We start from the raw sequence: 71,549 nt of genomic DNA on the forward strand, positions 1-71,549 counted from the left end.
AAAGTTGTGTGTGACCCTAGTTTGTCCCTGTGCTCATGTTGGTTGTGTCTTTTCTTTCTCACCTTCTCTCAAGCTTGCTTCTGCACCCTGATGCTCCTCAATCAGCTCTAATGGATCTTCTGGGTGAATGAGGCAAGTTGTGTAAAGCACTTTAAGTGTTTTTAGTAGAAGAGCACATGAAAGTTTACACAGCTGTGAGGTTCTTCCTAGAGAACATGACGGATACCATTAAAAAAGAATTTTCAGTGCCATGATTCGACTGTTACTGAGCCCCAAAAACAGAGCCAGATGGTGGGATTCGTGTTTTCAGTATTTGTTTTCAAAGTGCTGCTGGGAAGAGGGGGAGCTGGGTGGGTCTTCTTTGAGATGGGAGAGGTAAGATTTCCAGATGAGTTATATAGTAGCAGGTGTGTAGTTCTACAGAGAAGATAATATACAAAAGTTACTAAAGAGTAAACGCAGAGAAATGAAGACAAGAGACAGAGCCCATTTACTACCATGGCAGGAATACAAACTGGTGGAGATCTATCACCACAGCTCCTAAATGCACAGCCTCTTGATTTCAAACTACCTGCAGATGTGAGTGGATGAGCTAAAGGAAGCAACTCCACACAGAGGTGGAGACCAGAACAAAGCTGCCTCAGACCGTCCGATCTGGCCCAGTCCCTGACTTTCACTCATTTAGAATTTATACATATGACTCAAAAGTCATGCCAACTTACAGGAGGTGACACCATTAGTCAAGAAAAAGGAAAAGAAGCTTTGTTTTGAAATTAACAGAACTAAATAAAATGAGTGTAGAAGCTTGTTTCTGTTATCAATAAGTCCAAATTTGGGGTTATTAAATAAAAATTTCCAGTGAAATCTGCAAAATTCATCCATCCATCCATTTGCTACCGCTTATCCCTTTCAGGGTCGTGGGGGGTACTGGAGCCAATCCCAGCTGTCATGGGGCGAGGGGCGGGGTACACCCTGGACAGGTCGCCAGTCTGTCGCAGGGCTAACACACAAGGACAGACAACCATTCATACTCACATTCACTCGCACATTCACACCTAGTGGCAATTTGGATTATCCAATTAACCTATCCCCACAAACTGCATGTCTTTGGACGGTGGGAGGAAGCCGGAGTACCCGGAGGGAACCCACGCAGACACGGGGAGAACATGCAAACTCCACACAGAAAGACCCCGGCCTTATCACGCTTGTTTAATATACACTGACAATTAAGAATACCAAAAGACATGAAAAATTTCTTCTTCTTAAAATTTTATTCGTGTTGTTTTAAAAATATCTCTAAATTTCCAGTGGAGACAATTTAGAGAATTTTTATGTTTTACAAGAAATTTAATTCAGTCCAGCACTGTATATGTAGAGTAAAAACCCTACAATATAAGAGAAGAAAAACCCCAACAATCAGATGATCCCCTTTGAGCAAGCACTTGGCAACAGTGGAGAGGAAAAACTCCCTTTTAACAGGAAGAAACCTCTGGCAGAGCCAGACTCAGGGAGGGGCAAGCCCTCTGCCACGGCTGGTTGGGGGTGAGGTGAATCAGACTGCAAACATCTTAATCAGACATGTCTTACCTGGTAGGATGGACATTCGCTTGAGGAAAAAAATGGGTTAAATGGACATTTTTTCCCTCATACAATATTTAAATATGTGTTGCAGCCTGATTCACTTTCACATTTTTCCTCTCTTTTCTTTTAAAGATGGTTTCATGGGAATTTGGTTGTGCCAGCTTTCTTTGAACTCGAAAGCTGCGTAGACACGAATCCTCGCAATTGCCCCACTTGTTCAGTAGATGCAGCGTGATGTAGCGGATGAAATCTACACTGTGGTCCTGAGAGACAAAAAAAAGATGGTGATTATTATGAGGGAGGATATACAGATAGCAAAGTAAGAAAAGTCTATGTGCATGTGTCTAATGGTAGAGTGTACTCACGGGTATCCTGAATGTCTTGTACCTGCCTGTCCACCGAGTACTACAATTGAGAAGAGACCATTTACGTTTACGTAACAGCTTTATGACAATATTAAACTGGCATTATCTAAATAAATTTTCAGCAAAAAAGTACATTTCATATTATGAGCCTCATATGTTTTTCATACCTCACTCATGAACGGGGTGGAAAAGTCCATTTTCAGCCCTCTAATACTGAAAATCAATCCTGGTGTATGAAGAGAAACACAGAATAAGAAGAGAAGCTTAATCCAGAAGAAAAGCACATAGTACTAGAAAGACTGTAATTGTTTGTGGAAGGAGATCATTCACCAAAACACAAGGCCAGCATGAGGACCAAAAGTCCCAATGCCTTGATGGCTCTAAAGAGACCTCTGCTGCTGCCACTACTGTAGTCAATAAAATCATCAGTGGTGTAGTCCACAGTGTCACAGTCATCATAGTTGTAGTCCACAGTGTCACAGTCATCGTAGTTGTAGTCCACAGTGTCACAGTCATCGTAGTTGTAGTCCACAGTGTCACAGTCATCAGTGTTGTATTCAACTGTGTCTTGGTCGTTATTGTCAGGGACTGGACGGGGCTGTTGCCTTTTAAAAATTCAGAATAGAAAAAACAAAATCATGTAAGAAAAAATGTACATGGAGGAACAAATGGATTATGATTACAAAACATGCATCTATGTCGATCGTGGCTCAAGAGTTGGGAGTTCGCCTTGTAATCGGAAGGTTGCCGGTTCGAGCCCCGGCTTGGACAGTCTCGGTCGTTGTGTCCTTGGGCAAAACACTTCACCCGTTGCCTACTGGTGGTGGTCAGAGGGCCCGGTGGCGCCAGTGTCCGGCAGCCTCGCCTCTGTCAGTGCGCCTCAGGGTGGCTGTGGCTACAATGTAGCTGCCATCACCAGTGTGTGAATGGGTGGATGAGTGGATATGTAAAGCACTTTGGGGTCCTTAGGGACTAGTAAAGCGCTATATAAATACAGGCCATTTACCATTTACCATTTATGGGTGGATGAGTGGATATGTAAAGCACTTTGGGGTCCTTAGGGACTAGTAAAGCGCTATATAAATACAGGCCATTTACCATTTACCATTTATGTCAGTGGATGACAACAAAGAACATGTAGACCAGCACTAACCTGTGTAAAGTCTCCTTGTAGGAGATTAACGGCTCTCCTTGGCTGCCGTAATAGCCATTAGACTGAAGTCTTTGGCTTCTTCTCAACATGGCTGTAAAATGAAAGGGAAACATGGGGTTAAGTGAGTCTCTAACACAAAGCTTATCAGACTTCATAACTATGATTTGAGCATGTTTCCATCAGAAGCAAATCAGTGCAGATTCTCTTAGATATAAACTTCACGGTGCCAGCTTGTTCTTTTTAATGAACAGAATAATATTTGAATCACACCCATTTATGAAATCCGCTCTTAATACAGAATTTTATTTTCCCAGTGTCTTCAAAAACAAAGCGTGATATTGTTATGATTCATATCATAGCAACAGATCACAACATTTTCTTGCAAAAAAATCTCTTTCACATGTCAGTTTGTTTGTTCACAATGTAGCTGTTAAAATTCAGAAAAAGAGGAAATCACCACAGCAGTAAAGAAAGACTCAAAGCAACTAAATGAATTTGGCCCAAAATCCTGTCAAAGTCTTTAGAGACATTCACACTAGAACTAAAAACTCATTGTTTATAGATAGATAGATAGATAGATAGATAGATAGATAGATAGATAGATAGATAGATAGATAGATAGATAGATAGATAGATAGATAGATAGATAGATAGATATTTATTATAGTTAATATAGAATTTTGCCTAAAATCGTATAAAAGGGTCTTTAAGAATTAAAAACTCTTTGTTTTTATAGTTAATATACAAAAGGAAATCAATTTTTATCAGACAAGCTGCGTCTAACAGGTAAGCAGTAAAATCACCTTTACAGTAGAATGTAGCTACTAAAAAGTGCTTTTCTGACATAATCAACTGGATATCATTTTTAAAATGTTTAGATTTGAAACACATATATTAAAAGTAAGATGTGAAGCCAAAACATACTCTGTTTTTGTACTTGCTGATTTTTAGTCTAAAGATTGCACTTACCTTCACTTAAAACGAAAGTTGAAGAAACTGAATCGCTAAGTGTGCTTTTCCGTAAATTTGGACGTTTAGCGCTTCTCACTGAACTCATCTGAACCAGAAAATTTAGGTGCAGAAGAAAAATTTCAAACCGCAGCTTTTTCAGCGACGTTACGTTACAAACAGACACATGCACAAATCGAATATGACGCACGCGCGTTCCATAAGAGCAGCACTTCGTGTGCGCACGCGCAAAGGTGTGAGCGTAGATCTGTTTTGTTTTTTTTTAATGAAATTTGCTCGAAATTTACCTTTCCTTCTCAGTCCCTTTATAAACACCGCATCATATTGTCAAAATTCATACAGCACAACACATGCGCTCACGAGCCCATGTGCAAAGGTGTGTTGCAGTGAATGAAGGAAACTTTTCCATATTCACTGTCACTAATTTGTTTGATTTTGCTGTGAGAAAATTGTGACGTATATGAGAATGAGGGAAGACCACGGTCATTTAAATACGGTATTAAAGTGTAATGAAACTGTTTCTCAGAGGGAAAGCGTGGTTTTAGGAGACTCGAGCCAAACATTAGCGGGCATCATTCTAGCTTATAATCAACAACGGATCCAAAGGATCCGGGCTAGATGAGCTGGGAAGCGACCGATCCAAATCGGGTCCAGTCATGATCTGTTCCAAACTCGCTGTGCAAGTGGACTCCGATCCGGACCCGGGTCGCGGATCCGTTACAGAGCCTGTAATGTCTTATTTATTTTGGTAAAATACGTTACTTCTTTTAGGCCATCTAAAACATCTTTATTGTTGCAATTTCTGCTATCCTCTTTGCCAGATTACTCTTAAAAAACACTTTTTCTCATGGTTCTCCCTGTTTAGTTATAAGATTTTATGTTTCAAATTACCATAAAATCACAGCAGACAAAGGGTGAAAAAACAACAACATCTAAGCAAAGAGAAAGACTGCTTAGTCAGTCCAAATCAAAAGTTCAAGAGAAATGCTAGAGTCTAAAGCAAATAATCTTCTGTGTGAAGTTAGACAGGGAGTTCACTGAGCCCAGAAGATATGGGGAACAAGTCCAGGAAGGAATCAGTATCCGGCAGAGGTGTAGTTTCACATAAACACAAAGTGCAGTCAAATGGGTTACAGATTATGTTGAATCACTGTTAATATGATTGAGGAAAGGGTCAGAGATTTCAACAAATTCAAAAGTGTCAGCCAGATGATAGCGAACCTCTTCAATACACAAACGTGCAATCCTGTCACATAGCCAAACCCTAAACAAGGGGAGAGATGGTGATTGCAGGCTCTTTTAGCTACAATCATGCTGGCTTTCTGAAGGGGACGATGTTGTTATGTTTTAAAGAAATTTAATTCAGCCCAATTGAATTCATTTTAAGTAGGGGCAATTCACAATAACACTGTGCTTAACAAAATTAGCTTCATATGTTTTTCATACCTCACTCATGAACGGGGTGGGAAAGTCCATTTTCAGCCCTCCAGTACTGAAAATCAATCCTGGTGGATGAAGAGAAACACAGAATAAGAGATGAATAAGAGAATATGAGATGCTTAATCCAGAAGAAAGTGTTGTAGTCAACTGTGTCGGGGCCAGAAAGGGGCCAGAGATGTCACCTTTTGAAAATATACATGTGTATTGCAGTTGTTGAAGAAAACTTTTCTACAATCATTCCTGTGTCCCAAGTTAAGTGTGTTTCAAATATTAATAAATATTGTTCTTTTCATAAAATGTGGTTATATTTGTTCAAATATTTAGGGTACTTATATTAAAGATGATTACCCTACCACCCAGTCACCACTAAAGCATGGTGTTTAGCATTATTACCTCACAGCAAGAACGTCCTGGGTCAAATCCACCATCTAGCCAGAGCATTTCCGTGTGGTAAGCATATTCTTTGTACTCCAGGGTCCACAGTCCAAAGACATGCGGTTACTGGAATTAATGTTAATTTGTGAATGGTTCTGTGTTGGCCCTGAATTGCAATAGCAGAAGAAAATGGAAGAATTAATCGCGTCATCTAATTAGGCACATTCCTCAATCCTTCTTTATGGTGTTAGAATAAAAATCTGATTTTGGACATGTGGGTCTAACAGGACAAAGATGGTAGAAAGACGTAATAACTGCTGATGTAACTGCATCTAAACACCTTGAACCCATTTTGCTTAACCCCACAGCTACAATGAGCAAGAAAATCAAGATGAACCGCTTCTTCTCTAACTGTCCACTAGATGTCACTCTAGTCCAGAGTTTGAAACTGGCTTTAGAGAAAGTAGGGTGACAAAATGAAGCTTTTCCTGTAAAATCAAGAACTTTAAGAGCCAGGAAAGCTCATGTGCTCTCAGCAGCAAGAGCCGGACACTTAGAGAGCTGTATTCAAAAGTAGTAGTTTGTTTAGAAAGCTGATGGTAGAATTTCATGTTTTCATGTATGAAAACCTGAAATCTATGTTTCATGCTACATAACATTTATGTAAAACAAAATTTAGTGCAACATTATCTCAACTGGTCTTGATACTGTACATTATGTGCATCATATTTCTGAATCTTTGTGCTCTCTCTCAGATGTTGCTTATTCCCAAGAAACTTTATGACAACGGTTCTTTTCAGCAGCACAGGTTGATCTGAATCAGCAGTCTCTCCTATGAACAGTTTGTGTGTCAAACAAAATTCATTATCTGAGATAACAGACCAATTACATCTTCTTCTAAGACTATGTGCAATAGTGTCAGTGGTCGTCCTCTGAAGTAATAATGGAGGGTGGACTGAAATATGGATACAGCCTTCGGCATGCTTCGAGACTACATCAAAGAGGTCTTTGGTCCTAAGCTGAAATCAGTGCAGCGTTTGGGCTTATGTTGGTACATCATTTATATTGAATTCCTGCTTAATTCTACTTTTAGTCTGGTAGTGAACACACCAAGACCCCAGGCACAAATAAACTGTCTCATTTTGGAACCAATTCAAGGATCGTTCATCAATGTAGACCTTTCCTGTTTTGCTTCAATTTCTTAACTGGGGAGGTCTGTAGATAACTTTAAATTCTGCAGAGTCCAGAGGAGAAAGTTCTTCTATGACAAGAAATCTACAAACTACAGCCACAAGCACCACTCATTTGAACAATGCTTTTAATGAAATCATATTTTTTAAACATCAAATTTACATATAATAATTACAAGACATATTTAAATATATTAAAGTTACATTACATAGGCTTCCTGCAGATGAATCCAGCTCTTATGAAACTACAAAAGCTGTTGAACTTATTTTGTGAGTGCAGCTTTTGAGCCAACATCAACAAGAGGCCATTAATAAGCAAAAAAACAGGAAAAACAAGTGCTTGGGCAGAAGCCTCGGGTCAAACTGTTTACAGTTATCGTAGCTTTTTGTAATCATGCCACTTACTTTATGTGACAGATTAAATAAAGTGTTATTAATACTGTTGAGCTCCATGTAAACATAATGGAGTCAGAGGGCTGTTGTAGATGTCATAATAACTTGTTCATAAAAACAACTTGTCTGCTGCTGGTTCTCAATGATGGGGTATGAAAACCACTGGAGCATGCGGTCCCAGCTAAGCATACTGCTTGCACATATAAAAATAAGTTTTATCCTGGCCTTTCTGAATGTTGTCAGAGATATCAAAACATTTTTAACTTACAATACTTAAAGCAGTGTGTGAGCTGCAAAGGCATTAGAGCAGGTGATCACAACATTCACCATTCATTCACCTGCACGATGCCTAAGGCAAATCTTGTAAGACATAATATTTTGTTTGCGTAGCGTTAATAAAATAAAAGGGTTTTTAAAAAAAATATTGCTTCCCTTTTATGTTTGAAAGATGATTAGCGTACACCGTTTTACAGGTCTACTGGAAGTTAAACAAGCATCTAAATATGCTGCTTTCTCTGCTTGGGATCAGTTGTAAAATCAGCGATACAAGCTGAAGGCAGGGGTGCTTCCAGACTTTTTTAAATTGGGCGGCATGGAAGAAGCAACAGAAATGGGGGTGAGGGAGTAGCAAATCAGAATATTTCATAAGAAATAAGATGGATTATTATTCTGCAAAGTGGAAATAGTATTTAGACTTATACTTGAAACATAAAATGTACAATTCTACTTAAGTAGCTTAATAATGCACAAGTTGTACATTCAAAATAGATTTAAAGTACTTAACGTAAACACACTCATTATACAGAATGACACTTTTTATCTTAAATGGTGCTATATGCGATTGATTGATCTGTAATCATGCAATTAATGTGCAAAAAGAATAAGCGACTAAAGCTTTAAAATAAATAAGGGGGGCATAAGGGTGTAAAAGCAGAAAGTAGCAAAACAGAAATAATTAAACTATGCACAAAGTACTGCTGAGTTGATGTACTCATTTCCATTCATACTGGCCCTACCCATGCTCTCATCCAACGGTGTTGGGCATCGTAAGATTAACAGTGTTATAGTCCAATCACACTGACGGGGTGGGGGTGGAAGGGTGTAGAGTTTTTCCTGATTATCACTACCCCTTCAAGGGTTAAAAAAATAACCGTGTGAAAGCGCCAAAAACTCAGTTTTTTTTTTTTATAAAGCACTTTGTGATCTTTGTCTTGAAAGTTGCTATATAAATAAAACTTACTTACTTACTTTAAAAAAACTCAAAAAAGGCAGTCCCTGCAGACTTTTATGTTAAAACAGCAAACTTTAGAGCCAAATACACATGTTTACAGCCTGGTACAAATTGCACTTTTAAGTCTCTGTGCCAAATTCTCTACCCCAGATAACAGTATCAAGGTCTGAGTTGCATTAAGGCTTAAAATTTGCATTATTGGAGCCCTTGCCACTGACAAGTGCTGGACTCAACTGGACTGCTTCACTGTGTTTTTCATTTTGCTGCCTTTGGGCTTGTTATTATTATTTATTTTTTATGTATTGTAACTAAATATGTCAAATATACTAATTTGTGCTAACAGACAGTCTAAGAAGTCTGTACTGCAGCTTTGGTGTTACTTTGCAACAGCTGGCAAGTCTGAGCCTGTACCATGCACACTTGCAGCAAATCAAGCCTTCCAATGTTAACTGTTAGTATGCTTTACGCTTTCTTTCAAATACAGCCAGGCTTGGCTTCAACAAATCGAATCTGCCTCGGTGCTAAAATCGAGGCTTCAGAATGCAAGCCTACAGGCCAGTAGGGGGTTTAAAAGATGACTATACTGATCTTTATACACTCTAGGAGATTTCTGTATTTTACTCTGCTTCTTGACTTCTTGTTGCTTATCTTGGGTGGAAAACACTTGCAAAAAGGGTTTATCTCAAGTCATTCGCTCCCAGTTAAACAAAGAACAAGTAGAAAATAGAAGAAAAAAAAACTTGTTGCTTCAGAGATTAAGATCGGTGTTAAACAAATAAACTGTGTCACTTTGCACCCCTGCTAGAATATCACAGATAGATATGAATCTAGGAAGTCGAGGCTTACATGCAGACCTTAAAAGCAGCATTCTGTTTTTTCAGAGCTTTCCGCCGAACAGTTAATGTCTCTGTTGGCCATCCTTTTCCTTCTCCTCCCACACAGCCAAACCAATATAAACATTTCTGTACAGTGAGGATACTCCCCAACTATCCTTCCTTGTTAGGTCGCCTAAAAGCGACACAGACAGACTGAGAGAGACAGAAGGGGGAGAGAGTGAGAGAGATGGCACTAACCGACAGCCAAAGTTCAACTTTTCCTGAGATAGTGGAGCTAAACGTGGGCGGCCAGGTGTATGTGACCCGTCTTGAAACTCTCACTGCGGTGCCCAACTCTCTCTTGTGGACCAAGTTCACTCAGAGCTCCCCGGCCGCCCTGCCGAAAGACAGCAAGGGCCGCTTCTTCTTCGACCGGGACGGCTTTCTCTTCCGGTACATTTTGGATTATCTACGGGACTCCGAGCTTTCCCTGCCGGAGTTTTTCAAAGAGAGGCGGAGGCTGCAGAAAGAAGCGGACTTTTTCCAGCTGCCCGAGCTGTCGAGGCGCCTGGCGACGGTGAGCAAAGACAGCTCGTACACGGAGGACAGCGGGGAGCCGGAGGAGGCTGAGCTCTGCAGCCCGGTCACCTCTTCTTCCTCGGACCGAACCCTGCGGTCCCCCGGAGCCACTTCCGGCTACATAACCATCGGCTACAGAGGCAGCTACACCATCGGGAGAGACATCCAGGCGGACGCCAAGTTCCGCAGGGTGGCCAGAATAACCGTGTGCAGCAAAATTTCGCTGGCTAAGGAGGTGTTTGGGGAAACCCTGAACGAAAGCCGCGACCCGGACAGACCACCTGACAAGTACACCTCCAGGTATTACCTCAAGTACAACTTTCTGGAGCAGGCGTTTGACCGGCTGGCCGAGGCTGGTTTCCACATGGTGGCCTGTAACTCCACCGGGACCTGCTCATACGGCAGTAATGACCCCGGAGAGGACAAGCTGTGGACCAGCTACACCGAGTATATCTTCTCCCGGTGAACTGGCAGGAGTGCGTACGGTTGACCCGGGGAGAAATGAATAGGTTACAAGGTTACAGTAGTTTCATTTCCATCCAAAACTGTCGATTTGTCAACTTCGGTTTCTGTGTTCTCTGTTTCTGTGGCTCTCTGCTCTGTGCAGTTGGGTCAGGGTGCAGCTAGAATGAACTTTCTGCTATTTTCTTTGCTGGCTGCTTAACAAACAAAGACAGCGACCTTTCTGATGGCCCTGGGTCTTGGTTAGGGTATTTTTATGCTCCAGTTTGGCCTTCCTGATTTTCACAAAGCCTGCGTTGTTCTTAAGTAAATGTCATAAATTGCTCCATGGGACTGCAGACATGTTAGGAGCTCCTGTTTTTTCTCATCTTTAGTGATCTGGGCTGATATATTCTCGCTACTAGGCTATACTGCTGAACACCTTAACCATGCACATGCGCTGTAAATACTCTAATGCACCTCTTCTTGTGTTCTTCCTGTAACTCTCATGTCTATTTCGTCCATTGACAGTGAATTCCTTTCATGGGGTTTTTGTTTTTACTGGTTATGCTGAATTCCTTCAGACTGACTGTGCATACATTGCTGTAGATGTTTTCTCTGGTGCATCCAATAAAGTCTGACAGTGTAACAAGATTGAACTCCTCATCCTGTTAACTTAAGTGTATTACGTCTTCCAACCAAGGTTTCTTTCTCATCGGATCCACAGTATCAAAATAAATTGATAATTTTATCCAGCATCCTAATCATCTATAACATTACTTGCGAATACTTTTACAAGTGTGGGCACATCAAAGACCAAACACACCTCCCCTGCTGAGCGGGTGCTGACCTCGGTAGCCTGATACAAGAGGTTTGATGAAAACCGGACCCGAATAAGGTTGCAGCAGTATTGTTATTAACATTAAATGTGACGTGAACAAAGCACACTTTCAAAGGTCACTAAATGGAGAAGAGAGCGATGAGCTGTTGCACACTGCAGAATATCAGACGCAATCTCCCTCAGAGTCGTGTTTCCTGGAAAAGGCTGACATCACCGAACACACGAGATGTGCTAAAATACAAAGATGGTGTCTTGATTTCAAACCCCATTATGAGTTATCTGATTTATGCAAACAAAACGCAATTTCAGCCCAATCGAATGATGCCACATTCTCATTTTTAAAGAGGTCCGTCAAGCACACCTCTATAAATAATTTACTCTATGTTTAAGATTTCAGCTCCCTGGCTTCTCCTTTAGTGTTTAGTTTTGCTAAATGTGAATGAACCAGAACGAGAGCTTGTTCGCTGATCAGGCAGACCACAGCGTCCTTTCCAACACAGATGAGGTCTGTTATCTCCCCTAGGCAGGATGGGGGAGGTGGGGGGGGGGTGGTTCTGTTTGGCTGACAAGTACAGTAATCAAATGTCTGTTCCCTTGTGGGATCCTGAGGCACAAATCCAAGCTATCCCAGGATCCAGTCTAATACAAAAAAATCATTGTGTGGGCTGTATGAGAGTGTACTTGAATACAAATGTACTAAAAAAGGAAAAAACAGCAAAGCGAATCATCTGTCAGATGCCCACAAACATCGGAAACGGTTTACTGTACCTTATAATGGGTTTGTTCCTTAAATCTCCCTAAGCAAATATACATTAACACAAATAGGCACAAATTCTCTCTCTCTTTCATAAACACACACTCTCGCTTCTCCAACCTCCCACGCACTATTCTGCAACCAAGAAGCTTCATAAGAGCTCTAAGGATTGACAAGAAAGCTCGTATCTGTCGTCAGCTGATGCTGCCATCTGGACAGGAAAAGGGAAGGATAGACCGCGACTCTTCCTCTGGTGCTATCCCCAGAAACAGGACGTAGGACTCACTGTCCTCAAGCAAAATGAAACAAACACACAGCTTAGGATAATCAGACCCACATGTCTGCCCTTAAATTTGTTATTATGCAGAAACAATATGCTTGAAAAATGCTCTGAGAGGCAAATTACATCCTCTGCTTTGGACTGAAATCATATGAAAGAGTGAAAGCACGTACGCACACACACACACACACGTTTAAAAGACTTGAATTTAAGCCATCTTTTTATGTTCTGAGACAATGGCGAGTTTCTTTGCCTAACAATTATTTCTGTTACTGAACTCTCGTTCTGTGTGTGTGTGTGTGTGTGTGGTCTGTGTCCTTGGTGATAAAACACCTCCAAAACACATTTCCCTCGACGCACACTAATTTGTCTCAGTAAGAAAACTTGGTCACCACACGCTAAAAATGTGCACGCACACTTATGAATACACACGGCGCAGGAGGGAGAAGCCAGCCAAATTAGCCAATTTGAGGAGCTGGAGATACAACAGGCATGCTGGCTTTTTTTCATATCAGCCTCTATGTGCTAAATCTTTCACACTTTATCACAGTGTCTACTTCTAGCTCGCTGTGACCTGCTCGTCTTTAATACTGCTTTCAGCTCCTCTGATATAGACACATCACACTGCTCGCACAGAGAGAACAACACATAAATTATTAATTCAAGCTGTGTTTGTCTTTGTTTAGATCTGGTGTGAGAACTTGTATAAAAAATGATCGCCCTCAGGTGCGTGTAAGACTATTTTCCTTTCATTCTCTGTGTTATCTGAAACGTTTATTTTAGAGCTCCTTCGCTGCTAGTTTTCACATTAACGGCTGCTCTGTTGCTTTTATATATATCAATACTGTGACATATACTATAGGCGCTTAAGCTCATGCTAAAGTAATACCTAAATGAGAAATGTAACATTAAACCTAAATGATTTTTCATTTAACAATAACAAAAGAAAACCCCATTAAACAACAGGAAGAAGTAATCATATAATTTTTCTGCATTTATTTTCTGAAGGTTGAAACAAGTAGCATGGCCACTACTAAAAACCAGCACACTGCAAAATGCTCCACAATCCTTAAGACATTTTGACAATAGAAATAAAAAGAAAAGCAACAGATCTGCATAAATATGTGACCACATCTCTGAAACAAACAAACAAAACTGTTTGCAGAATGGACATATTCTGTTCATATACTGATGTATTACAAGATCTATATTACTATACCAGGTGTTTGACATCAATTAGTTTTCTATCGTCTAACTGTATTTTTCTGTCTTAGACTTTTTAATATTACTTTGAAAGGTACACCCATTCAACTGCTTGTTAACACAAATATCTAATCAGCCAATCACATGGTAGCAACTCAGTGCATTTGGGTATGCAGACACGGTCAGGACGACCTGGTGAAGTTCAAACTGAACATCAGGGGTTTTCAGAAAATGGTCTAAAAAGATAACCTATTCCTGCTGACCATGGTCATCTGTTTATCACCATACACTGCAGTGATAAAGGGATGTAGCATGATGGCTGTACCGTGTCACAAAGCTTAAATAGTCTCAAACTGCTTTCTTGAACATAACAGTGAGTTTGCTGTACTCAGATGGCCTCCATAGTCACCAAATCTCAGTCCAATAGAGGATTTTGAGGATGTGCTGGAATGAAATATCACAGCTGCTAAATCTGTAGCAACTGTGTGATGCTATCATGTTAACATGGACCAAAATGAGGAAGGTGCTAAGGAATGGTTCCAACACCTTGTTAAATCTATGCCATGAAGAAATAAGACAGTTCTGGAGGAAACATGGAGTCCAACTTGGTGCTAGTGCCTAATAAAGTGGCCGGTTTTAAACGTGAAGCTAACGCCTGCAACAGGTTAGCTTAGCACAGAGTAGAAATGGAAAGAAAGGAGAACTGTTAGCTTTGCTCACAATAACTTAATTAAAACAAACATATCGACTGTTTTACTTAAGTTTCTGTAGCTGCAGGTTTCACAAATAAATAACTGGTTAATTAGTTAAATATCTTGTTCAGCTGTGGCTGTAGCTTAACAAAAGTCAATTTGATACTGTCATCCTCCCTCAACACATCTACAGGTAAGTGTGTTTGTCAGTACGAAGAACTCCTTTTATGGTCTCCTGCAGGTGAACTGACTGATATTGAATAGAACTTTTCTTATTAATTTACCCTAAAAAAAAAAAAGCAAATATATTAAACAGCAACATAGAGACCCTGCAAGTTCATTTATAAACAGTTCAATTATAAACTTGGGCAATTTATGACATAGTTCCTTCTCAGCTGCAAAACACATAGTCAAGGGCAATTACCCAGAAAAACACTGCTTAATTCCATAGTCCTTAGGATGGGTCAGTGCCCTTTAAAAGTGCTTATTTTGAGCAAGGCACTGTTGACCCAAAAGTCCACAGTGAGTCACAAAACAAATTCAGCATTTGTAATGGTATAAAGGTCAAAACCTCCATCCACCCATGCAGTTCAAGGTCACAGCATAGCTATATAACTACATAAAGCGGTGTAGGCCATTTTTAACTCAGATTAAAAGTAGCCAGTTCAGCATGAGACAATCCTCCTCTTTTTTCTTAAGATACATACCACCTTGGACCTATAAACAATAACAAACTAGTTTATTTCCATACTCAAAAAGTTTGTATGCAAGTTTTTTTTTTGTCATAGCCACAGGGGGACAAGTCTAGTATGACACTGTTTTTCAGTGGTGTTCTCCATTGGATTTTTCCTTTAGTCTGACAGTAGTCTTAATCCAAACCTGCTACATGAGTCTGCATGAAATCCAAGACTCCTTAACCATGTTTATTTAAAAGTTGTAATTTATTTAAAAGTTTTAATTCCATTCTTGACTTTAGAAACAGCAGTTGAGCAAACAACTTAAGCTCCACTTTTTCTGCAACTTTATCTTAGCCATTTAATCTCTTCACTAATCTTGGTAGTAGAATAAATACTTGACTGTTTGAATAAGCCTAAGGAGGCTTTCCATCACTGATGGATAATGTAACAGATCAGCAGAGTCTTGCTTCACTACAGACATTTAGTGTTTGCTAACCCCCTAACAGCATAATTAACACCATTAAGTGTTTGTGTTACTAAGGAATGAATCCATTTAAGGTCCTCACATTCCTTAAATCCCCAACATTTAGAATTTGGCTCTCTCTACGTGCAGTTGTGTTTCATTATACGTATATGTATAAGTGAACTTTTCTGTTAGTACGCTGGTGCTTTCATAGGAAAACAAACACTCCTTTTCACAAATCCCTCCCCGGAGCAGTAGTGTGGCAGAAGCAATAAAACACTGCCACAATCCATCATCTGAAAGCTGTACTACGCTCTCGAATTGCGCAACTCTAATCCACAACAATTTAATACTGATATCTTTCATTTTGTACTGCCGTGCAGTTTTACAATGCGACATTTGGATTGCAGCTTTTTTTTTTTTTTAACCGATTTTCTCTTCAGTTGTGATAGATTAGCTGGGCAGTACATGTTTGTGCTCAAGTACACTATAAATTTCAGATACACCACAAGAAAGGTAAGATGCAGGAAATGAAAGGAATAATACATTCCAGTCAGAACTCGGCTCTGACTCTACAAGCCTGACATAAGCCTGTTTCAGCTTACAAACTCCCAGCAGTAAGATGTACTTATGGAACCTGGAGACAAGCTTTTGTTCTTCTATGGCATTAGATGCAAATATGAGCACGGTAACACAATAATAATAATGTTTAAAAAAAAAAAAAAACAATTACACAAAAACTCCAACGAACTTTTTTGCTGGACTTGTTGTATTTGGCTGTAAAATTACAAAATAATTCTCATCTGTCAGGAACAATCGGAATTCTCCGATAGTCCATCAGCGTAACTTTGTGCTGAACATTGTGGGAGTCAAGATCTCTGTCTAAATAAATAAATAAATCTGCGTAAATTCCCAGATGATTAAACATGCAACTATTTTGCTGGTAATACCTGAAAGGAGTAAAGTCATAACCCCCCTAAACCCGCTGGAAATTACACCCCTGCTGTAGTCCAAAGTTATGCTATCATATGATAATCTGAATGCTTTGTTCTAATGTGATAAACATCCCCATAAAGCCCGTTTTCTCTTCTTTCCTAAACTGCTTGAATTGTTTTACAGCCAGCTATGATGTGCAAGAGGCCATTTAAAACTATTTCATTTGTCAACTTGAACGAGTGGAGCAACAGAAGTGTGCTGCTCCCCTTCCTAGTTTTGTAGTTTTGTTTAGTGTTGATTTCTCACATTTGTCACACCTACATGTTTCACATCATCAAACAAGTTTTAATATTAGACAAAAACAACAGGGTTTAATATGTGACAAAGTAATTTTTGAGACTGTGGTAGGTTTGAATAACTTTTTCCTTTACTCGTGTTATCTTTCCCCAATATTAAAATGTGTTTGATGATCTGAAACATTTTATTGTGACAAATATGCAAAAAGCTAAGAATGGCTTTAATGTCTCTTGGTTATAAGCAATTACAGACGCTTCTCTAGGTGCACTCGGGTGACAAACACAGCTCAAAACTGCAGCTAGGTAACATGGAAGCTGGCCTTCATCAAATTGAGAGTCTGGAGGAGGATAAAAGCCAGGTATAGCTACAGACAGAGAGATTAAAATCTGTGATCCTCCAGTGGCCATGTTATGTGTCTTCAAGGACATTACCCCCCTATCTCTGACTACAAAGCTTTTTCTCCTCATCTGCTCTGAGTTCTTTTTTTGGGAGTGTGGCGGGGGAAGTAAATGTCGCCAGTCTCCGCTGAGCTGCTCTCAGCACCCAGCAGCAGACCGGAGATTGGTGCAGCTCCCAGTGACAAAGCTGAGCCTTGCACTGTGCCGGTAAACTAAAAGGTAAAAGGCTGCCAGCATCAATCAGCTGCAGGGTATAGAGAGGAAGAGAGGGAGCATCCTCCTCCCCTGCTGTTGCTGCAGTGTGTTTCCTTTCACAAGAAGTGCAGCTCCCCTCTCCCTCCCTCTCTCTCAGGGGCTATTGGAAAGGGCAAGACGTGAAAGGAGCTGATTCAAAGTCCATCACTGAACTGTCTTATTCTCAGTGTGTCTAAGACTTTTACAAAGGTCACTTTAATTTAAACCTTTATGCCGCCATTTCAGTTGCAAGATAGTGCTTTTTTATTTATTTTTTTACTTGGTGTAATGTGTTTCAACAAAAAAATTTTTTCCTGTCAGTAACTGATTCTGAGGGGATTCCTGGGTGTTTCACTTGGCTCATATCAATCTTTCTATTTACAGGCTGGTTTTGTACTATTGTACATATTTCAGTCTAGTTCAGTACATGCAAGCAAAGCTGGCTGGCTGTCAGAGTGCTATATTACTAAAGTTGACTGGAAGGGAAAATGAGAGGAATGACTGCAACCTTGGGAGGATTATTAAGAAGAGTTGACTGAAAAACTTGGAAGATCTTCACAAGGACTGCTAGTGCACCAAGAGCAGGCACGGACAGGAAAGGAGCTGCAACTGTCACATTCCTGGCTCCATATTGTCACATACGGAGCCACTATTGAACCAGAGAAAACACTTCCCTACTCAAAGTGTCAGCTCCCTCCACAGATTTCCTATAGGACTGAAGTCTGGGGACCTTGTGGGTGCTGCAAGATTTCAGTCCATTACTGATAGTGTGTTACCAATGGTGTTCTTGGTGACTGTGGTCTCTCCCCATTGTATAAGCCACAATTGTCAAAATTAAAATAAAAGGCTTGAAATATTTCTGCCTTTTCATGATATTCTGCTTTATTTAAATGCACCGATATATATTTTCAGAAAGTATTAGCTCGTTCATCCTCTTTGTGAAGTGTGTGCCTGCCGATTCGACCAACACTTCAGTCCAAAGTGAACTTGGTCATTAATAATAAAAAGCCTGCCATGAAAATTACATGTTTATGGTAACCAGGGGATGATTCCCAGACCTTTTTTTTTTTTTAAATCAACATACAAGAATTTTTCCGCTACTTTGACGTACTTTGATTAAATTAATTGAATAACGCAGCCTTTGGTAGGTTGCCAGGTTTGTATTGTAAATACAGCACAAGCAATACATGCTCAGCATCAGCAGAGGATTGCCATAAGTATAGTAGCATTTAGCTTTAAGAACAACTGTTCTTAAATCTTAAGTGCAGTTTAAAAAAAAGTATGAAACAAAAAATTTTATGACGGTCCTTAATTACATGCGAGGAAATGTAACCTTCATAAATGTTCATCATCTGAATAAATGTACTAGAATCACAGCTGAAAAACAGTCATGATCAGAGATGAAATGAGGATTGTCAAAACAGATTCCAGATCAGCCTGGAGGCCATCTGTTTAGCTTGATTTCTGTGCCTGTCTGTTGGGGCTCTGGATAATGTTACAGCACGCTTCACTCATAGGATGCTTCAATATCTGCAAGGCGTCGGCCCACCCACTTCTTCCTCCTGGGTGCTTCCTGTGTTGCCCAGATAGGCAGCCAAATATGGGGTCATAGTGTAACAGATGATCTGCATGTAGACAAGGAGGTGGTTTTGTGGCATATTTGTAGCTTAAATTTCCTCGTGTCAGCATCTTTCCTGTGAGATTGCACAAACACTGGCTGTTCAGTGCAGCAGGCTGGCAATGTTTAACTGTCAAGCTGTTTGCTGTGTTATTATAAAAACATCAGCAGTTATGAGACAGGTGCTATATCTCAGAAAGACCAGTTTTTGTGTTGTAAAACATCACAAAGCTCAGAGATTAAGCGATGGTCTTTTAACTTTACCATTTGCAGAGATGAAAACAAATGACCCCATTTCTTCTGGTCCTATGCCTTGGGATAGTTTTGCATATTTGTCAGACGGGGAATTTGAGTACAAAACTGTGTGGGAAGAAGATGCCAATCTAACAAAGAGAGTAGTAGTAGTCTGCACGCTATGATTAAATGTGTCCAGCTGAACAAATAAGCACTCTGAAATTTTGTGGGAAGAGTTTTGCATGAAAAACCCTGTCCTCCAAAACCATCGGCAGAAGCAATTTTAAATTAGTACCATAAATAACAGCCTTAGGACATCTCGAGGTACTTTCCCTTTACCCAAAGGAAGCAATAAGCCTTAAGAATTCTTAAGATTTCTTGACAAAGACCAGGGTCACGATTTTCCACTTGGCCACTCTGAAATCCTGTTTTTAAGAAAGAAAAACAGTAGCTATAGCCCTTGTCATACACTATAGTGATGTTCAGCAGATTTTTCCCATCATGCATCCTTAGGTTAATTGTGACCACTTAAAGATTTGTCAGATTTAAAAACATAAAAGCTTTTTAGTTTAAAAATAATTCCACATCATTCAGCTGTCTACTTGTGGTCCAGAATTCTTCCTGGTACATGCTACACTGGTGACTGAATGCGGCCTTTTGTTAAAGCCTCACAGGTTTTGCTTATTTGACGCTCCAAACATCATGGCAAAAAGGGGAAAAAAAGAGAGACATACAGCAGACTCCTGCTGCATTCCCAGTTTTATTGGTGACTGGGAAAGCGTTAACATCTTGACACGTAAAGAATTCAAGTCTCAGCGACAGTTCAGTCATTATGGTGAGAGATGTGTTTTGGCATAACGTCTCTGTAAACATTGTCCTACTTCTGTTTAGTCTTTTAGCTCGTGGTAAATATGTTAAGGCTGCACATTGTGTTTGGTTCTCCGCTGTCCTCATCTTACTGTACTTCTGGTATTTAAATAGGTCACAGCGGAGCCACAACTGTCATGCTCAACAGATGGAGCATGTCAAACTGAAAAAATGTCTTTGGGGAGCTGACCTCGCTCTTCCGAAAGACCAGATCACAGTAAAACATTTTTTAAAAAATCCCTTCTCTTAAGCCCAGAGCTCCGAATGACCAGTGTTCAACACGTCAGAGCGAGTGTGTATTCCTAGAGAGCTCAGTGATCCAGCTACCTCTGACAACGCTGTTGCCGTATTCTCATTTTATTCATCCAGTGCAAAACAAAACATATCAGGCAACGTTGTCTTTGTGTTGTGAATAACAACACAGTTGCATTGGCGCACAACTTCCTCCTACGAATGAAATGCTGCCTTTGTTTTGCCCCAGTATTTGCATAATGGCCATATTCATGCAAGTAGCTTTCCTCATGTTTCAAAGAAACGGTCACCAGTAACCCCGAACCGACCTTTAATGCCCATATTAAGCTGGAGGTAACATTACAGCCTCTTAAAGCTCGATGACAGACAATCTACCACTGGACAGCACTTCCCCATTGAAAGGTTAGAGGACAGTAAACTTTCTCTTCCTTGTTACTTTAAGCTTGCTTCATCAGCTTCCTGTAAAACAGTTCACTCAAATGACACACGGACATTTTCTCTCTTACGCCAGCATTTTGGAGGCGAGAGAAGTTTTGTCTGTCACTGCTCATTTCAACAGAGGACATTTCCTTTTTACAAGCTTTGAGGGGATTGGTATTTGGTCCATAAATGGACAAAGTGTCCACTAATGTTTTGACATTCTTCAAAACTCCTTAAAAAGCAAAAAGTACTCCCTTCACACTTGGAAGGCAAAAAAAAAAATATTGCACCTTACACTGCACTGCAGCAACTTTGCCAAAAATGACTGCCATACAAGTCCTTTATGCTTAACCAGTGCTATCATTTTGTCATTGCTACTGCATGCAAGTGTAGCAGAGGCTAAGATTCAATAGCCTGTAAAACCACCTTCAGCAGCAATAACTTGAAGTTATCATTTTGTATGTGACTATCAGTCGCTCGTGTCGCTGTGGAGGAATTTGGCTCACTCTTCTTTACAAAGTTGCTGCAGTTCATTAAGATTTGCTGGCATTTCAGGTCGAGGTCTGGACTTTGGGCCATTGTAACATCCTGATTCTTTTCTTTTTTAGCCACTGTGTATATTTACTCTGGTGTTTGGGATCATTACCCTGCTACATGACTCAGTTTGGTTGAAGCTTTAGCTGTCGGACAGAAGGCCTCATCTTTGAGTCCTAGAATACTTTGGTATGTAATTGTTCATGGTTGAACTGCCCCCAAGGTGTCCATGGTGGCTGAAAAACAAGCCCAGGTCATCACCCCTCCCCTCGCTGTGCTTTACAGTTGGTATGAGGCATTTGTGCTCACCAGTTGTGCACAACTGCCAAACAGCTCCACTTTGGTCTTGTCTGTCCAAAGGACATAGTTTCAGAAGTCTTGTGGTTTTGTTCAGATGCAACTTTGCAAACCTAAGCTGCGCTGCCATGTTTTTAGAAGAGGCTTCATCCTGGCAACTCTTCCAGACAAGCCATATTTTAGTCTTTTTCTAATTGTATTGTCAGGAAGTTCAATAATCAGTGTGCTGACTGCGCGTGTAGTCTGAGATGTAGCTTTGTTTTTCCTTTGGTTTGGTTTGCAGGGTGCTCACTCCTGGGAATTTTGCTGCATTGTGTTAACAAATCTAAATAGTCCAAACCAGCAAAGCTTATGCTTTTACAGAAGCACTCACACTTCCCAATGATCAATTAAATCAAGTGGGGTTTTTTTTTGGTTTTTTTATTAGCAGCACCTGGCTGCTACTTACCCTCTGAATTACTAAGAAAGCAGTGACGATGTACTTGGCTTTTTTGATGTTTTGGGTTTTTTTTGTTTTGTTTTTAAAAACAGAAATGACTGGACTGCTTTCTATTACCTCATCATCATCATCATCATCGACTAAAGGTGCAACACCATCCAGTATCCGGCTGGGCGAAGGCTTTCAATTTGTTCCTTCTTCCAAATTTCTTTTACCAATGTGAAACACGTTGTGTAAATGTTCTGCTTCTTTCGTTTATTGATGACACTTTACTCCAGTTAGGACATTAGTACGTCCAGTAATAAAGGTGCACTGGTCATTGCATTACGTGAACAGTCAAGTATGTTCACCAACAAGTAAAGACAGTCAACTGTGAAGTCATTTCTGCCTACAGTGACAATTAGATCAAAGTGAGATCAATGCTGCCACCATGTGGTATACAAATGAACAACAAATAACACTTGTATATGTTCAGTCCACTTTATTTACAAAGACATTTCAATTAAGAGGCTGATTTGTATGTGAGACAGTCATACATTATATATATACACACACACACACACACACACACACACACACACACACACACCAGTGATTTACCCCAGTGTGTATTCAGTGACATTACAACAGAACTGAAAGTGCTTCAGTACACGTTAAAATTCATTTCCATACCAGAGTTACACGAATAGCCTCAAGAAATAGCTGATAATTTTAACACGGCACACGGATCTGAAGACACTAGCATTAAGATGAAGGCGTAAATCAAACAGTTCCCATCATATCTTTATTTCATATATTAAATCTAACTTGGAAATAAATTAGCAGGAGAAAGGTGGTCAAACGAGGCACCACTTATGTCATTTACAAAAAAACAAACAAACAGAAGTATAGGTTCTACTTTGCCAAAACTCTATATAAAGTTTTACCGATGCTCAGGAAGTAGAAGCTGTGAATTGGCTGCGATTTCCTCTGTACAGCATAGCTTTGCTCAGAGACCCCCATGCCACTGTATTTACTCTTCAATCTGGAGTACAGCAAGCTGCTCACATGGGGGTGACTAAAATGCAAGTAAACATGGTACCTTGAAAAACAAGTTTTTAAAGGTGTAAATATGTGACATCTTAAACACATTTTAAAGTATTATAAGAAAAGTTAGCTTTCAGTGAGTGATGGGTAATAATTCCAGTTTTTCTACAGAACAATAATCAAACAAAAAATGATTTTATAGACTAAGTCATACATAATGCAATGTTAAAAAAAATGAAAAAGCAATCTGGAAGGTTAATAGAGGGACAGAAACTAAAGTGTGATGTTCATGTCTCACAATGACCAATACTTACACCTGAGTTGGAAATAGCAGCGTTCACAGAAGGGCTTCCTGTTTCGGATTTGAACCTGGGCTCCATTCTCTCTTCCTCCGAGATGTTGATGGCAGCCCACGCACTGAGGGGAGGACGGGGAAGTGAGAAAGGATTCAGGGACCATCTAAGACAAATCCAGCCGAGCTGTGACGTGGGTCTTTAGCGTCTAAATTATTTCACCAGACGGTCCGCCACCCGAGCACAGGATAACCAAGCTTTGTTTTGCGTAAAAACCCCACAGCATATAAATATCACAACAAGTGTGATGTGCATCTGTGACTTACAGGGAGGCAGAAGTGAAATTGCTTTTACATCTACATGCTAATGAACCAAGGCTAGCTAAATCTAGGGGTCCCCTGCCAGTGAGACTTTCACAGCAAGGATCTAAAAGCAAAGCAGGACAGCAGGTTGGCTTCTTCCACTATGCGCATAATAAGTAACTGAGAAAATAATGACAAACATAACAGTGGGCTTGACCACCACCCCCAGAAGCTTCACAGACAAAGAGACAGACTGGCTAATGAAAATAGATTCATGAAAGTGATAGAAACACTCCTCCTAGCAGATGCAAACTGATAACTATGATTGGAAAACAGACCACAGACATGAGACTCCTGCCAACCTCACAAAGCAAGTTGCAGTCACATTAGTCTCAACCCTAAAATTTTGTTCAGAATTAACCCCCAAAACACATACAGGGTTCAGTTATACTGGGTGTATGTTTTTCTTCTCTTAAATGTTCATTTTAACTGGGACCTGTTATGTTAAGTAGGGCGCAAGAATAAAAACTGAAAATTGGAGTAGAACTGAAAATTTGTATAAGTCATGTACATATTAGGCCTCTGCATAAAACACGTCATTTTAGCGCCTCTCCCTTTAAATCAACTTTCTTCTGATAGGCTGTCCCTCGCAAACAGATTCAAACAGCAGATGGGTATGGCTTCTGTTAAGCCAGAGCTGTGTGCTTGATATCACCATATTAAGATATACCTTTTATCATATCATAATATCTATCATAAATCTATCATATATCTATCATATAGATGATAGATACCCAGATGAGATCATAGATTAGAAAAAAAGGGGTCATAAATCTAAAGTTTAGAGGAGTCTGAGCATTTAGCTCACAGGGATAACTTGCACATGTATGCATATCTAAGTCCGAAACTTTACCTCTTTAGAAAAATATAAAATAAAATATGTGCATCTACCATAGGGCAGAAAATAAGAAAAAAATTAAAATAGATCCACTACTGTGGTGGAAATCCTACACTCCGGCAGTATTGAACTTTAAAGTTCCAAAATTATGAGAACTTTGGTCAACACATAAGAAATCAGGACCAAGTCTCTTGTCCTGCAGGGGCAGCTTTCTTGTCTCTTGCCTACAGATTCTGCAGCATTGTATGCAGATTCACAGAAATTATTGCTAATAAGTCATCATGTGTTTTGTGCATCATTTGCCGTTTCCATTTGTTGTTGTTCCATTGTTGTTGCGTTCAGAGTTTAAGTGACTGAACTATAAGAAAATAAGTTCCGTGTTTCTATTGGCCAACCATGAACTCTGATCACATTTTAACTATAAAAAACTGAAGGACCTCATGTCAAAAATGGAATAGTTTCCTTAGAGATGAGGAGCAGTTGCAGCTATTTGCAGGTATTGGAGCTATTGTGACTGCACCTTAACCCAGGTAAACCCTCTCACCTGAAAACAGCCAAGGTGGAAGTAGAGACTAAGGGCCTCTATGACCATAGCTGGTCTACTACCAAGGATACGCCCACAGACAGAGCAATTCCTCCTGCCATTGACCATCCTGGGGCAGGCAAATGGTAACCAAGTAAGGCCAAAAATGTCTGTAAAGACCTTTTTTTTTTTTTTTTTTTTTTTGTTAAGTACATGTACAAGAGATGAAAGCTTGTAGTTTACATAGATGTGTACCTGGCCTGATGACAGGACTGTATGTAAGGATTTCTCAGGGATAATACTGATCCAGTGCTGTATCGCGAAGAGGCATTCCTACTCGGTGTAACGTAACCTGCAGCAGCCGAGTGTGGTCGAGGGTAACTATAGATTGAGGATTGGGGCTGACGCAAATTATCAAGATTATCCAGAGAGTCATATCTGCAGGTAAGAAATCACAGTAGTAGAAGAACAATTGGAAACACACGGACTGAAAAACAGGCCATTGGGCAATGAGTCCAATCTTAAATGCAGCTTGGCTGAGGTCTCACCTTTTCAGAGGAAGCCCAACAATCATGGGATCCTTGTAAAAGCTGCTGCTGCGCTGACGTATCCAGCTGTTGTCAGTCAGAAGCTGAGTCCTTTTCTTCATCTCCTCTAAAATCTGCTGCCTTTCTTTCTCAGCCTTGGCCACAGACAGTCCTTTTCTTTTACTCTGATCCCCTGAACAAAAGCACGTTGAACGGGTTAGAGAAGTACATCTCCAACACAGAAATGGATAATATAAGAGGAAGAGCTAAACTCACCTCTAGAATACTTGTGAGGCCCAGCTAATACTGGGGAAGACAAGGACTTTGTCCTATGGGAACAAGAAAGTCTGCATTATTCAACCCTGAGAGCAATTTTTAATTCAAGTCCACAATATTTTGATGTGATTTTCTTTTATTTCTTTTAAGAAATTGTGCTTTGAGTCATAAATCAAGCATTTGTTAAAAGTGTTTTTCTCTAAAAGAAAAAACAAACAATTATCTACCTTTATAATAGCTTAATTTACAAAAATCACTGAAGTGGTGTGCAAAACCTGGACCTGCGTGACTAAAACTACAAATACAGTGGAAATTGGACCAGGCTTGATCTGACCTGTGTGCAGGGGACAGCTGAGCAAAGCCACATGAGCCATCAGCCCTTAGGTACAGCATTAGCAGAAATAAGGCCCAGCAAAAGCAACAGGAGGCACAGCAGAAACAGCAGTGATGATGATTAAAAAATGCTTTAGAACGTTTTGCAGATGAGACTCTTTGTAATAAACATGCTCTTTGTACCACATGGATAAGAGCAGCATTAAGAAAGAAGCAAAGCTTTATTTACCAGTCTTGTTGGGCAACCATCTCATTCTGCACTTCGTGTGCATTACTTTGCCGTTTTGGCCCCAACAACTCTTTCAGCTTTTCTCCATCAGTGCTCTGCTCTTCTTCTCTGGTTTTCTTCGGCATTGCATTCTCTTGCTGCTGGGTCCTGGCGAGGCCCACATCACCAGAGGTCACCTCAAAGGTTTTCTGGCTCTGAAACATGAATATTGTACGTGTAGAGTATTTAGAGAAAGAAAAACAATATAACACTGATAAAAGTGAGCAAAATAATTCAGTGCGGTGTCAGTGTCAGAGCTGCTGACTGAAAATGCAACATTATAGTGTAACCAGTGTAATCTCAAAATGTAGTAAAATGTCATACATTAGGATCTTTAAAAAAAAAAAAAAACTTCCCTTCTTTGGTGCCTTATTAAGGAAAAAACTATTATAAAAACTGCTGTAAAATGAAAGCGACATTACCCCTGAATTCTTGGGGTCTATTACATCTCGTTGGTCTCTTCGCCACTCTGCCTCCAGCCTCTCCTGGTCCCGCTGATATTTCTCCTAAAAACAAATCCAAAAACACCAGAGCACTTTAATAAAATTGAACTGAACTTCAAGCATATGCTCCTTAGTTCTGTTTGAAAGAGGCTTCACCTGTAGGAGGCGCTCCTGTTCTTCCTGCCACTTCTCCTGTCTCCTGCGATCCTCCTCAAGGTCCCAAGACCAGCTGGATGAGGGGGGGCTGAGCGATGGCACCTGGAGCTGGTGATGCACAGACAGACTGTAAGTTCAAACGTGATCACACTGCAGTACATCAACTCTTTAAACACACGCAGGTGACATATTTCTGACTGTGCACATCCTTTAATCAAATAGTACAGAAACTTACATCAGATATCGCAGATTCTGACCCTCCTGTGAGAGAGAATAATAGTTTAGGACCTGTTTAGTGTTTTGTTTTTTCCTAGAGTAGAGTAGCATCATGCAGGTCTAAACAGACGCAATTACTGGGGACACATTAGAAGATTAAGGAAGACTGGAGAAAAATGTAGTGGATATTTGATTTTGTTCCTGCTTCACTCAGGAAAGCTCTGCTAGAGGCCTTCATCTGGCCAATCCCAGACAAGCTATATAAAAAAAAACAAAAAAAAAACCAACCGGTCACTGAAGACTTACCAGTAGGACTGAATTAAACACTTCTCACCACTCATTCAGGATCATCACTCTCCAATGATCAGGGCCAACATGTCGACAGTTTATCAAAATTCAGCACACTATTCTGCTAATGTATCCCCAGCTAAAGATGCCGCACTGCAAATTCTGAAAAAGAAGCTGCAGAACAAAGCCTCAAGAACTTGTAAATGTAAGAAAGGTATCACAGTGTGCGGTAAAGCAAGCACAAATTTGATGTGTTTGCTTGATGATGCAGCATGACACACAGTGGGTCTTTAGCATCGCAACAGCAGCTACACACAGTGCAAATATTTACCACATAAGTACACCCACGAGCTGAATCCTGCACAGCCTGAAGAGAAAAGCCATCGTAGGACACACAGAATCATCAACAACCACAAAGGACAGCAGAGGATATCAGTCTTCGTGCCAGAAAGTTACTGATCAAACAATGAAAACAACATAAAGAACCATTGCACACAGTGGGCTCTTCTCATTTCTCTGTTTTGTGCCTCCTCATCTCCTCCGCCTCCTGTCTGAAATCAATTCCAGTGTGTCATTATTTAGGGATGCCTTAATTTCCAAAATGCATCTCAAGGAGAGAGGAGCCAGGAGAGAGGTTGCAGGTTGCTGAAGGGACATATGAGTGAGGAAGTACTCTCGATATATTTAAAAGAACCATCATGATGTACCATGGGTGGCTGTAGCTCAGGTGGCAGAGCAGGTCAGCCACTGACCAGAAGGTCGGTGGTTTGATCCCAGGCTGCCTCCTGGCTGCATGACAAATATCTTTGGGCAAGATACTAACCCCGTGTTTGCCTACTGGTCGTGGTCAGAGGGCCTGGTGGCGCCAGTGTCCGGCAGCCTCGCCTCTGTCAGTGCACCCCAGGGCAGCTGTGGCTACAATGTAGCTTGCTATCGCCAGTGTGTGAATGTGTGTGTGAATGAATGTAGTGCAAAGCGCTTTGGGGTCCTTAAGGACTGAGTAAAGCGCTATACAAATGCAGGCCATTTACCATTTACCTTTGGTATATGATTAAAGTATAGAAGCTGCCATAAAATATAATGGTAAGCTTAAACAAAACAGACATCACATAGTTATATGAAGGGGGGGGGGGGGGTTAAAAAAAAAAGTTTAAAAACTTTCATAGGACTACATACAGACCTATAAAAAAACTAGGAAAAGGTCAGCAGCAGCAGATGTTGGTGATCAACTGCACTTGTTTGACAGATAACCAGCACGTGTGAGCACCTTTACAGAAGCAGAAGTTTTGGCAGTTTGCAGGTCTGGAGCACTGAAGTGTGCTAACACAATGCCATCATTTTCCCAGAAGTGAACATCCCAGTGAATTCACCCCAAGGTCAGACCGTGCAATGCTCCGAGAAAATGCAAAAAGCCCAAGAGATGCATCTTCAGACTCTACAGGAGCTGCCAGGAGAAATGCTCTCCTCTCTAAGAGCAAAGCTTCCAAAGGTTTGCAAAGCTGCATCTGAACAAAGCGCACGATTTGTGGAACAATGTCTTTTGGACAGACAAGACCAAAGTGGAGATGTCTGGCAACTAGGGCTGCTCGATTATGGCAAAAATGATAATCACGATTATTTTCACTGAAATTGAGATCACGATTATTTGACGATATTTATTTAACCCTTTAAGACCTACTATGGAACCAAGTCCACCAGAGCTTATATTATTTTTTTTACATGTTGTAGTGCCATTTGTGGGAGCATTTCAAGTTGCTATACATCAATACAACTGTTATAGCCCATATTTTAATAATATGTATGCATTAAGTCCATAGTAATTACATAAATTGCAAAAAAGTGCAATAAACTACAAAAAAAATTGAAAATCGCTTTTGTTTTGTTTACATATATTTCTACTTGGAGAAATTTAAGAGGTTTATCCCTCAAAACTTTAAATACAATAAAGTTACAAAAAATAGTTTCCCACCACAGGAAATTTATTTTGAATGTCTTCATAGTTTTATTTTGGAGATACACCAATTTTTATATACTGCAGGAAAAAAAAACAAAAAAAAAAAAAACAATCCTATGATGCAAATTTGCAAAGAAAACAGCATGTGCATCATTTCACTGTGGGAAGTGTTACGAACAGCTGATAGGATCGGCAAAGCGTGTTTCTGGAATATTATGTTTTTGTTCCTGCAAGCGCTTTTTATGCAATTTTTGCAAAGCTTTATGTGGAAGGAAACCGTGACCGAGGACAAGCTGATGGCATCAGATGTAAGTACAACTCCTCCGGTTTCATATGCAAAACAAATTATTGCGCTAGCTTACACGGTTCAGGTTCTACAGGGATAGCTCAGTAGGTAGAGTGGTTGCCCCATGATCGGAAGGTCGGGGGTTCGATTCCCCTTAACAGCTACCCTGAGGTACCCCTGAGCAAGGTACCGTCCCTACACACTGCTCCCCGGGCACCCAATGGCTGCCCACTGCTTCACTGAGTGAATGGGTTAAATGCAGAGAGCAATTTCCCCACGGGGCTCAATAAAGTACAATAATGTACACACTTTCTTCTTCTTAAAAATAGTTACGCAAAACGGAGCGTGCTGCTCTGACCGGCTTTAAAGGGTTAACAATGACTTTAAAAAAATAATATAAAATAGTGTGCAACACCACTGAAGTTTTTTTTTTTTTTTTTTAAACTCTCTTTTCAACCAACGGCAGTCACTCTCCAAATAACTTCTGCTTAGCTTTCCGAGCTTCCCTCGGATCCTCTTAATCAGCGGTCTCCAACCTTTTTTGCGTCACGGACCGGTTTATGCCCGACAATATTTTCACGGACCGGCCTTTAAGGTGTCGCGGATAAATGAGGGAGGGGCTAATAATCGGCTCAGTCATTTTTAATGATCGTTGAAAGCCCAGATCGTAATCGTGATTAAAATTCGATTAATTGAGCAGCCCTACTGGCAACAATGCACAGTGTAACATTTGGTGAAAACTAAACGCATGAAAACACACAAGCACATCAGCACAGAAGGATGGCGTGCTGGTCTTGTTTTTCAACCACGGGAGCTGAGCACCTCGCAGTCAACGAGTTCACTCAACTCTTCTAGAGTCAAATATGAGACCACGGCCAAAGAAGTGTTGCAAAGGCCTGGTCAAAGTCCAGATCTTAACTTGATTGAGAGGCTGTGGTCAGACCTTGAGGGACCTCTGCATAAACAAACGCCTTCATACTTAAGTGAACTGAACCAATGTTCATCCACAATGATTTGAGAGACCAATATCATCCCCAAAACGATGAATTCAAGTTTTTGCTGCTTAAGATGATTCTAAGCTACTGAATCATGGGGCTTTCCACAGGACTTTATGCGGTCCTGGAAAACCTGTTACATAACTATTCATCTGCAATGACTTCAAGATGATGGCTGCAAAGCTGCATCATTGTCATTTTGTTAAATGCCTCAAATTCCTGACCCCTTCCTGCACCTGATAGGAACTAAGAGGAAATCAATGCAAAAACTGAGAAATGAGAGGAGATCATCTTAATATAGGCTTATATTTATTGTGGTCTCTATATTTTGGACATGATCAGTGCCGTATCTCTGTGGCTGTTTGGTTAAAATTGGCCAATCACTGTGAAAAGCAGTACAGTCTGCGCCCCTGCCCTCAGTTCTTCTGCGATTTTTCATGAACAAACTGTACAACGAACAGCAATTTATAGAAATCCTTTAATAGCTGATTTACTTTGGTGTAATTTGTGGTTACGCTGCTCTGATTAAAGCACTGCTATAAAGTATAATAGACTGATGTTATCACAGTGGTTATCTAGTAAAAGGCAATCAGCTAATCACCATGCATCTTTTGATTCCTTATAATTAGCATCTCCTAAATATTCTTTAAAAAAAAAACAAAACAAAAAAAACAAGCATACTAAAAATGCGTATTTAATTCTAATGACAATTCAAACCAAGCCAAGCACCAGCCACCGAAGCCGCTTCACATGAAGTTCAAACTGCCATTTTACCTTGCTGCCTGAAAAATTCTGCCCTCCTTTTCTGATTTTTTCTAATAATAGTACTACAATCTACATGAAGAGGAAGGGTGGACAAAGTGAGAAATTACACATATTACACCCGAGTTATTTTTAGAGGAAGTGTTTTTTTAAAATATCACTGCGATTACACACTTTATGCTTGGTGTTACCTTTATTTCTGGTTGTCCCATGTGTCTCACAAAGTTCTCCACCCATGACTTTACCCTGCATCACCTATGCAGGTGAAAAAAAAAAAAAAAAAAAAGACACCACAAACTATAAGAAGAGCTTTGATCATTTTTTTTTTTTTTTTAAATTGCTGTGATAGCTGCTAAAATAGTGCTCACGTTGTCTGTGTGCCCATTGCTTTTGAACCCTTGTGTGACTTGTGTGTCTGGAAAGGCAGCACTGTTGGCATGGTGATCAGGGCACCCTATCAGGACAGGCGAAGAAGCAGCAGTCAGATTGAGGGTCACCCTGCTCTGGCCTGGCTGGCTGTGATGAGTCCCCTCGCCGGTGCTCCAATCTAATTAAAAACAACTAGCTATCAACTCTAAGACCACGCTAATAATTTCAGGAAGTGGTAAAACAGAGCCGCTTTTACTCAATATCCTACCCTTGTTGCCATAGCGCCGAATGTCCATGGTCAAACTGCCGGTTTGCAGGGCAGATGACATTTTATCCCTCCACTGGTCTGAGTTCATGTGTGCCACCGCAGCTCCATCGACGGCCACGATCTCGTCGTCGACACGCAGCTGGCAGAGCTCGGCTGGACTGCCTGAGGGAAGAAATGAAGAAAGATGAAAACGAGTATGGCATAACATGAAAAAACGAAAGTGCCAATTCAGAAATTATTTGCTTAGCATGAAGTGAGAAACACAGTAGGAACTGTTCCTATCTGAAAGTGGGCCACTAAGCAGCGAGTAAGTGACACCTCTCTCATGTCCAATTCATTATTCATGGTTGCGTTTTAAATCACTTTGGTAGTTTGATGCTCAGAAGCCCTCAAATACTGTAAAACTCCGAGGTTAAATTTTCTCTTCCCTACAAGTAACCGTATACATAATTACCATGTTCAGAAAACATAATCAAAATGTAGCCGTTTTGACATCTCTCCCCCTCCACCAGAATAAAAAATAGCTTTGAAATTCTGCACTCTTCCCCTTCTGCTGCATACAATTTCCCTCATAACAAAAATCGACCCACTAACAAATTTGATGCCTTTTTAGTCTGTGACCTGAACTGTCAGTGTCATCTGTTACCGTTTTATTCTCTAAGCGCTAACCTGTGAGAGCAAATTTCCTCTATAAAAAGCAAAAAAGAAAACATCTGTCACTGACTTGTTCCTGTCTCACACAAAGATGCTAAATGTAACGTTCTGTTCTTGTGACAAAACTTCAGCACTCCAGAGTTACATTTAACAAGAGTCTTACCGGGCTGAATGAGCTTAACTCTCACCCCCGTCGAGTCCCAGTGAGTATGGAAACCAAAGTCAGCTAGACTGTTGGGTTTAAGAGTAAGGCTCACTCTCATGTCACTGTGATCCACCTGGAAATGGAAAAAACACACACACACACACACACGTAAAGGTGACACCGTGTGATCTAATGTCGAATGCTTCCTAGTGGAAATTAGAGACTTGAGTGGCCCGCTACACAAATATAGTAAGGAAGGGATAAACTGAATGACCAGTTACGGTCAGAAATGTCATATTAATGCTGCTTTAAGTTTGAAACACTGTAGTGAATGGTAATTAAAAAAAAATAAATAAATAAATAAATAAAAAGTAAGGGGGGTGACCTTAGAAGTTGTCATGACAACACCATTTAACCTTATCTAATGATATAAATGACACCAGTCTACAAGTCAAAATGTCTGAACATAAACATTTCCCAATATTCCAAAATGTTAATTTTCTGGTCGTCACTGAGCTTATTTAATGAGAACAATCATTCCTTACACCTTACGATCCCTCTCCAAGTGTCTAATTTCATGATATAAAAGACGGATGTAGCCATCATGGCTGTTCTCTACATCCCATCAAGCCCCATTTTAAAGCCTTGGGATGAGCAGTCTCACCGTTGTTTTTTGGATAGATGCAAAGAGGAAAGTGCACAAGTGTGCAACCTGTCAAACAAGTCATTAGCCAATAATCATACCACAGATAATTCTCAATTTTTTTAAACATTTTTTTCCTCCCAAGACGACCCAAAATAAGTCAAACTAATTTTGGGTCAAAAACTCCGCAGGAAACTGTTTACAGAGGTAAAGACAGAAAGCTGCTTTCCCAGACATCTATAGGACCAAAAGTCTTTCTGCAACCACAGCTTTTGCCACCTGGTGGCTTTCACATGTAATGCAGGTTTAAGATGTTTCTGCATTGGCTTCATTGTCTAGTGTAAAATTGTGACCTTCCAACTTGGACAAAGATTGAGGAAACCCCCAGGAGCAGACTGTCAATGCTCTAGCTCTGGGACAGTGAAAAAACAAAACAAAAACAACAACAAAAAGAAAACCAAAGAAACAAAAGAGCCGCACACATGCAGCTGGTCAGGCCCCTGAACTAATGCACTTTGAGAGTGGAAACTGGATTTTTCCACTGAAAACTGCTGTTACCTTTCACTGTAGCCCAGGTTCATGAAAGTCAAGTACATTCGATACAGAAGCTGATGTTTGCTCTCTGCACAAGTCTGGGGTCCATAGTGTAACTACACAATAACTGCAGGGGGTCAGAAAGTGACGTTGAGGGAGTGATTTGAAAATGGCAGCAGCTCTAGAACTGGTCCAGATCCAGCCAGTTTAAATCTGATTTTATATTATCATCCTCCTCATCCTTTATTTATCCAGGTGAAAAGTTTAATTGAGATTTAAATCTCATTTCCAAGTGAGACTTGGCCATAGGGCAGCAAACTTTTATAGGAGTTTGTTTCATTCATTTTTTCTACAGAGCAGTGGGTAATCACATAAATGCCATTGATTTGATATGATCTTACAAGTTCAAAAATACTCCAGCATACCTTTGGAAGATCTGTGCTTCCATCAGCTGAGAAGGTCAAGCCTCTATTTTGACGAGACTGCATATTTGAATAAGGTTGAGGCAGTATCTGGCTTTGAATGGAGGGTCGATAGTAATAGCCACTGCTCTGAAAGGAGGTCTGGCTGGAAAGATTGGAGCTAGTCACTTGCTCTTCCTGTCCCTGGTTGGTCTGATATGGACCGCTCAGCTGGGCGGTCGCAGTCTGTCTTTTCAGAGATGGTGAAGATGGAGAATCCTCTCTCTCACTGTTCAGCAGCACACCCTGATTGTCATCTACCTGGAGATGAAGAAAAACAAGATGTGCTCAGAATCTGCAGCGCTGGAATGTTAAAGTAGGGCCTTAAAAATGTGTAAAACCAGCAGATTCGTGAGAAATGTGTAATCTGGGAATGAACTCCGCAGTGCAGCAGCACTTCTTTTATTAATGAGGAAGGCAATCAAAACAAAAGGTAACAAGTTAGCTCAAACAGTGTGCACAGACAGACACATACACAATGCTCTCATTACACCAACTTACTTAAGCTTATTAGGCTGTCTTAACAAATCCCTGTACACCACGTCAGACACTAAAATGCAATTTAGCCAGAAAAATAACAGGCTGACTGTAAAATAATGTCAGAACGACATGTTTTTCTGTTAAGCAAAAAATTAAATAACACTTTTTTTTTTAAAGTTTGGATTTAGACCCAAGGTTTCCTGGCATCCATGTTCATCACCATAAGCATTTTCAGCTCTTATAATTGCCCAAACATGGTTTTTAAGCTTGATCAAAAACCTGAATGAATTGCAGGTTTGACAGTGACATTGTTAATATTTAAACTGAGTCAGCTGAGGAGGAAGATGGGTGTTAGGCTGGATTAATGCAGTTAAATGGATACGGTGTGATAAAACCAATCTTTTTAAAGAGCAACAGGGCCACAGACGCAGCAACCAGTGAACTCACATTGTACATCCTGGGCAGTGATGACACTCTGGACTGCTTGGTCCCAAAGGGTCTGGCTGTGATAGCAGAAGAGAGACGGGATGAGCCCTCAGACCGACGGTAACCACGGGGAAGGCTGGCTGAGCCAGACCAGGAAACAGTTCTGGGCAAGAACTTGTAGACGCCTGGAGTCTGCGGGGCCGTGCTTTGCTCTGCTGCTGCTTGCCAAGAGGACTTCTGTCCGTCTTCCTGAGAGTTGTCGTTCTGATGCGATAAATCCTCACCAGCAGTTTTAAGCTCCGGATGAACATAAAAAAATGCTTTTCGTTCACTAGACATGGATAAAGTGGGACTTTTGTTGCTTTTAGAATTTGTGGTCTCGTTCAGCTGTAAAGCTGTAAAATGAGTGGAGATTTGGTTTGTAAGGCCATTTTGTGGCTGGGAAAGTTCACAGGTGGACTGGAAAGGAGCTGTGCTGCTCTGGGATTTCACTTGGGTTTGAGAGATCACAGGAAAGCCTAGAGAAGGCATGCCAACTCTTGCTTCATCTAAAGCCGTGGAGGCAAAGTGGATCTCCTCTCCCAAGACTTTTCCATCAGGGACAACCACTGCTCCACCCTGAGAGGAAAGGGCCAACAATGAGAACAGTTATGCCATCTGGCAATATAATAAAAACACCTAATAGGTTATAACACTTTTCACAACTCAGCTGTACTCAAGAAATTTTTTAAAATCATAAGCATTTTTAATCCCATTATTAAAACAGTGTGTGGTGCTCATTAACATCAGGGAGGTAAAACTCAATAGTGTAAACCTACTTGAGCATGGGTTGAGCTCTGGGAGCTAAGAGGAACCGTGGGGCTGAAAGGTGCCTCGGTGGCATAGCTGCGGGCCAGCAGAGCTCGAGTATGTGGCCGGAGATCAGAGCTTGATTTTGATGGAGAAGTTGTTGAGTAAGGACGAGGCGCTGTGTTCCTGGTCCAAGGTGACTGCTGGTATCTGGGGTATTAATATGCAGGGGAAGAGTAACCGAAGGATTACAGGTAGCAGAAAACATGAAGGAAGGACAGGCATCACAACTCACGAGTATATATACAGTTATAAAAAGGTACAGTGCTGTGAAACTGTATTTGACCTCTTGATTTCTTGCATATGTGAAATGTTTCATATCAAACAAATATTAATATAAGACAAATATAAGCAGAGTATGAATAAAATGAATTAAGGTTAAATGAAAAGTTATCCAAGCCTACTTGGCTCTGTGTGGAAAAAGTAGTTGCCCCCTAAATCTATTAACTGGTTGTTCCGCCCTTGACAGCAAGAGCTGCAATAAAGTATTTGTGATAAACTGGCAAAGGGTCCTTCACATTGCTGCCCACTCATCTTTGCAAAATAAGTTTCATTCAGTCACACTGGAGGATTTTTGTCCTGTTTAATATTATTTAAGAATGAACTTTGACTAGGCCACTCCTAAAGCTTCATGGTTTGTTTTGGTTTTTTGAGCCATTCAGAGGTGGACTTGCTGGTATGTCTGGATCACTGTCCTGCTGCATAACCCAAGTGGTTTTGAGTTCTGATGGTCGGACATCCTGCTTCAGGATCTTCTGGTAGAGAGCAGAATTCATGGTTCTATCAATTACAGCAAGTCATCCATGTCCTGAAGCAGCAACAGCCCAGTTCAGTGAAACTGAAATCTGCTTTCTGAAATAAATGCGATTAATCACAATTCATGATTTACTTTTTCCACACAGGGCCAGCTTTGTTATGATAGCTTTCTGCCCTTAATAAATTAAATTATTAAAAAAAAACCTTTTGTGTTTATTCAGGTCATCTTTGTCTAATATTATTATTATCTGATCGATGATCTGAAACAAATAAGCCAAAGATAAATGAATAAAGAGTAAAAAAATTATTTCATGCCACTGCAAATAGCTGTACATTAGGCATTGTTTAAAAATATTTAAGAATTTATTCTTTTTAAAAACAATTGTAGCACAAACATACTTTAGTTTTGCTTCATTCTTCTCAATAGTTGTCACAGACCCGTTGATCATCTTATCCATTACATGCTCTCTGTCTTGTGATTTAGTTCGAAGTTCAGACTTTGTGCTCCTACGACGGGTTTTCCACTTTTTCAAGTCCTGAAAGAAATGCACAACATCAACCAACTACACCACTGCCTGTGTACTTATCAAAAAGTACCCCCCCAAAAAGCCACTTCAATTTAGACCACATCTGCATTCTTGGTTTACAAATACAGTAACTATTAACCAGCATGAGTATATTCAGATATGCTCTTAACACACTGAGTTTTTTGATCTCTAAACATTCAACTATTTTCCACTTTTTAAGAGATGATTTATCCAAATTTCAGGAGCAAGACAACCATATTATTGCTAAAACCACTTTCTAGATGGATGCAAACTGCATTTCGTTGCCTTGCACTTGTAACGTGTCCAATGAAAATAAAGTTGATTTTTATTCTATTACTGCTCTACAGGCTGTTTTTTTATTTATTTATTCTATTAATGTCATGCCCCACCTTCTTACCTCTCAGGTTTCTCCTTAGTACCCGAGGACCTTCCCAACTCAGGAGCTGCTGTCAATATTCTTACTCCATTTGCCATTCTCTTACAACAAGTGTCTAATTTAGTGAATCTTGAATTTGTAATATGAAATGTCAAAAATAAGCTTTAAATTTCAACTTATAAGAATACGAAAGAGGAGTCATTTAAATGTGCAGAAAAAGCAAAATGTGAAGATCTACAATTACCATCTGATGACAAAAATGCTCAAAAGCTTCAAAACACCAAACGGACCGTGAAAAATATTGCTGTGTCAGCATTTATGCATCAACTTACATCCTGCCACTGAGCTTCGGCATCCTTGGCAGCAACGCTACACTTCCTTCTGTTGTCTTGATTCCACAGTCTTGTCAATCCGGTGTCCTGACTTTCATCATGACTAGTGTTTGCATCAGGAGCCTTTCGCACAGGGTACACCATGGGGATATCACTGAGAGATTTGCTCCTGGTTCAGACACACGGGAGGCAAGGCACTTAAACAATGATGGATGACATTATATGATTACACTGCAGCTTCATATTGCATGAAAGTGACACTTCTGAGCACCACGTAGCAGGGTATGCATGATAACAGCCACATTGCTTGCATGCACACGCACGCACGCACGCACACACAGCACACGCTTACACATGTATACACAACAGGGTGCAGTTCTGCCAGCTGTAGCAGCACATTCTGCAATGAAATGACAGAATCCTCAGCGAAGTGCGAGCACGAATGTAGCATGCCAGTCAAGCAATGCAAAAGTATTGGGAAAAAAAAAATAAAAAATAAAAAAATAAAAAAATAAAATGTAACAGATGTTGCTGTCTGGATAACAACAGTCATGACTCATAACAGGTAATAACACTGCTCTGGGCAACAGAGGATGTCATACATGACATTCAAATAACTTACAGCAGCATTTAGAAGGTGGTCTATCAAAACAATGACATAATCTGATGGGAGGAACCAAGACTGATTACAAACAGTCCTGTCATAAATTCCACTGTCAAGCCTGTGCCCAGAAAATTAATAGAGGTGATGTGCACCACACGCTCCACCTTCATGAAAAGGGAAACTATTCTGGTGGCACATTATTTTGGTTCTTTACAACCTGAATGCAAACAAAAGCATACCTGGATGAAGCAGCAATAAAGCAGTCACGTCAAAGCGGCCTCAAACATTTTTGCTACGATTTTATGTTTAAAACTTTGGAACTTACCAAATCCAGCCAGGATTGACCTGAACTGGTCTCTCAGGCTTGACCTGGGTTTGACTGGCTCTAAAGAACCAGAGAAACAGATATGAAGACTGAAGAACATTGTGTGCCTACATGTAGTGGACCTGGTTTGATAAAGCATCCAGCAACATGCTGCATAACATAAATATATAAAAAAAAAAAAAAAAAAAAAAAAAAGTGGTCAGGATAAGAGGTTAGACCACAAAACACAAAGAGGTGCTGTATGAATGAGACCATGTTTTTGTAATACACACGACTTCAAGACCACAGCCACTCAAACCCATCTCACACACACTAACACACACCAGACAAAATGTTTTTGCACTGCATATAAAATACTCCACGCAGTTTCTTGACCTGTGGCATCATACTTTATTTTTCAAAAGCGATGACATTCACACAGTAAACTGAAAAAAAATAAAAATAAATTGAAGGCACAGCTCATGTTATAAAGAATGTGAACAAACTAACAAATGCATCACTCAGCAATGTGGCAGATACAACATTTGGGTGGTTTTAAAAAAAAACCAAAACAATGATCTTGATAATTTCATACAATAAATGAGAAAAACTGTGCATGTTTTAACATCTTCTCATTAGCTGGATATTTGTAAATGTGTGGAAAGGCTTCAATCCAGTTTGTGGTTAGGATTGTTATGATCGTGTGCTTGTTATGTACGGCTCTTCAAGACAGCTGCAAAAGTTCAGGCTTGTGTTCAGGCTTCTGGGGCTCTCCAGATACGAAGTCAACGTCAAACTCTTCTGCAAAAGCCAAGGCTTTACGGCTACAGTCAAAGAAAAGAACAGCAAATATATGAAATGTGTGCAACACAATTAGCAGCAGACCTTATAGACACAGGTCTTACAATGAAGGATTAAAAACGGGATTAAAAAAAATATACACTGCAAAATCATAGATCAGCTTTAAATTACATTATTATTCTTGCAAACTACTGCTAGCTAATTCCTTGTGCTTAGCAAACTAATATTTAGTTTGCTACAGCTGCCATATAAATCCACCACTGTGTCACACTTTTGGTTATTTTAGCATCACATCTTCATGTTAGAGTTTAATGTAAGTAAAAACTAAGCTCAAGCCAGTAAAGGCAGCCATTATTTTATTTCTGCTTTGCAAAGCAATCCATGAATTATTTCCAGCTTTAAGTAGTACAATACTGCAATTCTACCATTGTTTTGTATTAGTTTTAAGCATATTTCTTTGTTAACACTGCTTTGAATGATAAAAAGAGACAGACCTCAGGCGCTGCATTTTATGATACCAGGGACGTCTTTGGGAGCCAAGGTAGATCCTGCGTACACGAACCTCCTCTTCAGGTGTCCAATATTGGGGTAAGAAGCGGTCATAATGCAGATTGGCAGATGTCTGATGAAGTGTCTGCTGCATTCGTCTAAAATGCAAGTCGTCTAGCACTGGGTCTGCCTCAGTATAATCATCCTCCGAGTCTTCCTCACACAGAGCTTGCAGGAAAAGCTCTTCAGTGGCACACTCAGGAGAACAGATAGTGAAGTGGCATTGAGGAGACGGAGGGGCATCTGCAGTGCTGCAGTAAACAGTGATATATCCAAATCTACGTTTAGCCACAGCCAATAGTGATCATAGATAAATCAGCTGGAATGAGCTTGAATGGAAGCGGCTCCAAATTTTACCAAGCAGACATTTGATTAATGCCTAAAAGCAAATCACTCTTTAGTTCTTGAGGATATTGTTAGATTTACAAAATTACTTTCATTGTTCATGCAGTGAACATGCTTTTTATTGTGGCCAAGTAAATAGTAAAGCAGAGCATTTGCATCCATATTTAGTTTCAGGGGGAAAAAAAAAAAAAAAAAAAAAAAAGACTGGCACAAGCAACAACCCGTGGAGTCAAAAATAATGTTTAACACTACAGTTCCTGGAGTGAGCCTGACTCCAAAGATGGGTCCGTGCCCATCGACCTCTCAAGTCTGACGTCATTAGCGATTTCGCTCTTTTCAGTGACAAAACTCTTCTTGGTTCCTAAGCTCAAACACTGCAGCACCACTGAGACTTAAAGATGTCCTAAATTCGCTCAGTTTCAAAGTAAGTATCAGAGTGGATTCATGACATTTAATGGAGTTTGAAGTTAGCTTCCTAGTTTCCATGTAAAGATGATATCCTGCGTTCTCACTGTGAGATTTCTGGAAAACTAAAACATATGGCTCTGCTATCACTATGGACATAAATGGAGACAAACCTAAACTAAACCATTCGCTCGCTATGAAAAATTCCTGATCTTCAGCTTCATGTACCCATTCAAATCTTCATCAGCTTTAGTGATTCTTTTTTGAAGCATTCAAACTTTTGGTGTCTGGCAAACTGTGAGCACATGTGCTGTAGTTAGATTGTGAGATTTTAAACCCTAAGCTTAAATATGCCACAAAAACAGTGCTAATAAAAAGCCAGAGAGGCCTATTAGCTTATTTTAGGGTATTGCTTATGTTAAATAAAATAAGATACAAAGCATTTTTATTTTATTTTTTAAAGACAGCCTTAATAAACAGAGTAGGCCTTTATAGAGGATGTCTCCCTTTGTGACAACTGTACTGTGGAGGTCTTATTAAAAACAAGTCAACCAGTTTGGAGAATTTCACTCCTCAAAACTTAGTTTCAAAACTTCTCAAAGAGTGGATGCTATAAAGCAAACTTTTGTCAGTTACTTCGTACCTATTAGCTGAGGCTGTGTGATGCATGTATAAAACATCCATAAACTATACGCTTTATAGACAACCATGGCTTTTAATAGCCAACATGATGATAACCCAAGTGCTACAACTGAGCCTTTCAAATGCAGAATACAGAGGGCAAGTCTATGAATTAGCACAAGAACATAGTTTCAAGCACAGAGGTTCCATCAGGGCAAGCAAAGCAAACTGTGCTTTCCCTGTGAGTTCTAACAAAAACACCACGCATCAGTTAAAACCAAGTGAAAGCAATCTCCTTTTACCTCAAGCAGCACTCTGTCAAAACCTTTCATCCAGTTGCTTCCATCTTTACATTACTGCCATCTTGTCGCCACAGTTGGCTAAAGTATCTGGAGGGGGAACAACTCCACTTGCCTTCAATTTCCATGAAATCTATAACATGTCTTTAGTCTATGGGTGTGTCTGTGTCCTGTTAACAGTGGACTGAGCAGGGAAACAAGCAGCTTTTTCTTGTTTTTTGCAAATTGAGGACAAGCTGCCTGCGGCTCTGCTTTCGTTGCTTTTGAGATCAGCTACCATTTGCCTGTTGTGTGGAAACAGCTAGCATTAGCAAGTAAACAAGCACTTATGATAAATTCTCTCTTACTGATACCCTTGACCAGCATCCAATAAAAGATCATTTTAATCACTTCTTTAGCAAGCAATGCAATGCTAATGGAGGGGGAACATGGCTCCTGCCATGTCTGATTTAATAAAACAGGCAAACTGAACAGGTGCTGGCTCCACCAGCACTGCTTCACTGAGTGAATGGGTTAAATGCAGAGAGGGATTTTCCCCACGGGGACCAATAAAGTACACTTTCTTCTTCTTCAGATTAACATGTATGACATCATCTCTGCTTGCCCTTCTGTAAAAGTCACTGCACATCAATGATTTAAACCAACACTCTTGTCAAAGACTACAAAATGTAATTTACTCATAGAAAAATCGGATCAGAATTTATAGCAAATGACCCGTGTTGATAGTTTGGGAACTGCTATCATGAGAACGCAGAGGTTCACTTGCCAACTGACCCTTTGTGGTGACGTGTTACCAAGTCTGGTGCTCATCTCACACGAGCACTCAGCCACTGCTACACTTTGTTCATTAAAAAGATAAGTGAGTAAAATCACTAGCAAGTGTGAAACTCGAGAACCCAGCTGATCTTTACTGACAAGGAATTTTAAAAAGTGACAATATCCAAGCTCAAAAATAATCCTTAGAAGAATAATTTAAGTTGTAACAGACACTTAAAAAAAAATAAAATAGGCAATTAGTCTTGACAGTGACGTTTTAAACAAGTCTAGCAGGCAAAGAACAGCTTAAATACCTTGAAAACAATAACCACCTTGTTTGTGTCATACCAAAGTGACTACTTGTGATGGCTGTGCCCATGAATGGATGCAGACATTGTTCATATTGTTAATTGATTTGGATTAGGGTTTAGTGAGAAGGAAAAAGCACTCAGCTGCAAATTAGAAACTCCAAACTGTCGGAAACCAAGCAGCCTTTAACAGTTCTGACAAGTGTGAAATTCAATCCAAACCGAGCCTGAGAGAAAAACAACCCAACTGTATTCCACTGACTGAACTCGGGCTCATATTTAAGGAATCCGAACTCCAGCTTCATATAAAGACAGCAGTATGTTATTCTTTTAATCATTTACATTATGCACTCGTCTTCATATCACACATAAAATAAGCAAGAAGTTAGAAATATAAAAGCTATTTTTTGAAAGGTCGCCTACGGGTAAGTTAGGCAGCAGTTTGTGAGGAATTTTTATTTGGTCACAGAAACGTCTGGAGCACCTGGTAAACTGACTCGCGAAGCCACTTCCATTCTCCTCTGGTCCTTGTTTTCGTCTGAGTAGTGGGACATAGCCTTTGTTTTGATGAGCTGCCACCTGCTTGTTTTCCATCTTGAATACCTGCTCAGCTTCTGCGTCGCCTCCAAAACCTAGATATCACAGAGACACAAAAATTACCCCAAAAATATACATTTAAATGGGGGAAAATAAAACATGTATGAAAGACAAAAGCTGAACTAAACCTCATCAAAATACAAGGAAGGTTATACATCAGAAAAAAACCTTTCCTGGATGACTGAGCCGTCACACAGTCAAGCCTTTAGGGAGTATCAGGGCAAGTATTTAACCTCTCCCATCACACACACAGTTATCACACCAGAGTGCAGAATCCATCACTGACATGCACTGAGCCTGACATAACACTTGCAGACCAAAAAAAAAAAAAAAAACTTGAATAAAAGAGCAGCAGGTCAGAACTTTGCTGATCCACCAAAATGACATCGATTAACAGTATTAACATGGAATCCCCCAAAAATGTGTTATTATAAGTTTGTGAAAACACATTTTTGGGGTACATTTCTGTCACTTTAGCAGTTTCAGGCTGATCTTACAAGGATAAAAAAAAAAAAAAAGTTTCACTTTTGCAAAAGTTTCAAAAGCAGTTAGTGTAAAATTAATGAGCAGAGTTACATTTCAAAAACAAAAGACAGCAATAAAGGGGGAAAAAAAAATGCCGTCATCAGCTATAATCTCCATAATCTTTCCACAAATTGCAGTGCTGTGTCAAAATATTTAGCAGAAACGAAACAGATTCCTTCACACCCCAGTCATTGTATCACAAATGTACCTTCAACATTCGGGTGCAGGGCCTGGGAGTTAAAGGAGTCGGTGCTGTCTGCAGAGTTGCCTCGCCTGTAATTTTTGTACTGACATTCCTCTTCTGGATTTTGGCACAAACTATCGCTGCTGTCTTTCACAGGTACACCACCCTCATCTAGAGCCTGGAGTAGGAAGGGTTAACAGAAGTATAAAAATAAAGTAATACAATCTTTAAATACTTAAAGAGAAAAATAAAAAATTACCTTGGACAAGGCCAGCCCCAACAGGCCCTCAAAAGCCTTCAAATTAAGCTGAGGGCCATTGTACAATGTGTCCAGGTGAGCCTTGCGACCCAACCAGTAAATTGTTATCAGAACCTGAGAAAGAATAGACAGAATTACAAATATGACCAAACACACCAACCTACTTCCTTACTTAAAGAAGAAGAAAAAAAAAAAAAAAAAAAAAAAGAAAGAAAGAAAAGACACCACACTGCTCAAAACAAATTAAGAGAACAACAGGCGTACTACAGATACAACAACACCAACAAGACAACTTTCCCAGTGTTGTTAAGACCCCTCTCTTCTGAACCACGTGGAAGAGTCCGGCGATGCTGTAGCAAATGTAAAAGGGGATGCCACTGAAAGAACTGCCAGTTCAGGTCCTACCATCAGGCCCTCATGCCATTCTGATGGAGTCCAATTCTGACAGTTTGGTCAGAAACGTGCTCATGAGCTGCCCGCTAGCTGTCATTTTCTGCAATTTCTTCCTCCTCACATAAAGCAACTTGGATTGATGCCCTTCTATGGCCCCGTCTAGCTCTCCTGGTGAAAAACCACCCGTCTCCTGTGATCTCCTCCACACTGTTAAAAAACAGCAAACCTTCTTGTGACAGCACAGCCTGAATGAGCTGCAGGTCCATCGTGGGCTACCAGTAATGTCAAGGACACTAGCAGAGAGCTAAACTACAGGAAACTCAGTCAGGAGGGATAAACGCAGCGAGCAGTGGTCTATAGCCCCCACCTGTAACACCACTCCCGGTTAATTGGTTCTCTTGTTGCCTGAACCTGTTTGATGATAGTTTATGCTTCCTAGCTGAAATTTGACTTTGCTCAAAACTCTGATGATCGAATGTGCCTTTATTTCTTTAAAGCAGTGCAGTGAGAGGAAGAAAAAGATGATAATGAAGAGGAGGAAAATGAAGAATTGAAATATGCACCTCTGAACTGCATTCAGTTTTTTTTGCCATGTGTAAGAATCAATTTTTCCTTTGAAGAAATCACTAGTTTCACTTCTGAATTTCAGCCATCAGTGTCAGCATCAAGGTGCACCAACCAAGCTACTTCGATTTTCCAAGTAAAACGATGTTCCACGACTCACTATAATAATCCCTTTTTCAAAAGTAAGCATTTCTGTTTGTCATATTAGACTGTTGGCGCCATTATAGCTGCAATTAGTTTTATTTTCCCCTAATTTGTACAAGCAGAGCGTAAACAAGCATTCGGGGCTTATGTCAAACTTAATTAGGATAAAATGTGTTTCTTTCTCTCCAGTTCTCTCTCATGCCAAGGAAATTACTTCACTGCTTGCAACAGATCACAGGTTAATCCTATATTAGCCATGCATGATTCCATTTTATTTAATAAAGCAAGAAACCCATAATTACTCTTGGCTTTTCAAAAAGTCCTTATAAAAAGGGGAACATAGATGAAAATTAACAGAAGGTTGGATTAATAAAAAAATAAAAAATAAAAAAAACTACCCTAATGTACATAAACCCTGATGTTAACATTATTCTGCAAGAGAAATCCTTGAATCGGGCTAATTTATCACAAATCTGAATCTCATCTAAATAAATATTATTTAAATATTTTTCTTAAGTCATACAATTTTTTTGAATGTACTCACAAAAACAAAATGAGAACTTTAAAGAAAAGATCTGATGGATTATATAAAAGACCAAGTGTATTTTGTATTGTATTTTATTAACATTTTTATCTTAAATGGAGTGCAACAGTTCATGCTGGTGTGCTGCATTGTTTTGGTAAACCGTTCCAATTGGCCCAAATTCACCCCAAGTGGTTCATTTGAAAGAATAATTAACTAAAAACATAGAAATAAAAAGAAGGCTACATCAGTGACTGTAGTCTGGAGGAAAAAACAAAACACCCTCCGTCCGGGGTTAAAGTTCACAGCTACTGTGCGATTTAAATGAGGCTTCACACGTCCATGTGCATCACTCAGTTCCACACACAGACTTGAGGCAGTTAAGATGGGAGTTTCCAGACGGCCTCTGCCACTTATGTATTCTTATATTTCCATCACTCTAAACTCTATGAGGGCTTTAACACCAGGCTCCTGGGATTTGCCTCAACCTCAGCAAGCTCAGCAGCCCCTCCTCAAGGCCACCTTATTTGTCATACTTCTGGACAAGTCTTCAGCATCAGTAGTTCAAGCTAATATATTGATGGATACTGCTCCCTTTATGGCTTTATATCCAACTCATTTACCCAGAAAGGAAAAGACACCCCAACAAGAGAATAACGACTTACATTTTTGAGTCGTCTGTTGCCTTCGTCACGCCTAAAATAAAATTTCAAGACAGAAATAAGTACTTAAACAAAAGAGCCAAACATCTGCTGCTACAATTTACATTTCGATTGCGTCACTGAAAAGTCCCGGTGAATGAGATAACTGTGAAGGAAAAAAAGTTACAGTGACATCTTAAGCCTTCTCATTTGCAATCCTCACTAATCAGCAACTTATCAGGTTTTATGGAGAACAGGCCATCAGCTCATATAAAGGAGCAGCTTGTTAGTGAAAGTGCAGACATTTATTAATGCAAAGCAGCATGTTCACTTTTATCTTTTTAAATACACACACTGAAAACTCAGTCAGTGGTAACTATAACCTACGCAGAAAACATTAGGCCCTCGTGTATTTTGCCAGTACACAGTGGTTCTGCTCATACTGTATTTTTTATTTTATTCTGTATATGCCATTTCTTTTGATTTTCTTGCTTTTATAGCACCGATGTGGGACCGTACAACTATTTCACTGTACTATTGTACAAAGTATCACTGTGCAATTGCAATAAAGTTAGAGTTAAAGGTCCAGGTGCAGCGGTATGTGTTCATGCAACTTCACCTGAGTGTCACACGAGTGGAGATGTCCTGCAGGTCACCTGGATGAAACAGCTGGGATTCATTTAGTCCCAGTTTCTCGCAGGCTTTCAGGAAAACATTCACATTATCCTGAAATATCAGAACAGATGAGAAAAAAACAAAAAAAAAAAAACATGAAAAACTAGAGAAACAGTTGATGTTTGTTCTGATAAACTAGTAATGACCAACTCCAGCCTCAAACAGTTAAAATCCACCTCATCCAAACGATTCTCCAAGTGAGAACAGCTTGGAGTACAACCTACAATCAATTCTGATTCATCATTAATCATCTATTCATCTGTCAAGAAACACTCAGTAGATATTATCTAATAAGTAACCCATTTGTTTAGAAATCATACTTGCTCTGTTCAACCACTACAGCAGGCAGGATTACAGCAAAGCACAACTCTAGAGCTGCAAACAGATCTATTTAGATTAGCTTAACATATCCTATCTAGTCGTCTGTCAGTGTTAGTACAGCTACTCCTAAAGGTCACCATTATCATTTTTGAAGTAGTTCAGTACGGTTCAAAGTATTGAGAAACCACTCATTTCTTTACATTTTACTTCCAGGACTTTGTCACTTGTAAAGTTCTTGTTTTCCTGTCTTTCAAAGGTTTTCTTTCCACTCATTTTCAGTTCAGGTCTTGTACCTTTCTTGCACCACAAGGCAATTTGAAAATGTTTGTCTACAGCAGGGTCTGAGAAATGCACATTCATTGGACTGTAATTTTACACCTAATTTTTAAATTCTAATCATTCAGTAATAATCTCACAGCGACAAAATGTAGGAGGCACAAAACTGCAGTTTTCCAAGTCTTAAATATAAAGGATCACAAAAGGCAAACACATAAATATCTCAGTTCAGGCCTGGTCCAGTCTGAATCTGTGATCTTTATCATTTTTTGGATCTGTCCTGGCAGGCAAGACCCTATAAACCCTTTGGTTCTGGGTTGACCCACCAACTGATTTAAAGATATTTCAGGGGAGAAACATACATCGAGACCAGTACTCTAAATTTGTTCCTTTTTCAAGTGTTTGACATGTTAAGATGAAATGTTCAGAACAAACCATCTACAAATACATTTAGAGCCGTTTTCAGATTTTAAAGTAATTTCAACCTGAATTTCATACTCGAATCATCTCCAAGATCCAAATGTGAGACATCTGACTGCTTGAGTGTGACCACTTAGAATACGAGAAATGATTTACCATTGATCAGTGTGTAACGTATAGTAAGTGTTTGCATTGTGTTGTGACTGGCTGACAGCCTGATGGCACAGAGTTGGAGCTACAAAGGCGGATTATATAGATTTTATTCTGAGCTGATAAATATGCAAGGTAATCACATTCTCCACCCTTACACATTAACACATGAAAAGCGCTCATGTTAAACACAAAAATAGGACACTAACATCGAACTGAGCCTCAGTGTTTGTAAAAACGTAAACTTCAGCAGATTGGCTTACTGCACTTTGAGCTTTGTGACTTCATAAATGAGGAAATGAACTGGGGTGTCACACAGCAGGTTCATGTGCAGCAGGAGGTTAGGAGTCAGAGAGAAACTCAGTTTGTTGAAGAAAACCTGCTCGCTGCCAAGTTAAGTTCACAGACTTTATATACAGTAATCGACTCAGGTAAAGTTAGCTCTCTTTCTGGAAACAGAAATCATTACTGAAGCAGTTTGAGAGCATCTTGACACAACAGAACAAAAAGGCAGCCAACATCCAAAGAATTTTGGTAGACTTCAAGAAGACTGGACAGCTAGTCCTGAAGACCAGTCAAATAAAAGTTTGCCTAAAAGCACTCAGGCTATGCTCAAGAATAAAGGTGCTCATACCAAATATTATCTTTCAAGCATGTTAGAATTGTGCAGACTCTGTTTTTGCCTAATATACACCGTGTTTCTGTGTATGATTACACGCGTTTCAACAGATCACTACAACCATTTCTCAAACTAAATATGAAAACATGATTATTATGTTGATGATATTAAAACAGTCAGAGGTGGATAATTTAGCAGCCTCTATTGGTAAATAAACAAACTGCATAATTTATTTAAAATAATGATCAATGTTTTTGTCCCCATTTGTGCATTTTAGCATGTAACAATTCCAACTCCCATGTAACAAAATATAATAAAGACTGAAAATTCACTATAAATAATGCCAAAGCTTCAAAGGCCGGACAGAGGATATTTATTGTGTTATTCAAAGAGTTTCTCGATAAGTGCCGATGTTGATTTTTTATTGTTTAATTTGAAGTTATCAGATTAAAAACAAACAAAAGCTCCAGTATTGCTCTTTAGGTTGTGAAAGTAAGAGCTGAACCTCGGCTGCATCTCCCTCTCCCACCCCGCCATCACTACCAGTGCATCCACCGCTGGGCTCCATCTATTGGGCCCTGTTGGGAGCCTGAAATCGATCTTTTCCTGGTCTTGCTTTGGGCTGTTTTGGCGATTATACTTGTATGAAGCTATTGAGAAACAGCCTGAAGCCAAAATAAAAATCTTCATTTGCATCAGTGCCCAATAAAAACAAGCTGAAACTTTGCAGTTGGTTGAAATGCACGTTCATGTTTAGTCAGACTACAACAACACTGTCTCCTTGTGCCTGCAACAGGAAACCACACAATGTTTCAACACTTCCTGGCCAACAGGTGTCTTTTTTGTTTTCTTGCATACTCTGATTATGCAGACGTCATACAGCTGAAGTGTAAACTCACCAGACCAGCGATCGGAGTAGACAGCCTGTTCACCCTCTTGATTATTCCGGGTTTCAACTGATTAATTAGGCTGCGAGTGAAGACAATTAGCAAACAGATTACAAAATATTCCAGCCACAAAAGATAACTGGTAAACAGTCCTAATTTTGACTTCCATTGGCAGACGGCATTTTAGATAAAGAACCACAACTTTTTCTTTTTTAAGCCATCATCCTAAAATCAACTTCTGGGTTAACCAGCAAACATCAGATTTGTGCATCTGCACTTGTTAATTTATGAGTGTTTATCTTTGCTTACTTTTAAAGATACTCAGCAACCTCCAGACTGCAGTTTTGGATGCTACTGTTTTTAAAAAATTGTTTCAAGGCTGCTGAAGGCAAGCTGGCAAATTAGCCTGCATACACTCACTAATGATAGGTCTGCATGATAATTATCTTTCAAATTAATTCTTACAGATAAAAGTTTGACCAAAGTAAAACTGCAAAACACTTAAAGTTTGAGCATCATTACTTACTTGCAAAGCAGGACTCCGTTCTCTAATGCGGCACGGAAGTCACTGCATCCAAACGACTTTCCAGTCACTTCCTAAAGAGGGGAGGAGAGGAAAAAAAAAGTCAATTATTTGCGTTTCTTTGCTTAATGTTGCTTTGTTGTTTTGGCAGTGCCCCTTTACTAGAAAGAATGAACAATAAAATGGACCGAAAACACTGGGGAAAAAAAAAAAAAAAAAAAAAAAAAAAAAAAGGCACACAGGACCGACTGGTATGTCGTTTTGACCAGAAGCACCACACCAGTCCAAATATACTGGAAAAAGCTTGATTCACGGCAGCTCAGCTTCACATGCGCTGCTAATGGATTACTGCTAGATGACACACTTTCAGAGGTCTTTTCCAGCTCACGTCAATCTCAAGCAGAGCTTTTTTGGCACCCCACAATGGACCCACAGCCTATTAGGCAGTGACATTCAGGTTTGGAACAAGTGTTCAAATCCAGTAAGTAACAGAAATAAGCATGACTGTATGAATACGTATGACTGTATATAATTCATGCTACATTTTAAAAAGGTTCCAACATGCTTAAAATAGTACCACATACTTCTACAGTACTGACACCAACACCATATATCCACCACTGTCTGTATAAACTGGTGTAAACCAGCACATTAATGATTAAAGTATGTTAAAGTGCTTGCAGAGTTCAACTATTAAAGATGATATTTGCCCTTTATACAGTCACCCATTATTTTAGCTATCACAAACATTCTAATCACCCAATCACATGGCAGCAACTCTGTGCATTTAGGCATTCAGACAAGGTCAAGAAGACTTAAGTTCAAACCAATCATCAGAATGTGTAAGAAAGCTGACATGGTTGACGCAGCCAGACGGAGCTCTGAGTGTTTCAAGAACTGCGGAAAATCCCACCAGATCTTCTGGTGGACCTCAGGAAGAATTAGCAGTTGCTGTGGTAACGACTAATGGGTGCCTAAATAATGAATAATGAACAAGCACCTCTATGCTTTACAGAGAATGGTCTGAAAAACAAAATCTCCATTGAGCAGCAGATCTCTGGGTAAAAACACCCTGTTGATATCACAGGTCAGCTGGAGATGGCCCGACTGCTTCAAGCCGATAGGATGGAAACAGTCTCTCAAATGACTGCTGGCTACCGCCATCAAGGTAAGCAGAAGGTATGCTTTGTATTAACAGTTTAGGCTGGTGGTAATGGTTTAAAGGTTTGGGGGATATTTTCTTGGCACACTTTGGGCTGCTTGATACCAGTTGAACATCATTCAAACACCACAGCCTACCTGAGTATTCTTGCTGACCATTGTCCATCCCTTTGTGTCCATCATGTGCCCATTATCTGATGGCTGCTTCCAGCAGGATAAAACACGATGTCAAAAACTCAAATCATCTCAAGCTGGTTTATTTAACATGATCATAAGCTCACTTTACTCAAATGACCTTGGCAGTTACCAGATCTCAGACCATTAGAGCACGTTTGGGATGTGCAGGAACAGCAGAGTCCAATCAAGAAACCGTGTGATCGGAGCAAAATCTCTGGGAGATGTTTCCAGCTCCTTATTTAATCCATGCCAAGAAGAATTAAGTATTTTGCAAGCAAGTTATACCAGTATAGCAAGTTGTAGTTAATAAAGTGGCCAGTGAGTGTATACACACCACTTGGTGTCAAAAACAACTATGCGAAAAACATTAGGAAGCCATAGTTTCAGTTGAAGTTAATTAAAAAGGCAAAAATATACACACTACCTCTTGTAGTTGTTGCTGTCAACTATAAGAGTAAATTAAGTGACTTGGGTAAGAGCAGCTGAAATATTCTCCAGCTGCCACATAAAAACAAATAATTACAATACATCTACAGAGAAAAGCAGCCATAAAATGTATGTAAACAAGCATTCACACAACCACTCAAAAGTTGTTTTTGCTCTGAACAACAAATATAGCATAACCTATGGAAATGATTTGACATGGCAGGAGCAAGAACAAGGCAAGCGGGGTTTTGTAATGAGGACATAAAAATGGGACTATTAAGGTTCGGCTCCATAACTAACACGGGGCCCCAAAAGGCTATTCTTCTCACTAATTAGTCCCCCCAGGAATCCACAATTACAATTCATTTTTAGTAGAATCGGGCGCTGGGTACAGAGCGAATGAGTCTCAGTGCAATCAGACAAACAATGCAGCGCAAGGTTAAGACAATAACACACAATGCGGCTGTGCCGTGGCATGCTGTCTGTTCTACAGCATCAAACAGGTAACGTGGTCATTTTAATGAACAATAGTCCCCGAGAAACCACAAATTAAATGAATTTTATCCGTGTGCAACTCGCAAACCTCGCCAGATTGCTTCATTTGTCTAAATAGAGTGTCTCCCAGCCAAAAAAGGATCAAATGACCCCGGGTGGGAGAAAAACAAGCATCATTACATGTAGTCTTTAAAATAATGTATTATTAAGAGCTGCAATGATCCGCCAATTAATCCACAGCAAGTTGCTATCAGGAAATAAAGCAGGAATTTTTCAAAAATGCCAAATATTCACTGGTCAAACACAAGATTTGTTAAAAAAAAAAAACCTGAATTACAGTCAATATGTTTCATATTAATGAAGGGATGATGGTGTTACTCTAAATGAGGAGAATACATGCTGGACAGCAGGAGGGGGAATCTTCTGCTTCTCCAAGAAACTATGACGTCATATCAAATAGCCCAATTCATTATAATTTCTCCTGGAGTACAGCAAACACTTACATGATGTTGCTGCCAGTTCTGTGCCAATGATAAAACAGTTTGGATGCTTGAATATACGGAAGCTTATTATCCCCCAACCTGTAGCTGGAGATATTAGTGCCAACACGTTCCCATTGTGATCTGGCTCAAGGAACGGTGCATTTACTTGTTTGAGAGCAGCAGGCCTCGCTATACTCCCGTCTAACACATACATGCCTCATCACGGTTCACCCGTTCTTTCATCCGTCAGTGCAGGAAAATAGACGTGCAAAACTGGCACGGGCTTTCTGCCAAGAGACCCCTGCACAAAATTCTCACAATGATCTGCTCGGACACAAGTGACATTAATGGTCCCATTTAGAGTTGGTCGACATCCAGTGCTCACCGTCTACAAGTTGTAGCCATCGGTTATGATTTAAGGATCACAGTTTCTAGTTTGGACAGGAGCAGCCTGAAATAACCTAGAAAATGCACCACACTCAAACCACATCCTCCACAATGCATGCAAGGCAAAGCCTGCCTGCCTACACCACATGCCAGGGTAGCATGCAAAGTGTTACATTTAGCAAATTTAACCCATGCCTTATATAATATCAGCACACTGATACTAAACAAACCTCAAGTAAAGTGTGCACATTATTATTTTCCAGCTTCTTTTAAATATTAACGATTTATATGCCTTTTCTGTATTTGAATTTACCTCTGAAGCCCAGAGACCTGCAGTCAAATACTTTCTGAGCAAACAGACTTCTCAGATAGGTAAGGGTCATAAAAAAGCCCTGAGTCTTATCAAAGCATACTTTGCCTTTGAAACGAAAGATTAAGTATGCAAAAGATGCCACACTTGATGTTTGAGAGCACAGAGCCTCAGTCAGTTTAAAAGTGTATGAGTTTATAGTGAGTTTCAACGATACAAATTATGCACAGGTGCTTTTGCATGGCTGCTTCTGGTTAACGTTAGATTTCCTGTCTTCACAGCGGGTTAAAATAAAGCGACATCAAACCTTCTTAATTGCTTGTAATTAATTGTCTGCAATAAGTGAAGAGAAGCACGTCTTAGAAGTAAATAAAGGGAGAGGAAAGAGTGAAGAACTGAACCTGCAGCTACCTCAATCCAGCGTTTGGCCTCGTTGAATGCGTCTGCACTGCTCACACTGGTCTGCTGACGCCACTCCATCTTAGTCTTCTGAACAACTCTAACGAGAGGGCAAAAAGAGGCGAGAATTCGTTACATTCATTAATTACGGAGCACGGAAGCCACGAACCTGCTGCAAGCCTATCAAATAAGGTCAATTAGTATCAGCACACACCCACATCCAAGTGATACTTTAAGAAAAGGCACAGTAATAATTTCTGCCTGTTTGGTCACCTTACGCTGTGGCTTGGCTGCTCACCGGTGAAAGTCTTCCGCTAATTGACACCCAGTTTAACACCGGACCGTCCGTACTCCTGCCACCCCGGAGCCCATCACTGACAGGTTCCGCTTATTGGATGAAGTGTAGCGGAAGGTCTCCGCCCACTAAAAAACTTTCAGGCAAAGTTTGAAGCGAAACCAAAGATGAGCCGAGGAGGGGAGCGTAGACTCTTCATCCCCCTGCTGGCCAGCGGCTGCACTGCACCACCAAGAGATGAGGTTTTAACATTTCAAATACTGAAGAGCCTAATTAATAACAAAAAGTAGATAAAGATAGATAAATACATTAAATAAGGTCGTTTTTAGCGTATACAGCAGAGTATAATGTCTTATTTTTTTACATATCAAGCTTTCTAGGTGGAATTCATTTCCCAGTGTGATCATAGTAATGCAGTTCTGATGGAGAATATATATCTCTCTTGGCCTAAGATATCAAAATGAAATGAACTGTGTTTAAAGTATAAAAGCACCCCATTGAATTCTCACTTTGTATTGGTCCTTATTTTAGTTGCATGTCAGTGACACCACTGAGAGTCTATAATTTAACCCCTCAGATGTAACTACATCCATGTCTACATCCATCCATCCATATCCTTACCACCCCGGCAGCTCGAGCTGGAGCTTATTCTGTCTCTCATAGGGCGTGAGGAGAAGTACGCCTCTGGACAGGTTGGACAGTTCATGACAAGGAAAGGCAGACAACCGCTCACACTTACATCAGCGACCTATTTAGAATCACAAATTAGCCGGGCGTGCATGTCTTTGGACTGCAGAAGAAACAGAGCACCCGCAGGTTATCCACACAGGCAGAGGGAGAACATGCAAGCTTCATGCAGGAAGACCCCGAGAAGACAGTATATTTAAAAACCAGACTCTTCTTGCAACTACTGCATTACTGCGCCATCTACATGGCTACATACCAAATACAAACTGTCATCTGCAGTACATTCAGTGGCACTTATTGAGCTTGCTTTCTCACTTCTAGTTGATCCAGACATCACGTTCGATCACACAGTATGCAGAATGCAAGCCATGTAATCTATTAACTTCAGAGGATGGCTATATTTAAATAGCAAATGTGCAAAATTATATATTTGCATTAGGTACAGATAAAAAATAATCTCCTTCTCTTCTTTAATTCCATTTGTCAAAGTTATTTTCTGTCAGTCTCTGTAGCACCAGCCCTCTGCTGTACGCAAAACATGACAGTATCATCAAGGGCAGGTCTCTTCACCAGCTATGTCTATGAATAGAAAATTGTTTTTCTTTCTTTTTTTTCCTTTTTATTTGCACATCTGAAAGCATAATGAGAACAGGGTGGACTGGCCTCATCTTGTATTACAGTACATGCTTACTCCAATCTAATTTTCTGCCAAATGCCTAAGGAGGTGGACTGTATAGGAAACTGTGATGGAATCACATAATTGTAAAGTAAAATGAGGTGCAGAGGTGTAGGACACTGTAGAAAACTTAATGAGATGCCTATTAAGAAGAAAGAACATTATGTGAATTAATAATCTTCACACACCTTCCATTTATTACCTAAACTGGGAAATTAAAAGATAATTTCCTGAACCACCTGATATGCACACAGAACAATAGGGATTATCTTTTTTCCCCACCTTTGTTTTTGGGCTTCAAACATAAATCCTCTGTCGCTCTTTTGTGAGAATTAAGTAAGGCTGTTCTCAGTGTTCTGATATTTTACAGAAGAATTTTCACACTTAAAAAATTCTGTGCACTGACCATCTTTAGAAATTCACTCAAGGATACAGCCACAGACATCAATTTTCCACTCATTTTTGAAAACAACAGGAAACTTAGAAGCAGCGGTGACTGAAAAGGCTGCCTCTGTTTCTGCACATTCAGAGTGGTATTTATGTACCAAAGGTTTTTTTTTACCTTTTGTGTGGTTCTTGATGGAAGCTTGAATTACTCTAGGTTGTTAAATTCCTGCCCTGATGAGGCTTTATGTCAGATGCTGGCCACTGATTTATGTTCTTCATGAATAAAGTACTCTATCCAAGATGAAAAACAACAATGGTACTACACAACCCCTTTCACAAGTGCTGCACACTTGAAAAAGCAGAATGACTCTTCATCTTTATTACAGGCATGAGGGTTTGTTGCACATACTGATCCACTGATTAGATAAGGAATAGGATTATAAGCCCAAGTACGAAATACTCATCAACTACAAGGACGTAAATAACATCACTGGTCCTCTGATGATCCATTTACATTGTGTATATAAAATGATATGTGTTTATTGTGATTGTTCAAGAACACCTGGTCGATAAATAGATTAGAATAAAGCCCAAAAGGCTAATCTCTTTAGTTCTAATATATGCTGGATGAATGTTCAGTGAATGTTTACAGAGCATCCAGAAAGTACTCACAGTGCTTCACGTGGTCCACATTATGGCATGCTACACCCTTGATTTGTTCCAAAATTGAATATATTAATTTTTCACCTCGAATTTCTACACACAATACCCCGTAATTACAAAGTGAAAAATTTCTGCTTGAGATTCTTGCAAATATATTGAAAAAAAAAAAGTAACCTGTACATAAATATTCACAGTCTTTGTTCAGTACTTTACTTTTTACAACAATTACAGCCTCAAGCCTTTTTGGATATGATGGTACAAGCTCGGGATGGGAAGCATCGCGCATGAGCATTTTCAGATCTCTTCAGAGATGTTCAACAAGGTTCAAGTCTGAGCTCTGGCTGGGTGGCTCAAGGAGATTCACAGTAGTCTCAAAGGCACTCCTTTGTTATCTTTGTGGTGTACTTAGCCCAGTCCAGGGTCTCTGGAGCAGGTTATCATCAAGAGTGTCTCTGTACATTGCCGCACATCTTTACCCCGATCCTGACTAGTCTTCCAGTTTCTACTGCCAAAAAACATCCCCACAGCATGATGCTGCTGCAAACATGCTTCACTGTAGGGATGATATTGGCCAGGCGATGAGTGGTCCCTGGTTTCCTCAAGACATGATGCTTGGCATTCAGGCCAAAGAGACCAATCACTGTTTCATCAGACAAGAGAGTTTTGTTTCTCATGGTCTGAAAGTCCTTCATGTGTCTCTTTTGCAAACTCCAGGTGGGCTTTACAGACTTCTGCCTGGCCACTCTACCATACCGGCCTGATTGGTAAAGTGCTGCAGAAATGGTTGTCCTTCTGAAAGGTTCACTTCTGTCTTTAGCAGAGCTGGTGGCTACAAACTTCTTCATTTTATGGAGGTCGCTGTGCTCACTGGGACCTTTAATGCTGCAAACATTTCTGTGTGTCCTTCCCCAGATCTGTGCCTCAACACAATCCTGTCTTGGATGCCTACAGACAATTTATTGGACATCATGGTTTGGTTTGTGCTCTAACATGTACTAGAAACTATTAGACCTGTATAGATAGATGTGTGCATTTCCAAATCATGTCCAACAACTGAATTTACCACAGGTAAGACTCAAATTGAGCCCCCTCTCCTTTGGAACCAGAAAGAAAAACCTTCCATCTTAGATAAAGCTTAAAGTTACTTCTTCATCAGACCCTGAACCCTCGCTGCTGTTGTTCTGCTATAGTCTCAGGCTCCTGGAGGATTTCCCATGATGCACTGAGCATTTCTTTTCCACTCACCCTTTTCACTCCCCAGGTGTTTAGAGACCACTACTTAATGTCATGAAATTGTGTCTTCTCTCTGCAATAGTGTGTGTTTTGTGCCTTTTTTTCTTTTACTTTCCCCTCACCTCCTAACTTGTTGTGTTTGATGGCTGACCCTCTCTGAGCCTGCCTCTGGGAGAGCTATCTTCCTGTTACACGGGAGTTTTTCCCTCCCACTGTTGCCAAGTACCTGCTCATAGGAAATCATCTACTTGTTGGGGTTTTCTCTCAAAGGTAGTAGATCTTTACCTTCCAGTATAAAGCACTTTGAGAAGACCGTTGATGTGTTTTGGCCCTGTATAAATAAACTGAACTGAATGTAAAGATGTAATGCCTAGTAAACTACAATTAGTAGTTTGAGTAATCACTATACTGAAATCACTGTAAAACGATCCAGGAGCTTATGATGTAATAAGGAGTCAAGACATTAAGCTAAATAAATAATGTACACATAATTAGCATAATTGTTTTTTGGGGAGTGAAAAAATGATTTACCGTTCAATTGTTTGGTTTCAGATTTTATAAGTACAATACCTTTAATGCTTCTGCTCTCTGTCTTTGAGTCCTTTTTACAAATGTGTCCTGAATTTATTGATGCATGAACAGCTAAATATAAAAAAGAAAGAAAAAGTACTGCAAAAGTAATGCATTACATTTTACTTATGTTATGGGTCCATATGAATGCATCAACTTATCATAGCCGATGAACTAATCTGTTGCACTGGGCTGCCACTGGGTGTTGCTGTAACTCTGCATCTGCATGGCTCAACTGGAGGGGGTGGTTTAGGGTGGATGAAGGGGACGGGGAAAGGGAGAGTGAAATGGACAATGACGACAGTCTGATTTGCCTCCACATGATGCAGTTATTTCCCATATTTTCCATTTATGTGTTCCCCTGGGTTCAGTCCAGAGTGAGGTTAAGAGTAATGTGATGCTGCTCAGAATACTCAATTTTCAATTATACCCGCCATCATTACGGTTGTCAGAAGCTGCGAAGTCAACAGCTAATATGTCCTCCATTATTTTTTTATTTTACAGGAACTGAAGAGAAAACCAAGGAAATTTTGTACCAATAAAATATTCTCCTTCTTTCTATTTATTACTTTATTTATTATTTATATTACCTCATGCTGTTTTTTTAAAGCATCTCAGCTGAATTTCTAATGGATAACTGTTTTACGCAATATGTTTATACATAGTGGGGTTTTTTTAAACATAATTATCTGATCATTAATGAAATGTAATGAATTTATTAAGGTGTGTCATCTTAATTATATATTTTTTTAAAGTTTAATATTGGTAAAAAATATATCACACCAATGGAAAATGCTTCTCTCTATGTGTAGCTCCCTCTCTTTGTTGCTCAGACACTTTTTATCAGGAACTTCATCTAAATTCATCATACCTCCTCCTCCGTCTCCGACAATCAAACTGTTACTCTCACACACTGCTCATGGTGGAAACTGGTGGCATCAACCTGATATGTCTGTCTTCATAACTAATGTACTATATATTGGCTTTTTTACACAAAGAGTGAGAGCTTTACAGTAGTAATGTTATACTTGGAGTATAGACTGCATTAGTGAATCATTAGGGTCCTGCACTTAAATCTGAGATCATTAGCTGGAGGGTTTGCCAAGAGTGCTCTTCTGTGAACTGCATAAAAAGGCAGAGAGAGGAAGAAGTTTCCCCTTACAAGTGTGGTGATTGTTTACATATTTTATCCAGATATTTATGCATACTGGAATTTTAAAAAATGCATTAATTAATTTAACGTTTTTTTTTTCATTTGATATTGCCTCCACAAATTAATTTCTATACATTTCTTTTTCAGCAAATGGAAGAAGACTGGTTCAGTATATTCAGGTGTTATCACACCTAGCCACCTTACCAACCTTTTACCTTCTTTTCCTGCTTAAAAACATAAAACATTCTATTGTATAAGACTGCAAGCATTAAAGTTAAAATGTTATAACCTTTTCTTTTGGTAGTTTAGTACTATGACCATAAAGATTACAAGAAATACTTAAAAAGGTGACAATTTATAGACACAAGAATGGCTGTTAACAACTACTTACCTTCTCATTTTACAAATAACATATTAATGATTTCCAGATGAGTAAAGCAGGTTTAAAACAGTGATCTGGAAGTTTTGGTGACTGAGGACTTCCACTTGCTCTTATTTAGTGGATTAATCATAAAATATTTAAATATATCCACGATTACAAGCTTTAATGATTCCTTAACATCAAGGTTTAGCCATAATACAGTCTGGCTTCTTCACCTCCTCTGCCCTCTCTTCCCTACTGTCTGGTCTATGTTGTCTCTGCCAAGGTCTGAAACACTATCACAACAGGATGTGGGCTGGGATAACACTGAGAGTGCTTCCTCTGCAGTGCCAGTCACCTGGGAGATTTTCCAATTATCATTGCATTTTAATGTAACTTCTGAGTCTCCGGCTGTGCTGCAGCTCAAAAGAACCAAAGAGTGGCTGTATCATGGGCATTTGAGGGAAAAGGCAGGATTGATCTTATTTTGTCTTACTGCTTGCCTCTAAAGTGGTTTTGAAGTATAGTGTCCTTTAATGTAAGGAAAATAAGTAGCTTGTACATCAAGATGTTACATTCTGCAGCCGAGTGTCATCAACATAAACATTTTTTTAAAGGGAAATTGCTGTAGGTCCCTCTTCAAGAGTCAAAATTATTAAAGGGTGGGTGAGTATCTAGTTATTCTACAAAAATGTTAATTAAACTGATTTTCAACTCAGTTTAATTAAAAATTCAAATAAAATTAGTGGAAATAAAATTAGTGCAAATAGTGGAAATACCAATATTGCATAGGATCACCAGTCTAAGCTCCTGTGTCATGTCATGTTAGGAAGATAGACAGAAATGGAGCAACACGCAAACCACAAAAACAAGTAATGAACAAGAATAAAAAAAAAAAAAGTAACACAAATAGGAAGAGCATAGTAAGTTGGAAGTACTGGCAACACGGGAAGGGAGACAATCCAAACAGGTCAAAGGGAAGGACTAAGGCATCTGTATGTTCTGTGTGCTCTAGAGTGACTGGGGTTGACACACAGGTGGAAACAATGAAAAGCAAGTCAAACTAACGACTGGGGGGGGGGGGGACAAAAGACATATGAGAAAACGAACTTTCAAAATAAAACAGGAAGTAACCTTTAAAAAATTAACAGAGGAATAAGACTAATACTAAACATGATGATGGGAACACATAACACAAAAGACACAAGACGACCAAAAACTACAATTTAACCCCTTCGCCACTGCCAGTCAGAAACAACTATGCTTTAGCAATTTGCCAATAGCTAAAATATAGCCTTTAGCACCAACTAGCTAAATATACTTGGAGAGGAGGAAAAAATGGATATACTAACTTCTCTTGGTTATCAATTTCAGTTGGGTGGTGCACCTTTCCAGTCAGACAGAGGAATGAGCTTTAGAAAAGCATTAGAAGAAGAAGCAAAAGAGGAAGTAAGATGCAATCGAAAAGTTGCAGGACTACCCTGGATCCCTGTGATGTGGCAGTGAAGGGGCAACAGCACAAAGTAAGCTTTTATTGATTATTACAATGTTGACTGTATTGTTGCTGTAAATATGCTGTGGTGATTTATTGATTGTCACTCTATATGTGTATTGAAACTGTTTTGTTTGGGGTGATTGCTGACCAGCCTGGTAGTTGTTACTGTTTATATTCATCATGGTCACACGAAAAAGTTTCAGCTGACTTTAGTGATGGCTGCTATTAATTAGTCTGAGTTTGTTTGCATTGTTGGTAACTGATAATATATGTGCATGTCTGATGTGGAATAAGCATACTTTATTTGATGAATGTGTCCAGCAGTGTGCTGTATTGAAATTCATCAGCCACCTGTAATTATAACATTTCATCAATTTGCTATGCAGTTCAACCATCATTTGATAATGGCCTTGTATGGATTTGTCATGTTATGACTCATGTTTTTCCTCTGAATCTTTATCTGCATTTTTCAAGTACAATACCCTCATGCCTGTAATAAAGATACGATACACCCACATTTAATTACCACTCTATCTTACATAACTAATAAGCAAAATTAAAAGTTGTAAAGATAATAAACAAAAAACAAACAAGGATCAAATTTATATTTTTTTAAAATATTGATATAAAAAATTAAATATGACTCGACAGAACATAGAGGTTTTTTTTTTTTTTTAAAATAAATGCCTTTATAATCCAGCTTTAAGAAATGGCACGTTATACATTTTACTTACAATTATAAGTCGGCGGACACAGGAATTGTGAATGGCACATCATGTATGCTTTTAAAGAATATTTTTTGCTTGAAGCTGTCATCACTGGGAAGCAATAGATGATTTGCAGCAGACATTAATACATGTTAGAGCAAGAAAAGCACAGATGTATTAACTGCAGCTCACTTACGGGAGGCCTAGCTTTTGCCATTGTTTATTGGAACTACTGTTAGAAATGAGTCATCCTTAAGTGCATCTTTGTTTCCCGTAATGAGACCTTTGTGAAAAAGGTCTTGACTCAACCAAATCTTTTCCCAAATGTGGTTACTACGATGTGGATTTGTGATAAGATACATACAATTAGTTCTGATCAGCAACAACAGCCCTATAGTGCCTTGTCTACAAAGTAAGTTCAAGTTATTTTTTCCTTAGTTTTCTTACCCTAACATCGGCATTCTCACTAAGTGGTCCCATTACAAGCTGGTTAATAACTCACTGGCTGAATTCCAGTTCAGACACTACACCCTCTCCCTGCACACTTTCACCGTCACAGCCAAGAAACATAAAAAATAACGGCACACACAGTATTAGTACATGTTAATATCTAATTTATAAGCACAGAATAGTTTATTCTTCATTTATAATTTCATATATAACATGTTTATTAACAATATTTTTCTTCTTTCTAAATGATGGCATAACTGTTTCTAAATAAAATATTAAACAAGGTGCAAATGAGTTATTTAGGAGCTATTCGTGGGTCATGGTATCATTTAAAAAGTCTGCGTAAATACTTATTTAGAAGCACATTTGTTCATATGGTGATTAAATTATGGTATGCACCAATTCATGGATTTCCGGGAATCTAAAAACCCCAAACTGTATAAAGCAGGGATTGTTATTGTAATAAATCAAGAAATACTAATCCTCAGTGGTCATAATTTATTTAAAATAAAAACTCTCAAAATAAAAATACTACTTTAACACATTAGTAAATAAATACATTGAGTTATTTACTAAAGCACTATTATTGGTGCAGACGTTCTAGTATATTCCACCTTTTTTAAAACAGTCATAACCTTTTAATTTAATCAGTGATTGTGATCATAAAACATCAGCGATATAAGTGTTTATCTTCAACTTAACTGAATAACAACACAACATAATATCAATTCATTTTGTATAACTAAGGTTCTAATTTTGAAGTTATTATTAGTACTAAAAGACACCTGCTGCAGTAGCCCATAGTGTAACACTTAACACAGGATTGAAACTTCGTAACAGTGAAATTTAGTTAATTAAACGTCAAGTTCACCCATCAACATAGGAAAATGGTAAAATGCTAGTTACCTTGGCGTGCATCAACAGTACTTGTGAAACCTATTTTAAAAGACACACAAACAATTGATGCACACCTTAATCAAACTGTTTTTAAAAGCTGAAGGCAATGATTTGCAAATCACACAAGTCAGTGAACACGTATTTTTAAATTTAATGGCAGCAAGACATCTCAAAAAGAAAGTGTGACAGAGCCGTGTTTACCAGTGTGCAGCATCCCCTTTTCTTTGAACAAGAAAAGTTTAGGAATTGAGGAGCACCAGACTCTTCTACTATGAAGCAATGCTATTGTAACAGATGCTGTATGTGGTTTAGCATTGTCTTTCTGAAATATGTAAGACGTAGGCTTTTGAACTTTAGCACTTCAGTACAGTGGATGCACTGTCCATGTTTTCCAAAAGGAATTTCAAATTTCAGTTTGTCTGTCTACAGAACAGTGTTCTACTTTGCTTCAGTCCATTTTAAATGAGCTTTCGAATAGAAAAGACAGCGGTATTTCTAGATCGTGCTCACATTTGGCTTCTTTCTTTGATGACGGAGCTTCTGGAAGTGTCCCTGAGTCTGTGCAGTGGTTTCCAAGAGACGATCGTGCCTGTTTTTAATGCAGTGCTACCTCAGTACCGGAAGAACTTGAGATATCCAATATTGACTTTTGGCTTTGTCCCTTGAACACAGAGATTTCTCAAGATTCTCTGATTCTCTTTTGATTATTTAGATCTTCAATGTTTTCATAATTTTACAGTGAATAACTGATTCTTGGGGTTTTCTCAGTTTTACTTTGTTCTATCTCACAATATAAAGCACATTGAGACAACTGTTGTGACTCAGTGCTATATAAATAAAATTTAATTGAACTGAAAGAACATTATTTTGAAATTTTTTTCACTACAGTAATTTCAGCCAAAGCAGAAGTGTATGAGTTTTTATCAAACACACAGTAGTGTATGTAGTCTTATTACAAAATGTGCTGTATTAATAAGTGAGGTTATTCTTCAAAGTACTTTTTGTGTAGCTGTTTAAAGCCACCAAGGACAGGTGGGAAAAGGATAATGTGGACTGTGGAAGTTAAATGACACCATCTGACTATAATTACAGACAAATTAACGTGTTGCTGAGATCTATTCCATTAGTTTGTGGCACACGTTTTGTCCAATTATAACCCTGGAGTTGCTCTCTGAGACTGAGTAAGAATACTTAAAAATCAGAATTGAAATGGTTAAATATGCTGATAGATTTCATGTCAAGTCCAGTGAAGTGCAGGATTTGCTGTTCTCAGAATTATACTGCCATACAGTAGGCTTTAAATTTGCTTGCAGCTGGCATGAAAGGGTTCAGAGAATCTTTAAAAACACAGATACCCTCTTGCTATCTGTGCAGTGAGGTCTGATGGATCTTCCAGGAATAATGCCAGTATTTTCCAGAGAATTGGTCACAGTATGTGGTGGTTTTGTATGTATGTGTTATCTCAAAGATAACCTGCTCTGTGGAAGAAAAGTGTGAAGCATGAGTTACCACAGCAATATAATGCACACTGTTGTAACCCTGTAAATCTGAGTTACTCCACTCAGGCCCAAATACTGCTTAGTCGTAGTAGTAATGTTGATGTGGGGTTTTTTTCAGCATGTTTCATGTGAAATATTTAGGCTGCACTTTCGTGCACATTATCAAGATAAACATTTGACATTTTTGACAAGCTTTCATTTTTTAAAAACATTGGAGCAAATATATGTGCAGTTAAGCAGTGCAAATAATTATTATACGCCACGACAATATATTATGATATAATTAATGGTCAAAAACGACATTAAACAACGTACCCAACAAAACAAGCCGATTCCAATGCAGCAATTTATCAGCCTGAAAACAAAATAAATACACGATGAAGAGGACCTGCACTACTGCTTTTGTTTTATCATTACTGTTTAGAAGTCGTATCATTCATGCTTACTAGTTGGCATGTACAGTAAATATTCATGTGGTTGTACTGAAGTCCATATACAAAGACAGAGAGTGGTGACATCTCTGAGTTAGTGGGCAGAGATTAATGCAAGGATTTGCTTGAGAGAGAACATGTTTGGAATGGTGATAAAGGTGCTGCTCCTGCTCTGGGACAGCAAGGAATTGATGCAAATTCAATATGATAATAGAGGACCTGGGAAGAAGAGCAGAGGAGGCACGAAGATGCGTCAGCACCTTTGGTCTGGGTTTAGTTAAATATAAGTCAATAGTTATTTTACTGTTTCAGCTACAAGAGTTCATCTTTTAGATTCAGAGGCTAATGATTCATGCGAGATGCTCAGTCAGTAATACAGTGCACAAAATATTGTTCATAAAAAGTCACGCACATTCGTAGCTGTCTAACAGACTAAAACACAGTGGACAGCACAGCACTTAATAAAAGATGAATCGTTTGCACAACACACATACTATTTCAATACTTTGGTTCATCTGTACCACTAAACCAACACTCGAAAGAGTCTTTGTGGTTTATACTGTAGTACATTTTTCCTTCTTTGTCCATTATATTCTGCACACCAATTTCCAGTTAATTGTAGGTGTCCCAGCCGCATGATCACAGGCTTTGTAGACCTGACTGACCATGAGTGTTGGTAATTAGTATTGTTCTGCACAGAGGTTTGTGCTTTGTGAAATATAGTAATGTAACACAGACACATTGAAATTGGCCACTTGCTCCTATGTGGGACTACAGCATTATTTGCAGCTCTTAGGCATTTTTACAAGCTGTGTATTTAACATGTAAAATGTTATGTGTCACATATATAACATTTTGTTCTGTTTAATGTATGCATTTAAAAAGCCAACCAATAAAAATACCTTTCTTTTTCCCAAGTGCAAACTGAATGATACCTCTGGCCACACAGACAGCATCGCTAAGTGAGAAGAAAGGCAAAAATGCAGCACCTGCCTTCATTTCATTGTGACACATCTATTGGCGCATTGAAGGTGGTGAGACAGAGAGCTCTCGCAGAAAAAAGCAGAGCTGCCTGACAAAAACCCACAAAAACCCACAAAAAACAACCCCCAAAACAAAACAGCCAAACCTAGCCCAGTTGGTACAATCCAAATGCAAAGGTGATATTTACACCTATCCTCTGAAGGGCAACAGCAAACAGCATAAAACTACTGGACAGCACATATACCTAATACATGTAGAGTTGCTTTGAGTGCTTAGATAGAATAGAAAAGCACCATACTGTCATGGTCCGGGTGTGTGCCAGTGTGTCTCCCTCCGAGCCGGCGTCTCCACCCCGGGGAGGGGCCTCAGTGTTTTTGCTGATCGCTTACACCTGTGGGTAATTTAGCCGGGGACTCTTAAGGCCAGCGTACTCAATCTCTCTTCGCCAGCTCAACATTACCAACACCAACACCACAGGACCCAGTGCAATATTTGACCCAGTGCAGGGGTGATTGCGGATGCCGTGCAGGTGCGTCCGCCTTCCCTGCACGGCACCGCACCCCGCCACACTAACATTACAGGATCGCACAGTTTTTGCAGGTTTGTCGGCTGCACATCCGTGATGAGAATCTCTCTGTCACAATACTTTGATCCAGAGTTTTGAGTTCTGGGATGGTTTGAGTTTTCTCAGAGCTCATGATTTGTTCTTTTGGATTTGAGATGTGGTTTATGTTTTAGCTCTGTATCTAGTCCTTTCAGTATTATACTGTTTCGTTGTGCGTCAGTTTCTTTTTGCTTCCAGTCTGTGTTCCTCATGAGGCTATATAATCTTTGTGATGTTTGTTTATCTTCAGTTTCTCTCTCAGGTTCATGTGTGTGTGTATGTGTGTGTGTGTGTGTGTGTATTACTTCCTTTATTTTGAAAACAGGAAGTAACACAAATAAAACTGCTGTTTTCAAAGTTTGACAGCAGAATAGCTTCAGTCTTCTGTTCTTAAGACCTGGTGTGGCCTTCTATTACATACTACAAGGTTCGACATGTTTGTGTGTCCAGAGTTGCTCTTCTGCATACCTTGGTTGTAACGAGTCGTTATTTGAGTAACTGGTTCTCATATCAACCTGAAGACATCTGGTATCAACAAGACATTTTTGCCCAGAAAACAGCTGTTTAATGGATTTTCTGAGTATTCTCTATTAACCCCTGAGGTTTTGGTGGAAAATCCCAGTAGATCCAGTAGATCTGAAATACTCAGACCAGCCTGTTTGGCACCAACAACTCTGCTACATTCAGAGTCACTTAAATCACCTTTCTTCCCCATTTTGAAGCTCAGTTGTCTGTATGTGTCTATATGTGTAAATACACCGAGTTGCTTCCATGTGTTTGGCTAATTAGATATTTACAATAGCAAGTAGTTGAACATGTGCACCTAATAAAGCACATGTACAGGCCACATATGCACACTAATTGCTGTTTGCAACATTCAAAAATGATAAAAATGACAAGTTATCATGGGACGAGTGAAATTTCGATGATGCACCATTTGTCGTGTACAGGAAAGCCAATGTGCCTCAGCTCTTCTGCTACAAAAAGATGTCCTCGGAAGTCTGCACTGAACTACATGTTCACCAAAATAATCAAAATTTCAAACTAACATTACCTGGTGATTCTTCTCTGGAACGTCCTTTAAACAGAAATATAGAAATTCTCTTGGGGTGGCGAGTGGCTTTAGATACTTTACCCCTAATTAATGCTTTTTAACTGCTGGGATTTACTCCAGTTGCTACTTATCTATAGCTCCCTGTCTAATGTTAAAAGGGAATATGCATTAGTGGAGAGCTAGTCTAAATTGGTTAATTTTTTTCGACTGACTGTACAAAGAACTTGGACCCATACTTCCTTAAAGGTAGTGGAGCCTGCAAAGCAAATCCAAAATTGAAGCAGAAATAAATCCATGCGGCTCACTAAGCAGCAGGATTTGTACAGTGTAACTGGAATATTGAATGTGTACTTAAAAGAAAAAAAATGTGCATCAATGACTTGCCAGTTCTATTATACATGGAGCCTGCTGCTTCATGAGAAATGCACCACTGTGTGTTCGGGATGGCTTGCTTTTTTTTTTTAATGTGTCCGTTAGTATCATTATTATGATATTAGTACAGTTTGCATTGTGAGGAAATGGAGTCTGTATTCATACCAAAGTAGAATAAAACAGAATTTTATCTACCCAGTCGGAATATTTACAAGAGTAGAATAAATCGAGGTAGGGGCTCTCTTATTACTCTGGGTTAGAAACGACCATGATTTGGCTTCATTACAGTCAGAAAGAAAAAGTTAAAATTAAAGAAGGATGGTGGATATTGTTGTGGTTTTGAGGTTTGATTCTTTTGTGTGTCATTAACTTGTCTCATTTTCTTCCATTTTTTTTGAGTGCCTGCCTTTTTCTACAGGAGTAGGAAAGGTGATTGGTTGCATTGTTTGCTCCTTGTGTATTTGTATTTGTTAGTTATCGACCTGTTTTTTGCCTGTAAACTTTCAGCATATTTCTTTGAATTCTCCTTTTGTACTTTTTTGCTGATTATTACTTTATTATCATCAGCTTTGTTGTAAGCAAGGTGTACACACGGGTGCTCACACACACAAACGACACCCTTTTTGGCTCCTACCTCAAAGCACACTGCGCTGTCGATCTTATGTGCTGCACAATAATGTTTAATACTTAGTATTTACAGTTATATTCCCATATATCATCGTGATGTTGTTTATTGTATTGCTCTCGTTTTCTTCTGCTTGTTTTCTTTTTTCATTCTCAACAGGTGAAATTAAAAATATATCTACTGTTATCTATTGTTAGCTAGTTTGTTGCGATGGTGTTGTTTTTATTATGTTGCTCTTTGTTGTTTGTTTTCTCTTCTGGCTCTTTATCTCCATACAGGTGATCCAGGTGTTTTGTTTGTTTTTCTTTTTTTTCTCCCCCCCTTTCCCTGTCTCTTCTCCCCTCTATTTTTCTTTCTCTCCCTCTCTTTCTTTCATTCTTTCTCCCTGTCCTATCCCCCAGTCATGTCTGTCCCGACACGAAAATAAAATAAATACATAATTATAATAAAGGTCAATCAAATGGACCAATATGGCAAGGCCATGATGATCCACTTGGTAAAGTAAATCCACTTGGCATCTTTCTTGGCCTTAAGACAACAATTCTGATGGCTAAAGATCCAACGGGATAGGCAAAAAAAAAAAAGAAGCTTTGTTGTAAGCATTATTTGAATTTTCTTTTTGTTAAGGTTATATTTTGACTTGTCATCATTACCTACCATATGTCATAATTTGAAGATTTCTTCAGAGAATTGAGAATTTAGAGAAAAGTGCAGAGGTGCAGTATGTGCAAAATAAAACGTTTGATGACTTTGCTGTTGTGTTGATGGGTGACATTAATTTTGTCACATAATGTATAAAATTCACATTTCTTCTCTACTGGTTCAAGAGTGTTTATTTTGGGGTCATTGTCATTCTGCAGAGTACGTTTGGGACCAATCAGATGCACCCTTGATGGTTCATGTGAAGGTGGTATGACTACCTTTATTCACAGCCTAAACTCTCTCAATCAAGTTTCATGTAATTCTTTTAAGTAGTCTTCAGGTAAAGTTCTCCAGGCTTCCCCAAGGACATTCAAAGCTCTTTGAATGTTGGCTGCCTTTTGTTCTGTTGTCTGTCTAGATGATCCCACACTACTTCACTCCATCCTGGCTCTGGGGAGGCCAATCCATGACTAATAGTGTTCCACTGTGTGTGTTTCTGCTTAAGTAGGTTTTTTATTGATTATGGATGGTATTGTATGATGAATCACACCCATAATTGCATCAGTTTTGATAAGGTCTCCAACACCACTGGCTTAAATGCAGCCCCCAAAAAACCATCACAGAGCATCCACGATGTTTTACAGATTTCTGTAGACACTCACTGTTCTACTTCTCCCACCTCCTTCATACATTTTGAACCATATTTGAACCAAAATTTCAAATCTGAATTCATCACTTCATAAGACCTGTCAAAACTGATTTTCAGTTCTTGTGTCATTTGGCATATCTGAGCCTTTTCTCCCTGTCCCTGTTACCCTTCCCTAAGAATGGCTTCCACCCTGCCACTAAAATCATTTATGTTGAGGCTTCAGTGAACAG

The 71,549-nt window shown here is 39.5% G+C and overlaps 3 protein-coding genes across 8 annotated transcripts; 1 reads left to right on the top strand and 2 right to left on the bottom strand.

Annotated features, from left to right (window-relative positions):
• Positions 1-1,270: 1,270 nt before the first annotated feature.
• LOC147339135 (uncharacterized) lies at positions 1,271-6,028 on the bottom strand. Of its 2 annotated transcripts, XM_086289691.1 has the most exons (7): positions 5,902-6,028; positions 5,515-5,573; positions 3,100-3,190; positions 2,277-2,551; positions 2,114-2,172; positions 1,947-1,986; positions 1,271-1,844 (listed from the first exon to the last, which is right to left on the bottom strand). In XM_086289691.1, the coding sequence occupies exons 3-7, from the start codon at positions 3,186-3,188 to the stop codon at positions 1,720-1,722; spliced, it is 588 nt and encodes a 195-aa protein (XP_086145817.1). In that variant the 5' UTR covers positions 3,189-3,190; positions 5,515-5,573; positions 5,902-6,028; the 3' UTR covers positions 1,271-1,719. The 2 variants fall into 2 exon arrangements, with proteins under 2 accessions (XP_086145817.1, XP_086145825.1); XM_086289699.1 differs by lacking the exons at positions 5,515-5,573; positions 5,902-6,028 and adding an exon at positions 4,069-4,222.
• Positions 6,029-9,630: 3,602 nt separating this feature from the next.
• Positions 9,631-11,186, top strand: LOC147339136 (BTB/POZ domain-containing protein KCTD12-like). Its single transcript, XM_086289679.1, has one exon. The coding sequence runs from the start codon at positions 9,760-9,762 to the stop codon at positions 10,555-10,557; it is 798 nt and encodes a 265-aa protein (XP_086145805.1). The 5' UTR covers positions 9,631-9,759; the 3' UTR covers positions 10,558-11,186.
• Positions 11,187-22,443: 11,257 nt separating this feature from the next.
• LOC147339137 (LIM domain only protein 7-like) lies at positions 22,444-55,349 on the bottom strand. 5 transcript variants are annotated; one of them, XM_086289721.1, is made up of 31 exons: positions 55,159-55,349; positions 54,898-54,985; positions 51,052-51,122; positions 50,538-50,607; positions 47,797-47,903; positions 47,202-47,232; positions 44,913-45,026; positions 44,678-44,831; positions 43,832-43,979; positions 39,285-39,344; positions 38,356-38,524; positions 37,499-37,635; positions 36,313-36,493; positions 35,516-36,112; positions 34,553-34,849; positions 32,969-33,083; positions 32,152-32,313; positions 31,883-31,968; positions 31,706-31,769; positions 27,849-27,884; positions 27,249-27,274; positions 27,014-27,121; positions 26,837-26,920; positions 26,376-26,569; positions 26,148-26,192; positions 25,814-25,866; positions 25,559-25,730; positions 25,266-25,448; positions 25,032-25,140; positions 23,309-23,411; positions 22,444-23,049 (listed from the first exon to the last, which is right to left on the bottom strand). In XM_086289721.1, exons 2-31 carry the CDS (start codon positions 54,964-54,966, stop codon positions 23,012-23,014), a joined length of 3,783 nt encoding a protein of 1,260 aa, XP_086145847.1. In that variant the 5' UTR covers positions 54,967-54,985; positions 55,159-55,349; the 3' UTR covers positions 22,444-23,011. The 5 variants fall into 5 exon arrangements, with proteins under 5 accessions (XP_086145847.1, XP_086145837.1, XP_086145855.1 ...); XM_086289711.1 differs by lacking the exon at positions 27,849-27,884 and having other exon boundaries at positions 31,883-32,061; positions 55,159-55,344; XM_086289729.1 differs by lacking the exon at positions 25,032-25,140 and having other exon boundaries at positions 22,444-23,025; positions 31,883-32,061; positions 55,159-55,343.
• Between the last annotated feature and the right edge of the window lie 16,200 nt (positions 55,350-71,549).

This window comes from Aulonocara sp. 'chitande type north' Nkhata Bay, linkage group LG1, assembly GCF_057382095.1.
Source record: "Aulonocara sp. 'chitande type north' Nkhata Bay isolate Kocher_YH1m ecotype deep benthic linkage group LG1, A_spYH_male_GT1.1, whole genome shotgun sequence".
Taxonomy (NCBI): domain Eukaryota; kingdom Metazoa; phylum Chordata; class Actinopteri; order Cichliformes; family Cichlidae; genus Aulonocara; species Aulonocara sp. 'chitande type north' Nkhata Bay.

What these genes read in the sequence shown, in the direction of transcription:
- LOC147339136 (XM_086289679.1), top strand. Translation starts at nt 9,760, where the DNA reads ATGGCACTAACCGACAGCCAAAGTTCAACTTTTCCTGAGATAGTGGAG.
- LOC147339135 (XM_086289699.1), bottom strand. Translation starts at nt 4,156, where the DNA reads ATGAGTTCAGTGAGAAGCGCTAAACGTCCAAATTTACGGAAAAGCACA. An exon ending in AACTTTCGTTTTAAGTGAAG is followed by an intron (nt 3,191 to 4,068) that starts GTAAGTGCAATC and finishes TTCATTTTACAG; the next exon opens with CCATGTTGAGAAGAAGCCAA. An exon ending in TACAAGGAGACTTTACACAG is followed by an intron (nt 2,552 to 3,099) that starts GTTAGTGCTGGT and finishes AATTTTTAAAAG; the next exon opens with GCAACAGCCCCGTCCAGTCC.
- LOC147339137 (XM_086289711.1), bottom strand. Translation starts at nt 54,966, where the DNA reads ATGGAGTGGCGTCAGCAGACCAGTGTGAGCAGTGCAGACGCATTCAAC. An exon ending in TCCACTCGTGTGACACTCAG is followed by an intron (nt 47,233 to 47,796) that starts GTGAAGTTGCAT and finishes ATTTTATTTTAG; the next exon opens with GCGTGACGAAGGCAACAGAC. An exon ending in TGGGGCTGGCCTTGTCCAAG is followed by an intron (nt 44,832 to 44,912) that starts GTAATTTTTTAT and finishes TTCCTACTCCAG; the next exon opens with GCTCTAGATGAGGGTGGTGT.